Here is a 72,089-nt window from a genome sequence, read left to right as displayed (position 1 = left end):
TGAAGGTCTCCTCCACTTTTACTCCTGGTTAACCTCTCACCTAGCTAACCTTGCTCATTTGTATTATGTATATATAACTATACTGTATAATCTAGCCTCAAGGCCATTTGCCTGTCTTTTACACCTAAACAAAATTGTAATTGTTTGTTTCTTTATGAATGCTACCTGTTTATTTGTCAGTAATGCAAAGTTTCTTAGTAATTATTCATGTAACTATGTATTGTTGGAGCTTTTCTCCCTGAGCCTTCACTGAAAATGGGCTCCCCGAGCCCAGTGGACCTCTGCTGTTATCAAACTGGAATAAATAAATAAATAAATAAATAAAGTATATTTTTTTAAGTTTTGACTTCTTTTGTACCCAGAAGTCGAGCTATCAGATATAATACAGCTTAATCCTGGAACATCTTGCAGAATATGCCAGTATTTGTTTATTATATGTCTCACATTATGTGTATTATTGAATTTGAGCATACATCTACGTATTATTAGCTAACTGTTTTTAGTATGTGTATTTAGTGTATTAGTTGAAAATAATGGCTTAGCTTTATATCCAGACTTTTAGAGTTGTAGCTCCTTTATATAAAATCAGCAATGTGTATCATGTTAAGGTAATTTCTGTAAAAATCTTCCACCTTTTTATTGCTTACCAGACCAAGTAATAAACAACAAGGATATGCCACACATTCATATTATTAAACAATACACTCAAGATTCAAGACTTACCTTGTAACTGCAGCAGTTGCCACAGTTTTGGTTCAGGGCTGACTCTGTCTGATGCAAGCAGTACGCAGCCAATACATGGGGAGGTAAAGGTTGTGTGAGCTGCCTAGCATCAAAGTTACTATATGCATGTGAGTAGGAGGAAGGTTTTTAGGCCCCTAGGTGGTGACTAAGTGTACTATGCATTCTGTTAGCCAATGTAAGGGTATACTGAGCATCCCTACATCTGCCTACACCCATAGCAGCTGGTGGGTCCTCCTCCAATTCCTCATCCACATGTGGCTATGATGACCTTGACATTGGTGGTAGGATACATGCCCCTTCCCCTTGCTGATCATGCTGAAGCTGTTTTCTCAGGATTATGTTGTGTAGCATGGCACATACTATGAATATTTCTGTACATGTCCTTGGGTTGTACTGCAGGGCTCCCTCATATGTATTGAGGCACCAGAACCATAATTTCAGGAGCTCAAAGACATATAACTGCCAGGCCCTTGAGGTCTAGCACACAAAACCTCCTCAAAGTAACCAAATATAACAGTGAAGCTGGCAAGTCTGTCTATAGCCACTGTATAGCAAAAACCTGGAACCCCCTTCCTGCCCACATAACTGACAACAAATCCCCATCACAGTTCAAGAAACTTGTTAAAACTCACTTTTTGAATAATCGACTGTGCTCCTGTATCCCCTCTGGCTAATGTCTCATTAGAACACTTCACCTATCTTAAGTAACTCTGCTAAGCCAACCAATCATAGTACTGTACCCACTTAGGACTGTTAATCTACTGCTCATCCCATCTCTCCAGGAGTTAGGGAAAATTACCCCAGCAATGTTGCGCTCTCCAGAAGCAACTAAAACCAGGAGAAGACATATTGTAAATCAATTTGTTATTCTCATCTATAGCGAGCATCATCTGCTCTCTCAGAGCCTTATTCTACATGTCTCTGCTTTTACTCTGATAGTAAATATATCACAGGAATCCTAAACTTAGGAATATCTTCTAAAATGTAATATTATATTGTAGAGAACGAATGTATCCTATCTGTTAGTTAATATGTATGTCAAAGTCTCTTCTATGGAAATTGTATGTCAAAAGTCTGTCCTTAAAATTATGTTTTGTAAAAAATTGTTCTCTTGGAGCTTTTCTCCCTGGGCCTCCACTGAAAATGGACTTGTAATCCAGTTGGACTCTCCCAGTCAACAAATGTAAAATAAAATAAGATACATAAATAAATAAATAATGCTCTATGATATTTCTGGTTTAAGAATGTGCCTCATTATGGCATTCTTCCAAGATTGTGTTTGCATTTCTGATGGGTGTCACCAGCCACGGTTCCAGTTCATAGCCTGCATCCCCCAGTAAATAATCCTGTGGGATATCCCCCCCCCCAGCAAACATCTGGTACAGTTGGGAGATGTGCCAGATATAAGTCAAGGTAACTGCCAGGGTTGCCAGCACACACGTTTAAGGTGATTCACTTGGCATTACACATGACTTGGCATTTGATAGAGTGGTAGCCCTTTCTGTTAATGGAGAACCTACCTTGTTCCCTGGGTGATGCCTTCATTTCTATACGTGTGCAATCTATGGCACCCAGTACTTCAGGGTAGTGTGCTACATGGTAGAAATCCTGCATATTTATGGCCCTCTCCTCAGAACTATGGGAAAAATATATGCGATCACTGGCATGTCGGAGCATAGCATTCAGGAATTCATGGATGATCCTGGATGCTGATACCTGTGACATCCCCAGCATGTCCCCTGTTGGTCTCTGAAAGGTACCTGTAGCTAAGATTCTAAGGGCTACACGTACATTTTTCTCCACTGGGATGGGTTTTCCTTGGTTGACTCTGACTCTGAGTTGAGGATGGCAGAGGTTTCAGAGTCCCTGCAGTGTGTCCCTGTCCATGCTGTAGAGCTTTACAATTTCCATATCTTGTAGGTTTTGAAAAGTTAAACAGGGCCTGAAAACTCTTCTTCTTCTCGGCCTAGGCCTATTGACAGCAGAGCAGCAGCAGCATAGACTTCAGCCTGTTGCACACACAAATGAATGAAAGGAGCAGCAGCCCATAACATTCTGTTCATATACATTTCTTTCCATGGTTATATACCAAAAGTTGTGGAATTCACAAGAAAAACCAGCACAGAGTCTACAGACATGCTTTATAGCTTGTTGAATAGCTCCACCATGTTGGATTGGTTGACTAGCATGGAATTCAGCTGCTTATGCTGTAATTACCATGCTACGGTGTTTACCTTGTTTGAGCGGGAATGCGCTCCCCTACATGGTGCTTACTGAATCTGAATTTTGTTGCTACCAAGTGCGTGTTGTGGAACATGACTGTGTAGGGTTTATTGAATCCCCCTGTTAGTTTACTAGGTTCTGAAAATCATTTTATTTATTTATTTCCAGTTTGATTACCGGGGAAGTCCACTGGGCCAGAACGTACCCATTTTCAGTGGAGGCCCGGGGAGAAAAGCTCCAAAAGCAAAGCAAATTCAATCTTAGTTACATGGTGTAAAAGGTAGTAATAAAATATATACATTTGAAATTACATTACATTGATACAGATTAGTAAAAAAAAGCAAAAACACACAGTATACTTCAAAAATCATCATTCAGGAAGGTAGATAATAGATTTAGTAGTTTCCTTCAAGTAGCAGGTTAAACTGTATGAGAAGAAGGTCTAAGGTTACATGCTATTTACAGTATTTACATATGAGGAGAAGAGAGAGAGAGAAAGTACATAGACTGAGAGTGGATTAAGGTTTGATCAAGCTGTGATCGAGAGAAGAAAAGAGAAGAGAGAAAAAAAAGAGAATTAGGATAGAGTAGAGAGAAAGGATATAGAGGGATTCAAGGGGAATTTATTTAAATTTAAGTAGGATGTAAGCAGGTACACTTATGTTTAGTGGACAAGTAAGAGAAAAGTTGGGTTTTGAAGGCTTCAGTGTTAGATGTTTTTCTAAGAGTAGAAGGGAGAGAGTTCCATTTCCTGCCAAGAGAGTAGGAGAGAAGGAGTTGGCCACCAGGGCGATTGGGTTTGTGGATGGCGATTAAATTTTGGTGTTCAGATCTTAGAGATCTGTTTGGGGTGTATGGTGGAAGGATGTTTTCTAGGGCTGGGCATTTATCAGGGTAGCATATTAATTTGTGAGCAGTGGTTAGTTGGAGGTATTCTAGGTAGTTAGGGAGTTCTAGCCAGTTCAGAGTTTGTAGGGAAAGACAATGATGAGAAGAGGTTTTAGATTTGGTAGCAAATTTAGAGATTTTATTATAGCAGATTTCGAGTTTGGTGGAGATGGAAGAAGACAGGTTAGTAAAGAGAGGGGCTCCATATAGTAGAGATGGCAGTAGATAGGTAAAAGCTATGGAATGCCTAGTGGAGTTGGAGAGAAAGCAGTTGTTTTTATAGAGCATGCCTAGCTTTTGGTGGGTTTTCTTTCTGTTTTGTTGAATGTGGCTATCAAATTTGAGGTGCTCGTCTATAGTGATGCCAAGGAGTTTTGCAGATGGGACCACCTCTATGGGTGACATGGTTTGGCTTATGATTTTAAATGCTGTTTTATCAAATGTGCAAGCCCTGGAGGGAGTGAAGAGAAGAATTTTGGATTTATTAGAGTTGAGAGAGAGATGATTTTGGTGCATCCAGTTCTCTGTAGTGGAAAAAGCTATTTGGGTTTTTGTCAGTAGTTCGGGAATATTGTAGGCGGTGCAGACTAAGGTAGAATCATCAGCGTATTGGATGACTGTTGTGTCTGGGATGGCAGAGTGAAGGTTATTTATGAAGATGTTGAAAAGCATGGGTCCAAGGATGGACCCCTGGGGAACTCCAGTGGGTGTAGGTAAGAATGAGGAGGTAGAGTTGTTCCATTTGACAGCTTGGGATCTGTCTGATAAGTAGCTAGAGAACCAGGATAGAGTGTCAGGGGAGAGATGAAGGTTTGATAGATGAAAGAGAAGGTGTTTGTGAGAGATGGTGTTGAAGGCTTTAGACAGATCTAGCAGTACAGTGGAAACTAGTAACCCAGAATCCCTGGCTTGATTGACTGTTTCTAAGAAGGATAGTAAGGCAGTAATGGTGCTGTGTCCAGGGCGGAAACCATGTTGGGTGGGTGTTAGGAGGTGGTTATGGGTTAAGAAAGGCATGAGTTGGTGGTGGACACATTTTTCTAGTATTTTAGATAAAGGTGAGAGTAGGGCAATTGGGCGGAAGTTGGAGATATTTGTGTTTTTGCCTCCTTTATGAAGTGGGAGAATGTAGGCAGATCTCCAAAGCATAGGGACATATGACTCTTTTAGAGATCTGTTAATTAATATGCTGATAGGGAGAGCAATACCTTCGGCAGCACATTTAAGGAAAGAGGAGGGGATGTTATCAGGGGCATTAGAGCATGGCTTTAGTTTAGATAAGAGTCTTTTTATGAATATAGTTGATACAGGTTTCAGCTGGAAGCTGGGAAGACAGTTAGAGGGGTTGTTGGGAGCAGAGGAAAGAGAGTTGGATGTATTATTGTTAGGGAAGGATTTAGTAAGATTGGCTATAGATTCTGTAAAGAATTTGTTGAAGAGAGAGCTTAGTTCTGAGTCAGTTTTACTAGGGTCTGGGCAAGGGTTATTCCTGGATCCAGGATGGAGAAAGGAATTAACTGAATTCCAGAACTGTTTGGGGTTCTTATTATGGTTGGACTGTAGTTTAAAGTAGTAGTTTTTTTTGTCCTGGGAGATTAGTTTTTTGCTAGGTTGCGGAGTTGTGTGTATTGGAGCAGGGAAGCAGGGATTTTATTTTTCTGGTATAGTTTCCAAGATTTGTCCCTTTGGTGCATGACTTGTTTTGTTTCTTTGGATAGCCAGGGGGCAGAGTTAGATTTGACTCGTTTGTTTCGTGGAGGAGCTAGGGAGTTAAGGGTATTTAGGAAGATAGAGTTAAACTGTTCTACAGCTTTGTCTAGGGGAAGTGCGTTTAGGGTCTGCCAGTTGGTATGTTTAAGAATGTTTGAGAAGATAGTGGGGTTGAAGTTGCTAAGATTACGATTGTGAATGTAGTGGTGTAGATATTGGGTAGAGTTAGTGGAGCGGTGTATGAAAGTAGGGAGATAGTCACTGAAGGTGTCAGGGATAGTGCCTGAAAGAGTTATTTTGTTTGGATGAGACACAAGGATCCAGTCAATGGTAGATCCTGGGGGATTTACTTTGTTAGGTCGGGTGGTTGAGTGGATTACTTGGGTGAAGTTAAAGAGGTTGATGAATTGGGAGGGGGAGGGAGAGTTGATTTTATTCCAGTCAATATTAACGTCGCCTAGAATGTAGGTTTCAAATTTGATTTCAGTTGAGGCCCAGTAAAGAATATTTTCCAAGGTTGTTATGTTGTCACCTGGAGATATATAAAGGAGATAATGCAGATGTTCTTATGTTTATTTAGTCGAAGGAGACTGGTTGTAAGTTCAGTGTTTTTGAATTCAGGAGTTGGAATTTGTAGAGGGATCAGGGAGAGGAGGTTAGAGTAAATTATTGCAGAGCCTCCACCTTTTTATTTGATCGGTCAGTTCTGAGGATTTGGAACCCAGGAGGTAAGATTTCAGAGTCGGTGATGTGGGGTTTTAGCCAGGTTTCAGAGATGGCTAAGATGTCAGGATGGTTGTGGCAAATCCAAGCATGAAGATGGTGGATTTTGTTATTTAGGCTCTGAGCATTGATAGAGAAAAGTTTGAGGGGGTTAGGAGAGGAAGTGGTAGAGGAACCAGAGGGAGAAAAGGGGATTGGGGAGAAGTTGTTAGTGGTGAGGCAGGGGCCAGGGTTTGGATGAATATCACCACATAAGACAAGGTCATTAGTGGTAGTAACTCTTAGTCTTTTGTGTTTAAGAAGTAGGAGGCTGTTAGAGGGAGGGAGCATTTTCAGAGTGGGAGTGTGTGGTACGGTGAGGCATTTGGGATGGAAAAGGTATAGTGTTTTGGGGGGAAAAAGAGTGGATGATATGTTGTTGTAATGGGTGGATAGAGAAGGTTGTGAGTGAGTCCAAGGGTTAGTTTGTGTAGGTGTTAGAGAAAAGGGTATTTTGTGAGAGTAGGTAGTAGCAAAATATAGGGGAATGAGAAATACAAATAGTAATGATGGGACATAGATATTATGAAGTATTTTGGAAGGCATGTTTGGCAGGCAGAGGGGGAAGAGATTGGTGTAGTGGAGTTGAGTAGGCAAAGAGAAATAAAAGGAAATAGAAAGAGGATGGGATCTTAGGAAAAGGATAGGGTTGAAAGTATTTGATGGGGAGAGAAATGGAGAAATTTGTGTAGGGAAGAGAAACTATAATGGAGTGAAAAGAAAAGAATGGGAGGGGTAGAAGTAGAAGAACTATGATAGGTTAAATGGTGGAGAGAGGTATAGTGGAGTGGGAGGAGTAAGAGTAGGAGGGATAATGAGGGTAGGACTCTGATAGGTTAATTATTATGCATGGGAGGGTGCATGAGAGGTATAAAGGTAGAGGTGCTGGGGGCGGGTGGTAATTGGGGGAAGGGTAGGGGAGCGGAGTGAGCCCGTAGGGCGAACGGAGCGGGAAGAACCCAGGAGGGCAGGAGAGGAGCAAGAAGTTATCAGTGGAGCAGAGGCTATAAGGGGTAAGTAATAGAGGGGTAAGTAGGATCTGGATAAAGTAGGTGGAGTGGGCTGCAAGGTATTAGGGGGGAGAGTGAGAAACAGAAACGTTGGAACTGTGGAACAAAAGGAGAGAGTTGAAGTCTAGTTAAGTGGAGAATTTCAGAACTGCACTCAGAACTGCACTTAGCTCACCAGGGCAAATACTTGGGCTAAAGTAGACTAGGGGGAGAAGGGAGCTAGAGTAACTCAGGGAACTGAAATGAGGTTTGTAGCGAAGGGAGATAGAGATAAGGGGGTTAGGCTGCTGGCTTTCCTGGCAGGGAGAATACTACAACAGCTAGCAGGGTTTAAGAATACAGTAATTCATTAATTAGCAGCAGATACACATACTTTCTAGGTCTTCTGAGACAAAAAGGGGGTTGAGGCAGCAGAGTGTAATTATTGCTTGAGCACTTGGGTGTACTGCTTTAATTGGGTCAGGGTATCAACCCAGGCGAAGCCACAGGGGGGAGACTCAGGGCAGGAAAGCTGGAGAACAGGGAAAAAACAGTTGAAAGAGAAAAACAGTAGGACATTAGTAACAATTAAAAAATAAACTAAACACTATATCTTCAAGTAGTGGTTAAATTAGGCAGGTATCAAGTTTGTGTTACTAGCAGAGTCAATATTACTACAGTTAACAGCGATGGAGATATAGTCAGAGTACATTTAAACAACTAAAAGCATCAAAAGCACACAGTTCAACAAAAAAACATTACCTAATAGGCAGCATACATTTAAATCCATACAAAAACCTATTAGACAGGAGGTTTAACACAGAGGTACAAGAAAAGTAGGCAGGGCAAGGTCAGATAAATGTGCTTTATAACTGCGTCTCAATAAACACGTGGAATGATAGCATTAGCTCGTAAAAGCTGACGCTAGCGAAATAAAATGATAGCACTGGCTTTAAAGGTCGTCGCTATCACAATAAAGCATTAACTATTACACGCGAGAGCGTTTATGGTTTGCATACGCATTACACTCCTACACAGTCGATAGTGACTTTAACTGTAGAGATGTAACAAAATAAATGATAATGCTGGCTTCAGAGGGTCGTCGCTATCAAATACAGCATGATCATGCTGTCCACAGAATATACAGTCAAACTGGTGTCTGACTTTTTTTTCCCTGAACACACATGCAAACAAAAGCAGTCCATTTATTTGATTATTTATTTATTTGTTGTTACTATAGAACAAAAGGTGACTGAATTTATGTATTTTTGAAGTATGTCAATTAATGTCAATGTACTTTAGTAACAACCTTTTCTTATGGAAACAGTGTTGTGTGTGAATATGATGGACTCTTGAGAGCATCTTTCCCTATAAATCAGGCATTGTTAGTTGTTAAATATATATATATATATATATATATATATATATGTATATATAAGCTTGATCTTGAAAATTCTTTTCACTACAACTAAAACAGTAACACAAAAACATGCTGCCCTTAGCGGTAGGATTTCCAACAAAACTGAGAAGTCAGAAAAAAGTCCCTCATGGCTTGTGTAAGACTGTAAGCATGTTAGTTGTTTCCCTGCAGTGTGTACAATCGCATGAACATTGCACAAAAAAATTTCAGCTAAAGTTACTACATCTTATGCTAGGTTATCATTTTCACACTAATTCGCTATTTGATGTCATCACTTCAATAATGATATTAGAAAAAAAGAGTTGGATCAGTTACTAAATTATCATTATTCATAAATGACAGTGTATATGTGGGCAGTACAGCAGCACAGGGAATAGCTTTGCCAACTCACAGTGGAGGATTTTCCGCTTTGGTTCTCAGCTGGAGTGAATTCTATGTGGAAACTGCATGTACTCCTTGTTTTCACATGGGTTTTCTCCAGGTACTCTGTTTTTCACCACATTCAACAGACAAGCTATAGATGGATTTGTGATTCTAAATTTTCCATAGCTGTGGTGTGTGTGTGTGTGTGTGTGTGTGTGTGTGTGTGTGTGTGTGTGTGTGTGTGTGTGTGTGTGTGTGTGTGTGTGTGTGTGTGTGTGTGTGTGTGTGTGTGTGTGTGTGTGTGTGTGTGTGTGTGTGTGTTTGTGTATCAGTACTATACATATATATATATATATATATATATATATATATATATAGATATAGATATAGATATTCTTAGTCAAACAGCACAAATGCCTACGTGCATAATATCGACACAAAATGTTCGAAACTATGCACATCAACACACTACTACTCATGCGCCAAGCATCACTTTGGGTGCATGCAAAAAAAAAAAAAAAACATTTTTGTTTTTCGGGGGGAGGGGGGCAAGCATCCTGCACCCTTCTGCTAATTATATATACTAACTCTGAGACTGCACATGTCTTAGGAAAACAACAATTTTGACAACACTGAGAATCATACGATCTCTCACAACTGTCAACACTTGTTAACAATATGTTTAGCTGACCAAATTGTGTCGACTAAACAGATGTCGATCAAACCATATGCACACACACACACACACACACACACACACACACACACACACACACACACACATACATACACACACACACACACACACACACACACACACACACACACACACACACACACACACACACACACACGTGTGTGTGTGTGAGGATGTTGTTCCTTTGTGCGTGGTTTCATTTAAATGAGTAAACATGCACTTTCTAAGAAATTACCTACAGCAATGTGATATGCTGTATTTATGCACTGTAGGAGATGCAGATTGGTCTGATGAGGGAGATGATTTTTCTGGGCTATGATATAGAATTGGAATTTCCTAGATAAGATAAGGCCTTGCTATGTCTAATAATGGTTGTTGCCAAAAAAACAATTACTAGAAAATTGAAATCAAAATGTAAACCAACTATACCAGAAGTTGTGAATATAGTAACAGAGATGAAACAACTGGAACTGAGATCTTTAGAAAAGGGTAGGAAAAAGCTACCTAGGAAAAAATGGGAATTGTGGGAACAGTACATACAAGAGAGGAATGAGGTCTAGAAGGCAGCAGGACGTAAATAAGCTGTGTAATGTATGAGTGAGAAAGTCTGGGCAGATTATAACTGATGCATAATGTTTGTAACTTTTGTAACTGGGAGTGTGTCATTATGGTTCGTGATGTAAAATGCTTGGGACTAGATTGCGTTGGTGTGCTTTGTTCTCATTTAAATAAATATATGATTGCCTTTGTGTAGTAAGTGATGGTTTAATAAAGATATTTCTTGTTTAAAAAAAGTTAGGAATTGAATAATTTATGTAATATTGCTTAGGTTATATGATATATAGCTATATATGTCAAGCATAATGTTTATGTTAATGCAGTTTGATTACAAATGCTGAGACCTCTATTTAGCAGAATCATGTGGTATGTTTTTCTCATGTGTTCCAATTGCTGTGACCCATATGCAGATTTAAAAGTTTATTACATAAGAAAATATCAGGTGACATTTGCAAAAATGTGCAGGGTTAATAAGAAAGTCAGACATTTGACTCTGGTCTGGATATATCTGCTTGTTATGTAAGCATTTCTCGCTGAAATAATTTCCACCAACTGCAAGTATACTTTTTATAGTATCATCCTCACCATCCATTACTGATTCAATATTTAATTACCTTATGAATAAACTTTAGGAAAGTTGGATAGCTGTATTCCTATTGAAGTTGTATCTGCCTTAATTCAAAAAATTAACTATGCTTCCCTTTTCAAGTTAATGCTTTGCACGGCTGCAGTGATGACATGATAAGACCCTGCTGCATTACAAGTGAAAACATAAATGTGAAGGATGAAATCACATTATAACCACATCAAAGTTCAGCGAAGTATGAAATTATCCTACAAGGCATAAAATGAGTCTAAAAATGTGGCAGAAATAAGCAGCAGTTCAATTTACTATGCATGAAATCTTAGTGTAAAATAAAAGGTGCATCAAGAAAGTCTCTTACACTGTTTTATTTTCATCATTCCTGATTTCAATGGCAGCAGATGGGGTCACAGTTGTTATGTAGCTGTTGTTACAAAGCTAACTTTTCATAGGCATAAATGTATATATATATGTATATATATGTATATATATATATATATATATATATATATATATATATATATATATATAACCTAGCAAAGCATTTGTATTTTGCTTTGATGCAGTAGGTAAGCCACATCTATGTACTATGTCAGAGTTTTAATTATTTTTCAAAAAGAAATGCTGACTGCTGTCTTACAAGAATTAATCAGAATTTCCCTAAAGATCAAGCTTAATTACAGATTGTATTTGTATTTGAAGGTTTAAGTTCTACTTTTTTTTAGTAAATTGCAAAATTCATAAATTTGCATCATGAAGATAAGAAATGCAATAGGATAAGCCTTATGTTGTACCATGAATTTGTGCGATTTAGCATTCTATGGAAATACGTCTGACTTCAATGTGATCCCACTTTAGATAAATAAAACACAGTTCTGTGAAGCAACAATTCCAAGAATGAGTGCTACTGACTGTGATTTTTGAACATCATGAATGGGGACCCTAGTGGATAGAGACCACTGTATCATCTTAGAAGCGATATCGTATTCTGTCATAGCATGTCAGAGTAAATTATATTTCAGTGTGTGTAAGATGCGGGTGGGAGGGGATCTTATTGGACAAAGAACAGATCTGATAAAAGATCTAAATTATGCTACAGTGAATTATGCTATGGATAGTTGTTCTAGTCCTTCATAATGCCAAAAATGAAGCAAGACAATCCCATTGCTCAACTGAAATGATAAGCATATTAAAGAGTAAAATGTACTTTGTTAAAGTGTAATGACAACAGACTACAATATATAGGATCATAGTATGGCATTCCTCCGTATTTGAGACTGATGAGAAATTTAAAAAAGTAATTAGAGAAGAAAGTACAAAAGAACAAGCAAAGACAGAAAAAAGCATGAATACTTTTTAAAAGCAGTATGTAATACTGCCAGTACGTAACAACATTGCAGAATAATGATAAATATCCATACAACTCCTGATGAATCTCCACGATTTTTAGAGGTAACCAGATGCTCTTCTTCTTCAGCAACTCATAAATCTTAATGACCCAGTCAACAACTCCATTTCATCCCACAAATTCTTGTGTGTCATAGTACATATTCTTTTAAGTATCATAGTACACCGCTTGACTTCTTTATTTTTATAACCATACTATTGTAATCATTAGTAAAGGTTCTTAACCACCCATAAATTGCCTTTAGACAAATCACTCCAGAAGCTCACACATGGATCTCAAACAATATCCTTTATTTTAAGCTTGAACATGCCCGCCAACAAATTTAATTCAAAAACTCCTCAATTCCTCATTTCTGCAGAAAACTCTTAATAAGATCCACACATGGACATTGGAACACAGGCGGGTATTACATCACATCTATGTTCCAGTATCTTTGAATTTTCTGTTAGTGGACCAACATGACATTTCTTTCTTTTTTTTTTTTTTTAATAAGATCGGCTGATTGCTAACCATTTTATTCCAGAACACACCACTGCATGCTCATTAATTCATCTGATACATACCCCAGTCCTAAATGCTCTACCTTCCTCTTTGCCATCTTCATTTTACTTAATACATTTGTTAACTAGGTAAGCCCACTGGATATAAGTTTGCTTTTTCAGGGGCAATTCATGAACACTGTATAAGTGACTTGTTCAGGGTTAAGCAGCATGCAAATGGAGGTGGTAGGAATCAGACCTTGTACTATTTAGTTATAGGAAGCAGCTCATTGACAGTTTGGAGTTTTAATCCTTTTAGGTAACTGCCAGATTAATGGCATTTCAATTATAATTTACTTATTCTAAACTGTCCTGCTGTTCCCAATAGGTTAATCACCTCTCATTTGTTACTTCATTCTGAGGTGACAGTTTCCATAATGCTCCTTCAGCCTCTATGTACTTTAGCAATCCCTGAAAATTCCATCAGTAGAATAGGCCTTGCTGTCTAGAATTACATTCCCTTAGCTAATAGACACCTACCTGCCTGCCTACCCCACCATCTTTCCATCAGTAGACTAGGCCTTGCTGTCTGGAATTCCATTCCCTCAGCAAACAGACGCCTACCTGCCTCCCTACACCAGCATCTTTCCAGCAGTAGAATAGGCATTGCTGTCTGTAATTCCATTCCTTCAGCTAACAGACACCTACCTGCCTGCTTACACCACCATCTTTCCATCAGTAGAATAGGCCTTGCTGTCTGGAATTCCATTCCCTCAGCTAACAGACACCTACCTGCCTGCCTATACCACTGTCTTCAGCCAAGTCTTCCTTAACCAACTGATGGACAAAGTGCAATGCATTTGCTTCATTGTGACATGCTAGCACCCCACCTTTTTCGCAACCTCAAGCCATACTCTTTAAATTCACCCAATTTCTATCTATGTATTCTGTTTTCTCTGCTCCATCTTATCCTTCCTTCACTCTTTCACTGTAATAGTTGTTCAAATGCATACTTAACATATCTGTTCTGTCTTTTCTTATTGTCAAAGTTATTCATTTTAATACATTTCAGTGTATAGCTTATGTTGTCAACTCTTTTTGAAATACTTTTGTTAATAGCCATCTTCTCATTAAAATTCAATGAGTTTATCCACTAATTCTGAAATGTTATTCTGCCATTGAGAAACTGTCTGCATTATTTTGTCTAATACTTTGTATAATATGTAATAACACAAAGATTTAATGTGTGATTTCATCTACAGTAACTGGATTTAATATACTCAGTGCTTCAATAATTGTGGAATTTTTAGCAAAATAATTCTGGACTCTGGTAGGTAAGGAATGAACATCTTTCTAAACATTGCCTATATTCACTTTGCCTCTTTTTTGCAGGTTATAGGCAAAAAGGATAACAGGATCAGCCCACTTACTTGGTTGTCCAATGCAAAATAAATAAAAAAAACTATTTCTATCTATCTATCTATCTATCTATCTATCTATCTATCTATCTATCTATCTATCTATCTTCATCTCTCTCTCTCTCTCTCTATATATATATATATATATATATATATATATATATATGTATGGTTACCTATCAAAACATCTACTCTTCATAACATCTAAACTCAAAACATCAAGACCATAACATCTAAACTTCAAAATGTCTAAAAGTTATAACATCGAATCTCAAAACATTGAAAACTACAAAGCAACTATAAATAACATCCCAGACACTGTTTACTATGTTTTTGCAGGGGACAAGCCCCCTTGCACCCCCCCATGTGGGGGCACTGCACCCCACACCCCCCGGTAAATTAAATATACCAACTCCAAGATCGCACTACACTGGGGGAAAAGTAAATTTCCTATATATATATATATATATATATATATATATATATATATATATGTATATATATAGGTCTACTGCAGTTTATCGAAGTTTCAAAACTTTGAAACACATATAGCCGAGACCATATCACCAAAGTTTTGAAACTTCGAAAGTAGAACAAAAAACACTGAGTAAAAAATGTTATATTTAAGTTTTTGCAGGGGGGCAAGCCCCCCCCCCCTGCACCCACCACACCTCCTGCTAATTAAACATAATAACTCTGAGATCGCACTACAGTGAGGAAAATGGTAAATCTCAAGTTTCGTACTGTACAACAATCTCATTACAAAGTGTTTGAAGTTTCAAAACTTCAATCATAGGGACTCAGCCATATAGGTTTCGAAGTTTTGAAACGTCGATAAACTGAAGTAGACCCATATATATATATATATATATATATATATATATATATATATATATATATATATATATGTAGATATATATATATATATATATATATATATATATATATATATATATATATATATACACACACACACACATCCACACACACACACACACACACACACACACACACACACACACACACACACACACACACACACACACACACACACACACACACACACACACACACACATATATATATGTATCAAACCCCCTTCCTGGGGAAAAATGGCTTAAAACCAAACCACAACTTATCACTGAGGAATAAATATAAGATCTTCAAAGTTCGCCTCATGTGTCGAGTAGTACAAAGTTTATTAGCAACACAATCCACAGTTTGCTATGCAAGATTAGAGTAAACGGTTTCTTTCCTGAAAAAATGGAATGTCCTCAGAATCTTTCTTTAAAAATAACAAGCCACAAGCTAAAGTAATGAATGGCTCAGCCAAAAAGGTGTGGTGAGTAGATCATGGAAAAAAGTGATTAAAAGGCTGAATCTTCCTGTAGGCACCGAAAAGCATGAGGCAGACTTTGGAGATCTTATTTCTATTCCTGACATTTTTAGATGACATACGTAACTGACACCATGTTTTCTGCATTATGGCTTTCAATGACAGACATCTCTATGTATATATCAGCAACCACCACATGATTCAAATTAGCAGCAACCACAGATGAGATGGACAGGATTTCAATAAACACTTTATTAAAAAAATAATGCTCTGAAATTTTTCTAGCACCTCAGCTCACTGGCCGCTACACAATAGAAGGCTGGGATTCAATAAAGCAAAATCTCTGTGGCAGAATAGTGTAGCAGCTTCTGCACTGAATATGGCTGCCGAGCGATCCAGTAAACAAGGCTGGGGACATGCACGAGCCTGCTAGCAGTATTCTGACATGGATACCACTGAATAATGCTAATTACCTCATTTGCTGGTAAAAACCATGCAAATGAGGTGAATTAGCACTTCAGTAATCCGGCAGGCATCCGTGTCAGAGCAGTGTCTGTTGCAGAAATGTACTTGATTACTAACCATGTACATTTCTACAAAAATCAAAATGGGGGCATGACAGATCAAAGTAAAGCATGTATTATGACTATTAGGCATGCCAATGGCCAAAAATATTTGGCATGGAAAACAGTTTCGAAAATATGAAAATCAAAGTTTTTTTTTTTGGCTGATTTCGGCTGTTTAAGCATAGCACAGCGGCATGCAAACGAGATTGTGCAGAAAATAAAAAAAAAAATTGTAAAAAGACAAGTTTATGTGAAATATGACTTTTGCCATTTTAGTGGGTAGCATGCAGAACCAAAACAATAACAGGTAACAGTGGTAGCTAAGGAGATAGGCTCTGGTGTAGTGGTGTAACAAGGACTAAGGCAGTGTGGTATGCAAATGAACAAAATATACTGAATCACAAAGTAGGAAACCATGTCTGAATGCACCTAACCATGTAGGAGCTATAATTCTGCAGTGTAAGTAGGAGAAGCAGCTGACATGAAAAAGGGGTATGTCATGCTTGGTGCAAGCACATTGGAGCTCTGCTGCCTCTATTTGTGCTCAGCTAAGCACAGCTAAGCAAGGGTATGTGTCTGAGCTAGTTCAAGAAATGCAGAGCATGTTTGCATTCCGGAGAGGTTCCTTTCTGCTCAGTACTGTTTACTATAGCTGCAGGGGTTTGCGCGGTGTGCTGCGGGGCTAAAACACAACGGAAATAAAATAAAATAAAAAAAAAACAACAGGAACCAGCACTGCGGGGCTTAGAAGAGGCGGAAATGGGAAAAAAAAAAAGGGAAACAGAATAAAGGCACTCAAGTACAAATAATATAGCTGGCAAATGGAAAGTATCATAGTCAGTCAATCACACAGGCAGCATCTGCAGCACACCAGCATAAACTATGCAAACACCTTTCAGTCTGTTTTTTCCCACAAGCTCTGCACCATTGGTGTACACACTCGGGAGAATTTTAACTGACAAAATGTTAGGGGCTGCTGTCACTTTGATACATCAGTATGTGCTAGATGCTGAGTGTGGTGAGGAGGATAATGCTGACCACCATCCCAGACTGAGGAGGAGAAGAGTGTTCAGACCCAGGGTAACCTACCAGGGGCTACATGATCTTGAGATACTAGAGTGCTACAGGGTGAACAGGGACTTACTTCAGCAACTATGCAAGCTGTGCTGGTCTCATCACAGACCCAGAGCCAACAGAGGGGAACCCATCCCAGTTGAAACCAAGGTATGTGTAGCCTTAAGAATACTAGCTATTAGTACCTTCCAAAGACCTACTGGGGACATCATGGGGGTCTCACAGGCAGCATCTGCATCCAGGGTACTCCACCAATTCCTGGATGTCATGTGAACACATACTGGTGAGCACATAAATTTCCCCAGCACCCATGAGGAGAGGATCAGCAATATGCATCTCTTCCACCATGTAGCAGACTACCCAGAGGTACTAGGTGCCATAGAATGCACGCACATCCACTTTAAGGCACTACCTGGTGAAGAAGGTAGAGTCTATGTCAACCACAATGGCTATCACTCCAACTGTCAGGTTGTGTGTAATGCTCAGGGCATTATCATGAATGTGTGTGCTGGTAGCCCTGGTAGTTATCACAACTCCCATATCTGACATGCCTCACAGATGTACCAGGCATTTGCCGGGGGGACACCCTGTATGGCCATCTGGTGGGGGATGCTGGCTATGTACTGGAGCCATGGATGATGACACCCATCAAAAATGCATACAAACACACACTGAAGAACACCATAATGAGGCACACGAACAAACCAGGAACATTATAGAACATGTATTTGGGATGCTCAAGTCATGGTTTCACTGCATTGACATATCTGGTGAAGCCCTGCAGTACTCTCCAGCCACATGTGCACACATATTCATAGTATGTGCCATGCTACACAATATGATCCTGTGAAAATAGCTGCATTAGGACCATCACAGGGAAGGCCCACACAGCCCCCCCCCACACCATTGCCAAGGTCCCCACAGGCAGAGGGGGACTCGGAGGAGGAACCTCCTGAGCCTGCTCCTGTAGGAAGATGGAGGTGTCCCCAGTATGCCCAAACATTGGCAAAGAGGCAATGCATAGCACACACACCTACACTGTAGGGACCCAGGGACTGACACCTTTCTCTGACTCACACACACAGTAAAATGGATGCCACACACATCACACTACCTGTATCTTACCATGTATTGGCTGTGTTCTGTGTGCATCCAACAGAGCCAGCCCTCAAGCACCATCCTCACAACTGCCGCAGGCACAAGATAAGTCAGTCTTCTTAACAATAAATGAATGGAGTAATACAGTGTGGTAGCATAGCTATGGTATCGCTGTATGTAAGCAAGGGAAGGGGGTGGCCTACTGGGATGGCAGCAGACAACTGACAGCTATGTGGGATAACAGGAAATGTCTGCCCAATACTGACTTCCCCAGAGAATGCAGTAGTCACGTAGGTGACAAATCTCACTGCAGTATATGGGGGGGGGGGGCTAACAAACTGGGGGGGGTCATAGGTCACATGCATGGATATCAATGTGGGGGTCCCATACTTACCCCGCAGCGTAACCCAGCAAGTCAGCCATAGAAAACCAAAAAGAAATGTCTGGCAAAGCCCCACAAATGGGGACAATGATGAAATATGCCCATATAGACCTATACAGTGATATCACAGCAGATTTTGCAGTTGCAGTAAGGCTCTGAAGGGTGAAAGGTCTGAAACCCAAATGTCTGCCATTACAATCTAACCTGTGGTCTTTACTGATATCTCCAAGACAGGCACAATACTATGCTAAATGGAACCAAAATGCAAAGGGAACATCAGCACAGTCTGTGCAAATGTGGACAGCTGACAGGTGTGCCCACCCCACACACCCATGTTGCCATAAAAATGCAGTAACAGTAATGTTTTTAGGGTATAAACAGCAGAGCACACATTCCCAGGGCTGTCCCAGTCAACCTGATAACTTGTTACATGTCCACAATATGCAAGGATCAATGAGCTATGTATATGTGTGGTCAGTACTGTCAGTATGTGGACTGCACTTACTCCTGGCTGTTGTGTCTTAGTGGCCTAGGTACAGTACTGTAGTTGACAGGGTCCATGTTCCAAGAAAAAAGTGCCAACTAGTCTGCATGTCAAATACAGCTATGGTAGGAGTTGTACACACTGTGTAGACATCAAGATCTGTTACTGCAGGAAAGCTGGACAGGTCAGGGACAGGGGGCCGCACATATGGACAGTACACAGCTCAGAGTAACTTACACAGTACCTAGCATACCCCTCAACTGTACAGACATTTTGCAGAATGTTCAGAGGTTTGCATCATATTTATGGTCTCTTTATCAGGAAATTGTGGTTTTCTGGCAAATCAATGGCAAATCACAAAAGACTAAAGTCAGAAAATAATGACAGATTGTAGTTTCAGACTTCATACCCTTTAGGAAAATGCATGCTAATGTAAAACTTGTTATTGTATAACCTTTCTAGGTTTGTAAGGCCAGTAATTAACAATGGTCCCTATATGTAGGCCTTTGTCCCCAAATTACTTATGGCTGTGTCCAGATGTCTGGTTTTAAAAGGTTGGGAGGTATGATGCCTAGTAAGACAGCAGGTACGTGAAGGTCAGTGTACTGCTGGGTTATAAAAGGCTGCCAACTTACTGTGTCAGCACTAACAGCATGTCACTGGCCAACATCCGTACCCCTGGAATGACAGGTTGTCACAGAAGGAACACAAGTATGCCTTTTATATCTGTTCTGCTTGTCCTAACATTGCATTTGCCTGCCAACTATTTGCAAAACAAGAAAGGGTCATGTCAAAACAGCAATGGCAGACAGTGGAGAAGCAGATGTCATGCCGATAAGAGAAAGCAAGCAATTGCTATACCGGTCTCCCAAATGTCTATGTTTGGCAGAACATTATTAACACCCTGTCCCCATGTGTAGGCCTTTGTCTAACTGTCATATATGGGCCTGTCCAGATGTCAGTCTGTGACGGTATGACAGCTAGGCCCACAGATGGTGCAATGATGGACAACCTGCTAAATAGGTACACTCAGAGGTGTGAAATCCACAACCTTGTGTGTGATGTTATGGCATTTACCCCGCTCACATCAGAATTACAAATACATAACAGCAGCCACTGTGGCCAAAGCCTGTGACTGGACTACAGAAGGACAAACAGACACACACAAGGGGAAAGGGAACCACTGGCCAGTCAAATGGAGAATGTGCACACCAGAACAAACTGTGCAGTAACATAGGTGCCATGCAGTGTATGGAGTCAGTAAACATCACCGGCAAATACACAACACACACCCATGTAAGTGGAGGTCTGCAACAAAACAAAAACCCAAATAAAGGACACCTCAGAGGTAAAAGCACATGAGAGCTCCACAAACTGACACACCACAGACCATGTAGACTCCACACACCACTAAGACCTTACCCCGAACCCCAAACACATACCCTACAGAGAAAGGCTAACAGCACTGTCCCTCTACCCCATTGCATACAGACTCTGCTGAGGTGACCCCTCTCTGGCATACAAATCAATCCAGACCCTGCCTTAATGGGACTGTTGCACATCTGGAAGTCAAGGCCCACTCGATCAACCTGTAGGCACAGCATCAACCTGGGCTGTGATATCAGTACGGCTTGTTGGTATGACAGATACGTGTCCCACACACTTCCCCATCTGTGGAATACACTCCCTGTCCACAGCAAGCCAAGTGACTCAATACCCCTAATGATGTGCTCCATGTATAAGTGCATGAGAAACACAAAATGTAGTCCCGTGATTCCACCTGTGTCCCTGCCGGACAGGGGCTCTGTGTGCTGACATGTCTTAACATGTGCTACACTCTTATCTGCATGGCTTATAAGGGCTTCTGGGCCAATACCCTACTAACCGATCCTTGGGGTACACCACTCTGTAAGAGTCTACTATTAGAGGTGGCTTCCACTACTTTGACCAAGTGGGTATTATCATTGAGCCAGTAAAGTCTGGTAACATACAGGTTGATGCCTAGCTCTGTAAGCTTATGGATCATGGTTGCCTGGGATTATTGTGAGAGATATGGGCTAGGTGAAGGTAGGCAGTGTGCACCATCTTCCCCTCATCCTTGTGTTTGTTGATGCCTTCAGAGAAGTCTACCAAGTTTAACAGGCCTGATCTCCCTTTGACAATACCACCCTGTGTGGGCTCAAGCATTTTGAGGTTGCCGATGTCCCTACTTATAAGATCCTTGATATTGCCTTCCATGCCCTTGCAGATCAGGCTAGTTAGGCTGATGTGCATATGATTTCCTGGGTCAGTGGATTGCTCCAACTTTGTGTATAGGGATGACAGTGGCTGTCCCCTGTGCAGATGGGATGACACTGGTGCTCAGGCTTTGGTTGAATACAGTGTGTAATGGAGTGGCGAGATCATGCCTGAGTTCATGTAGGATGCAGCCAGGGATGGTATCCAGCCTATGGAGACTTCTGTGTGTTACCTTTGAGAGGGCATTATGGACCTGCTCCCTGCTGATGATCGGAGGGGGGAAGGTGCTGTGCATGTCCATGTGTACTGATGGGGGACAGGGAGGTGATGGTTCCACTTAAACTGTCTGCAGGAGGTTGGCTATATCTATGCCATATGTGTTATTGACCACCACTACAGAGCAGATTTGGGTGTTGCCTCTGGGATTTCAGACATATGTGTGGAAGACCTAGTGACTGGCCTTGGTGGATGTGTCCAATTTGCACTCAAAGATAGCCTTAGGGTGATTCACCTGTGACCGTATTTGCTTGCTCAGACCAAGGTGACATTGCTTCCAGTTAGGCGCCTGCTCCTTCTTGGCCCTGTCCAGCAATCATTTCCAACTATTATGGTATTTGTGTATTGCTGCTGTCCACCATAGAGGTTTACCCTACATTGAGGGAGATGGTTTTGTCCTGTCAGGTATTGCTGAGTCCACACAGCTATGTAGGTGCTCACATAGTATTGTAGTATAGGCCTGGACACTTCTGCTTGTTCCAACTGATGGGACGGTGGCTGTAAAGCTACCTCTACATGCTCTGAGGAGATTTATAGTCAGTTTTGGAAAGTTATTTTTGTTTGACCCTGACAAGAGGGCAGTGGATATGGTGACCTCAGCAGTGATGGCTATGGTGTCTGATCTTACCAAGGATCATTACACTGTAGGAGTGCTACAGTGGCTGCTCATGTTGGTTAGGACCGGGTACATTGCCATTGACAAAACCAAGGGATCTCTGTGCATTCATGTTCAAGCAGAATAGGTCATGCACACTGTGGTTGGGTAGTTAAAGTCACCCAGGAGCAGGGCAAGTGATCGAATCTTGACAGATTCAAGCAATTCCAAATAGGTGTAGTGGGTGTCCAAAATCATAGTAGGAGGTCTGTAGCTAGGTATGATTTGAGTAGGTGTTTTGTCAACAGTTTACTGCACTTGGGATGTCACCCATGCATCATACTGTTTGGCCAGCATGGAGGGTGTGTGTGTATGATAATGTTTAAAACTCCACCTCCTGTGGTTTTACAGACCTCAGTTTGTGGTCTAAATGTATTGTGAGATGAGTAACCTGGCAAGGTTAGTATGCACTCCACAGCTGCAAACCAGGTGTCAGTGACTGCACAAATATCAGCATTCTCCAGGCCAAGGTACACTTGAATTACATGGGTTTCATGCTAAAACTCCTAGCTCCTGTTAGAGCAAGACATCTGCACAAAGGCACACATCAGTGGTAGACAAAGGTCGGAAAATAGTGACACTTAATAAATCTAGTTGTAACACACTTAGTTGCTAGCAAAGACGGTTTCGCATTCACAGGAATACTCCACAGGATATAACATCTGACATTCAAATGTATGCTAATATGTTATGACTTCAGTCTTTACTGGGTTGCCAGTGATTTGCCAGACAATACACAACTGTATGAGGCATTGACTCCAAATATGAGTCAAACTTGTGGTCCATCTGCAACACTCTGGACAGTTGAAAGGTATGAGCTCAGTATATAATATACAGTTCAACACACATTTCTGCGCCAGTTGTTTACTATGCACATACCCTATATAAGTATCTTACATTTTTAAGACAATCATATGTATCATAGTAGCATTCACAGGTGACATATGAATATTTACAACATCCCAGGTAGCTGCCCTAGCAGTATCACAGTCAGTATTGGACAACTGATACTCCAGTAGTAGTCTTACAAGAGCTGACCTTTGCTGGGGGGCCAGAGCTGTTATCTATATTACTGCAGACAGGGCCAGCAGGAATGGCTGTAGGTGCTGGACAGCAACATGTGAGTCTAGCAAGTCTTGTTGCAACCTAGTGTTTAACTTCCTATTTCACATTATTGCATACCCCCTTCTGCATTCCATTACATGCTTAATTGATTGACATACCTGTTACAGTGCTGAAAAGTTTCCTCAGAAAAATGCAAATGTTTAGGTTTGTGTAGTCACAGTCTGTCTTTGTGTAGATGGGTTCAGACCTGTTTTGCATAGGCAGCAGCTTGCCTATTGTAGGAAATGCTCATGAGCAGGTGATGGCTTTTGCACAAATTGGTGTCTCCCACTTGCTAATTGCATCTTTCCATTAGCCAATGGTGTAGTAACACAGTGCTATAATTAAGTCCTTCATGTGGGCCTTACCCCTTTTCCTTGCCTGTGAGGAGGACATTATGGAGGTGTGGGGGTTGCAGCTTCACAGAAGGTATGTGGAAATACCTCTGAGAACTAGAAACGTGGACACAGCCCAAAAAAATGGGGGACAAAGTTCCAGAACTAGGTAGAGATTGTAAAGTAAAGTATTGCTGTTATACATATAGAAGATTGCTAGATTAACAGGGTTCATCTGGACATGCATTTTCTGTGTGACTTGACTTCTGACAGTGATATGTCTCTGGCATACCTCTCAACTGTCCAGATGTCTGCAGAATGCCCAGAGGTTTGCCTCTTATGTTTGGTCTGTTCCTCACAAAATTCCTATTTTTGAGAAATCAGTAGGATAATGTGAGGAGTGAAGTCAGCAAATGTTGACGTTCATTTGTGTTTCAGACATCATATCCTTCAAGTATGTTATGTTACAACAAACCCTGTAACACCAGCAACTGTTTTGGTTTGTAACATCATCATTATGTGAGATATGCCCCTCTTTTCGGCTCAATGTCCCCCAAGTATGTCAAGCTTTGTCCAAATGTCTTGCAGTAAGAGGTTCATAGTTAGTATTTCATGATTTACTGACTTCACTCCTGATATCATCTCAGTGACTTAGCAGACTCCTTGAAGTGGTATATGGCAGTGGCCATGAATATGGTCCCACACCCTGGACATTCTGTGGAAATCTGTACAGTTGAGAATTATGTATGTCTGGCCATTAACAGACTGTCAAGATTGTGTAGCAGTGTAGTGTGTAAATGTTTGTTGGGCTGAGTAGAGAGAGTGGCAGATGTGGGTGTCATAGATCCTTTTCTATCTGACTGTGTATGCTGCTACAGTTGCTAGTGGTCTATGAGGTGTATATGTTTGTAGGGGCAGACTGAAAAATGTCCTGTAACACCACAAGATTCCTAGTAGACTGTGACTTGGGGTAGTATATGTTGGTGTAGTGTGTGACTGGCAATCAGGATGTTTGTTCAAGCAGTCGTTATACTCTAGAGTTCAGTTGGGGTAGTGGTATGTTGCTGTGACTGTGGTCAAATGGTTGTGGGTGGACAATTTCCCACCAATGTTTGCTTTTCCCTACAGTTACATCCCTGTAGTGCATAATATATTTGCAAATGCATGAGTAATTCCCCAGAGCTGATTTGGGGTAGTGTTATGTTGGTCTGACTATAGTTCAGAAGGTGCTAGGTGAAATGGTTGGCAGCTTTCAGTGTTTTTTCCCTTCAGTTACACGACTGCGGTCATACCTCTCCACTGTCCAGATGTCTATACACTGTTCAGATGAGTGGCTCATATGTTTGGTCTGTTCCCCATAACAGTTGTGGGTTTCTGACAAATCACTGGGATAATGTGAGCATTGATATCAGTAAATGATGACAATTATTTGCGTTTCAGACCTGAGATCTACCAGAAAATATATGTTAAAACAAACCATGCTACTCTAGCAGACGTCTACACTTATAACAGCCATATTTCAAATATGTCACTATTGTTTGCCTTTTATCCCCCCAGTTTGTCAGGATCTTTGCAGATTTCTTGCAATAAGAGATTGAGTATATTTGTGTATATGTGTTTGTGTGTGTGTGTGTGTGTGTGTGTGTGTGTGTGTGTATATATATATATATATATATATATATATACACACACACACACACACACACACACGCACACACACACACACACACGCACACATATATGTATAGGTTAAATGACTGTAGTGCATGATATCTTAGTAAAAGCATTAAAAATCCTTGCAGCTCTGATGGCATTGAGATACATTACTGTGATTGTAGTGCATAGGTTCCTGGGTTCAAGACGTGGTAGGGATGATGTTTTATCATTAATGTTAAATGCACATAATGCATGATATGTTTTTAAAAGCATTACAAGTTTTTACAGCTGACATGGTGTAGTGGTACATTGCTGTGACTGTAGTGCACAGTGTCCTGGGTTTGAGAACTGGCAAGTCTAATTGTTTTGTTGCTGGGTAGAACAAGGGCTGATGGAGACAGAATAATTAAAGCACTCTGAAGCAGTTGTAAGTGGGTTTGCACAGTTTTGGATGAAGCTAAGTGATCCTGAGAGACAGTTAAGTCCTCTTAACTTCACTTAGCGTCACTTACTCCTGTTTACCTGCACTAATTTTAATTAAAGAAAAGAAAAAAAGGGTGATAGGAAAGTGGTGAAATGGGGGCAAGCAGAGGGTAAAACATTAAGAAACTCAGCTAGGGATTTGCAGGATGGTTGTAGGAAAGGACCATAGCTCTACATTTCTACTGCAGCAACAGCCATGACTGATGTGGAAAATTTGGAATTTACAGCCTCACACCCCACAGGGATGGGTGTTGACAACATACATTTGTAGAGTAATTTGAGTGTTGATTGATTTATGTCACTGGACATGTGGGCAAAATGTAGAGCTATGCATAAGGCAATGATTTTTTTGTGGGACAGATACCCTGTTTTGTTTTTTATTAAGATGAGAGTGGGATGTTGGGGTAGGGGTGTAGGTATGTTTGGGGAAGTAGTTTGGGTAGGATAGGGTTGCATTTGCAGATAGACAAGACACACAAGACAGCAGACAGAAGCGGTATATGACACATGGGGGGGGTAAACACTTTGGATAGGGAGGGTGGTTGGGAATCAGAGGCCCATGAGCCCCCAAATAGATACAGTGAGACTGAGGTCCCCACTCATGGGCAGTCACCACTGCACCTTCACGGCCCCAAAGCTGGCTGTACTTTGGGCTGGACAACAGGGGCAGCTTACCCCTCCAGGTGCGCCAGGAGGACCTCCATCTGGTGCAGCTTTCCATCCAACTTGGAGAGGAGGATGCTGTGTACCATACCCCAGAACATGTTGCAGGTGATGGGCTCCACTCTGTGCCTGCACCTAGGGGAGGGATGGGCCCCATACCCTGAGGCAGTTCCACCTGAAGGTGGTGCAGGTCCAGCGGAGGAGGATGTTCCAGGTTGGGTTCCAGACGTGCTGGGGCCTGGTGTCATGGCCAGATGAGGCAGGATAAGTGGATCCACCAAGATCTGCCTTCCCAAATGTGCTATGGTGTTGTGGTTTTCGAAGATATATTGGTTAGTCATGGACAAAACTTTTCAAAATTAGTTGTAACAGCATGTGTGGGTGTCCCAATCCACCCAAACCAACAGATTTTAAACAGTTGTATAGAAAACAGAACACATTCATAAATGGAACAACAGTAAGCATTTTAACAGCATGCAAGTTACATTAATGGCAACAGGCCACCAATAATGGTATTTAAACACGGTATATTAATATGCAGACAATTAAATATATGAACAATAATAGAACACATGTCCCGACAACAGGTTTTGAGAACAACATACCCATAGTATATGGATAATAATTATTGATACAGATGAGGTGTGTGGGAGAGAAAAATATCCATTAACAACTGCATAGGATTCTATTTTTCACAACAGTACTGCTCAATACTCTACAGGTCTGCCCTCAGGTTACATCTACCTATGGCCCATAGCTTGTGTAGCACATACATACCTATTAGACTGTCAACTTATAATAGTATGGGGCAGACTGAGAGAACAATGGCTATATTACTGGAGGGGGCTTATACATGTCAGAGTTACATACTTGATAGAGAAGGGCTACCCTTTACTGATGTTGTGTGAGTCTGTGACTGGCATACTTCCCTAGATTCCTATCTGTGCCCAGGGTTATTGGCAGCAGTGACCACTAGTCGTTACTGTATGACACTTGAGGGGAGAGTGCATGGTGTATGTATCTATGCTGCTATTTGCAGGCATATGGGTTTGGACAGTGGAGCAGTTGTACACGGTGTATTAGTATACCCTTCATACAGATACTACATACATTTCTTTACCTGTAAGACTTGTGAAGAAAATATCTGTTAATGCTTTCTGACTTTTTCTACAAATATTCAAGATTTCTTTAGTGTATATATGCACACATCTCAGTACCAATCCCTGGATTCGAACTGTGTCTGGGTGTGCTAAAATGAACAAGGCTATTTTTCATCACACTGAGTTACTGGGAAACTGATTGCTCTTGCCTGACTGATTTCTGCCTGATACTCTCTGGGTTAGACAGTTTGACCTTGTAATCCTGACATTCATGCATGGCAGATAGTTATTGTACTGTGTATTAATCCTTTGAAATATTACAATCTGGAAAGCAAAGGTTAACACAAGAATGTAATGCTGCAGGGGCCGCACTATAATACTGTAGACATTACTATTTAGGGTTCAGAACTTAGTCCATACAATATTTCATATTTCCTTTATATATTGTTTTATGGCTCCACATTCTACTGTTTTGCATACTAGCTGGTTCTCAGAACAGCTTCACTTATGTCATGCTGTCAACGCCATATTTGCTGTGAAGAACCTGTACACATTCTATTTCTACAACAACATACCAGAGTAAACACAACAGTTTGTGTTATACATCTTTATTACAGTGAAATGACACTTTTATTAATGGATATCCTGTGGATCAATATTAGTGTGACAAATGTCATTTATTCATTAGACACAGTACACACTCTTCCTACTGGCAGTAAACTATGTACTCCTTCTACTTTATGCCACTATATACTGCGAGATAGATCTGTACTTACCAGCCTGCCAGCACATCTGTGTCAGTCTGTCTGCATGAGCCTCAATGTTACCAGCCCTCTACGCTGCAGCTGTAGGGTGGAGAAACAAACATTATGCATACCTGTCTATCACATACTCACGCTAGAATCTGGTACACCTTTATCTGTGATACTTACAAACTGCTGGAGCATGGTTGTCCCAAGCATCTTGATCCATTGGGCCAAGAGCACCCCCTTTCTCTGTTTAGGTTGGCATAGTGATGCCATACCAGTTCACCAGTTCAGGGGATACCAGTGGAACTGGTGAGGTTGCATGCCAGATGGTCCCAGGCCTCCACTTTATACTGTGAACCCTGGTACTGGGCCTGCAGCAGTCTGCCATCATGGTTTGATATAACGAGCCCAGCCATGACCCTGGACTCCAAAATGCCCCAGTGCTGCACCTGTAAACTCGAGCCCTCTCCAACACCTGACTTAGTTCATGCACAGATCAAACTGCAACAGGTTATGGCTGTATTCCTGCCTGCATGGTTTAAATAAGGCCATATTCCCAACATTTGCTGTCATTGGACCATTTTGAAAATGCTAAGCTCAGCTAAGCGGTACACAAATCCACTGAGTTGAACAGTGCTTAAAGGGATAAATGCTAAGCACTGCTTAACAGTGCACAAATATGTTTAGCTGAGCTGACTGCTTCTTAGAATGTACATCTAAGCAATGCTTAAACCAGCTAAGCATAGCTGAGCATGGCTTAGCATTGCTCAGTTTTCATTTAAAAAAAATAGGACTGTAGATTAATTCATCATTACTGACATATTATTAAGGGTACATTATTTACTTTACATGACATCCCCCTATGTGCTTTCATTACATCACCTTGGGTTGTGACTATACTGTATGGGACACTTGAATATACATGGGTGATTTCACATGTTATACGCACTCACACTTCCATTTTGGACCAGCTACACCACCGTGGGTGACAAATATCACTTACTACATAATTTAACATAAAAAAATTAATTTTAACAATGCTTTCCCATGTAAAAAGAAAGTGCCTGTCGGGGTATTAAAACCCTGAATGCCTGCATGCAAAGCCGGGACTCTAATCACTACACTATCTCAGCATTCAGATTTTAGCTATACATTTTTATTTAACTCCTATGAGATGTTTAAACATTGTTGAGCAGAGGGCCGTAACATGCAAACCTGCTTAGCTACTCTTAAACATACCTTAGAATGGAAAAAAAAAGGAAATTAATAAAATCACTTTAATGACATGTATCAATACTCCTTGTAAGTCACAGTAAGGGCAATTGTAGGGGACAGATAAGGACAGATTTTAAATATTGCTCTTACAAACTTAGTAAGTCAATAGAATAATAGGTTTTGCATTAGCATGACTTTTCTGAAAGATGTGAAGTCTTAAACTCAAATGTCTGTTATTATTTACTGACTCCGATCCTTTGGTATTTGCCAGGTAGGGACAGATATTTGGGGGAACACATCAAAAATATGAGGCAAACATCTGGACATTTTGCAAAAACCTGTACAGTTGAGAGGTTTGGCCGTACAGCACTTTCGCAATGCAGGGGGGGGGGGTGACAGTACTTGTCACACACCCCCTGCATTGCTTCCTATCTACATAGCTGCTTTTAGTGTTTGCAGACACTGAAATCACTTAGTAAGTGCCGTATGGCACTTTCACAATGCAGATGGTGTGTGACAGTACCTGTCACACACCCCCTGCATTTATTTAATGATCTACTGTCTATTTCAGTGTCTGCAGACACTGTTTTACTATTTATATTTGCTTTCAGTGTCTGCGGACACTAGAAAGCATTTAAAAAGTGCTGTATGGCACATTGAGAGTGCAGGGAGTGTGTTAGATATGTGGGCACTACTTAAACACACCCCCTGCACACAGTAGTAGTCATGTCCGCTTAGCCTTAGCAGTAGCGCACCTTCATGAATATGCAAGGTGCTCTGCTGTTAAGGCTATGCGGAAACAGACATGGTTCACTCCATGCAGGAATAGCACTATTCCTGCACGGAGTTTATTGAATTCTAGGGGAACACTTCACTCCAATAAATTCCTTATATAGAAAAACATGTTCATAAATTAATCAATTAAACAATTAAAATCAATCAAGCTAAATTAAATCAAACATCTCCAGTGGGGAGGCCTAAGATAAGGTTTATGGATGTGGTGAGAGAGGACATGCAGGTGGTTGGTGTGACAGAGCAAGATGCAAAGGACAGGAAGAAATGGAAACAGTTGATCTGCTGTGGCGACCCCTAATGGGAGCAGCTGAAAGAAGATCTCCAGTGGCATTTCATGTTTAGTTCCCTAGGGGAAAAAGTATCAAATTTTAAAATAAAAATGTATTCCCTCACACTAAAAGGCTCATTGTGTATTTGCTCTAAAATTGTAACCTGCAACACCTGCACATCCCCATTATGGCAGTTTTTAAAATGCATAGCTACAGGGCTTTCTATTTTGCATCTTCTTATATCCCTGATGTGTTCCTTTATTCGTACAGCAAAAGACCTTGTGCTTTCCCCAATATAAAACTTATCACACAGGCATTTCAAAGCATATATCCCCCCCCCCACACACACACACACACTATTACAACTAAAACTACCCTGGCCTTCCAATCTTTTTACATTAATTTTTGGGAATCTATTCACCACAGAACCACAACAAGAACATTTACCACAAGGAAATGTTCCCTTAAACACAACTTCATTGATTAAATTAACCATTGGCATACTAAATTTGCCATGTACTAAAATATCACTGATATTTCTAACTCGTTTGTATGAAATTCGTGGTTGACCCTCCAGCATCAAACTTACATCCTTATGCATGGTTAAAATACCCCAAAATTATTTTACCAAGCTGATCAATTCCTTTGAAAATATTGTATACCTGGTAACAAAAAATATTGGTTCCTTCCCTACTTTTTTCTTTTGTCAAACCACTCTCACTCCTAAAATACAAAGGACCCTCATTTCTATGTTCATATAATATCTCCTTACATTTCCATAATAGCCACATATCATGACCTCTCTTACTAAACATTTGAATAGCTTTCTCTAATTCCTGTTCAAAATCTCTTTCATCATTACATAATCTCTTTAATCTTAAAAATTCCCCATTAGGTAGAGCATTTAAAGTGTATGTGTGTGTGTGTGTGTGTGTGTGTGTGTGTGTGTGTGTGTGTGTGGTTACAACTGTGTCCATGCAAGAACTGATTTTTGTCCTCAAATTTTCTATGGACCCTCATTTTTATACTACCATTAATCACTCCTTCCATGATAATAAATAAAAAAAACAACCCTAATCCCATCTGTAGGCCATCAAATCGCAAATTAAACCTATTATCATTTTAATCTTGTATAAAATGATCCACATTATCCTGGCCCCCTTTACATATAAAAAACAAATCATCAATAAATCTATAATGTTCACTACAAATTGTTTAAAGAAATTATTGTTATAAAAATAAATGTATTAAAAAAACTGTAAATAAATTTGCATACATGGGGCAAATGCTGTCCCCATGGCTGTACCCTGTAACTGTTTATACAATTCACCATTAAACTCAAAAAATTATTATTAAGGCAAAAGTGAATCAATTCAGTAATAAAATGTGCTTTGGGATTATTCCCCCCAAAATTAAACAGGGCTTCTATTCCAAAAGCATGATTTATACTTTTGTATAATCCAGCAAAATACAAGAAGGTAACAAACCTAGTAGATAATCCAGAAATAAAATAAACCAGGTGCTCCAAGGGACCAAAACTTGTATTCACAAAGCTTTTATTGTCTTACAACTTAGAAAAGTTTAAAAACAAACTGCTGTTGTAAAAAATCAAACAAATGTAGTGCTTTCATCTTACAAGTAAAAGCTGATGATGTATTTTACTTGTAAGACAAAAGTACTAAACTTGTTTGATTTTTTTTTACAACAGCAGTTTGTTTTTAAACTTTTTTAAGCTGTAAGACAATAAACACTTTGTAGATACACGTTCTGGTCCCTTGGAGCACCTGGTTTATTTTATTATTATTAATATTATTATTATTATACTTTTGCATAAACTAACCACATCTGTCTCTATAAAATACATATATCCTCTAGATATCAACATCTATCCTCTATATCCTGGAGCCAAATTTAATGTTTTACTTTATTCATAAAATCAAACACATCTTGTATATATGAGGATAATTTAATTACTTCTGTTAACAAATGTACTTTTGTAAAAAACAAGTTAAATTATGAATAAAATAATCACAGGCAAAGACAATAGGATGGCCAGGTGGGTTGCTTAAATTTTTTATGAATTTTAAGCAAACAAAAGAAATGAGCCATAGTGCATTTTTTGCTACTAAATGTATATTCAACATCTTCATAAGATAAATCATTTAACCTATAACCCTTATTTTTGTATTTGTAATAATTACTTATGTTCCTGCAATGCTTATTTATATGTACATAAACCCTGCAATTTAGAAGCACAGTAATTGCAATTGTCCTGTGGCAACCACTGTTTGCCTTTCAGTTGTGACATGGCCCTAAGCCTATTAATGATTAACAAAATGAAAAAGCCATTTGGACAAAGCATCTAGTTACAAAACCTACTCATGGCTAGAGCAGGACCTGCAATGAGGGACTGCATTTCCCAGTGATGGCTGAACAATGTGACAAGGAAATCTTGGAAATGTGGCATATGTATGTGCATTTTCATGGGTCAGTGTACTCATGTGCACACATGAGCGACTGTGCAATAAATGCAACTCTAAGCCTTACATCACTGTGAATTTTAAATCTATTTTTGACCAGATTCAAGGGTAGAAGTGAGAGAATAGGACATTAGGAAAGAAGTATAAAGCAAAGAAATAAAGGAGACAAATAAGGTATGAATAGGATGGAGGAGAGAAAAAAGGTAATCATTTGTTTGTGGGACAGGTGACCATTTTTATATACCATGATGTAAGATGAGGAAGGAAGGAAGGAAGGGAATTCAAGGAATGTTAAGATGGTTAAGGTAGGTAGAAGGGGCAAATGTACAGATAGAACACAGACAAAATAGACAGGGGCACTGCTGACACAATGAGGGAGCAAGAGAATAGTGGATTAGGAGACAACAAACAGTGGAAAGGAAATGGCACAAAAGGGAGGAAAACACCAGGATAGATGACAGGGTGGGTATGACCCCCAGTACTTCTCCCTGTCTGTGCCTAATTCAGTGGGAGTCTGGACACTTTTTTGTGCTGCCTCACCACTGAATCTTGGCTAAGAAGGTGCTGCCATTGATGATCAGGTAAGCAACTCTGCAAGCCACAAGAGGAGTCTTTCATGTGGCCAACGTGGCATCAGGACATTGATGCAATAGCTCATAGGTTTATAGGTATGTATGAGGCTAATTACCACTGGGGCCTTTAAAAGCCTAGCCATGCAACCCAAACCAATTGTGTCCCCATGTAATTTGAGAGTCTATTTGGTGGAGTATGGTAGTTAAGAGGTTCCTGAATGTTTATTTGTAGGGTATGTTAGTTAGGCAATATTTTCTGTCAGCCTCTGCCTATCAGAGACATGAGGGCCAGAATGGGGCTGAATGCTTGATTTCCCATTCAAATGGCCAAGTTTACATTTGAAAAGGGTTAGGGGTAGACTCTGCTTCATATGGATGGATAGCCTATTCCAGAGTGTGAGATCCTTTGAGAATCAGATATGTCTCAGCAGCATGTTTTATTTATGGTCAAGAAATGTTTATTTAGGTTGCATATAGTGTTTCTGATGCTGTTCTTTTTGTGGATTTGAAAAAGGTCCATCAGAGCCGGGTCTGAGGATGCCTTATATGCCAGGCATAGATCACCTCTCAGTAACCTATAGGAGACTCAGTATAGAGATAGGGATTTAAAATGATTTGTATAGAACAGTGTGTAATAACCTGGATTCTCTGGGTGAGGAATCTTTGTGGACTTTTCAACTGTTGCATATGACTGGTCAGATACATGTTGGAAGGGGCACTGTACTCAATGATGGGTGTGACAAGGGCTGAGTAAAGAGATACTATGACTTCTTTGGACCTGTTGATCAAGCTCTTACTTATAAGTTGGGTAACATTGACTGATTTTCTTACTACCTTGGCTATGTGTTGGTCAAAGGCCAGATTACTGAATACATATGTACCCAATTCACTAACTACCAGGTCAACTCTTAGGGGTGTCTTATCAATGGAGCAATTAACCTGGGTGGATGTTTTCCCAAAAGGCACAATAATGCATGTCTTGGCCTTGAGTGCTAATCTGTGTCTTTAGCACCAGTCATTTGTCTGTGTTAGACCCTCTTGCAGATGTTAGTGTTGTGGAGAGAATCTATGATAGCTCCCAATTTGTAGTTGTCTGCAGACATTATGAGCCAGATGCTCTTGATATTAGTATTGACCTCTGAGAATTCAATGCCAAACAGGAGCAGGACCAGCACTGAGCCCTGAAGTACTCCACTGGTGACCAGTCTCTTGGTGGAGGTGGTCTCACCAGCCCTAACGTTTTGCGTCCTATCTGTGAGCCAGCTGGCAATCCAACAAGTTATATAGGGATTTATGCCTAGTTCAGAGAGTGTGTCAACAATATCTGAGTGGGGCATTGTATCAAACATCTTAGCCAAGTCTAGGTAGGCAGTATGCACTGTTTCCCCCCTCATCAGTTGCCTTGGTGAACTTCTCAAAGAAGTCCATCAGGTTTAGTAGGCATGACGTTCCTTTGACAAAACCAGACTGGGATGGGTCTAGTGTCTGTAGATTCTCAATGTCTTTGTTGATCATTTCCATAATAACCTATTCCATGGCTATGTATATTAGACTAGTCAAACTGATGGGTCTGTAGTTTCTGGAGTCAGTTGATGGTCCACCCTTGTGAAGAGGGAGAACTGTTGTATCCTTCGTTCACAAGGTATGTAGCCTGTTTTGAGGCTGTAGTTTAAATGTGACTCAAGTAGTCCTGATAGGTCATGTTTCAGGCTATTCAGGAGGTAACCTGTGATATTGTCTTGGGCCATTGAGGCTGTATTTTTTACATTAGTGAGTGCCACCATAACCTGCTCCTTGCTAATAGTTGGGGGGGTTATGCTAGAATGGATTTCATGGGGGGTGACAGAAGAGGGTGGGGGAGAAGCAGTGGCGGCTGGTGACTTCAAATTAAAGGGGGGCTGCAAGAGACAGCTGAATGGATGGGGCCAATGGGAAGGGGTGTGACCAACTAGAAAGGGGTGGGGGCTATGCTCAAAACCGCAACAACTGGAACTTTAATTAAATACGCTGTCCTGGGTGCCAAACCATCATTACGACAGTCCAATCAAGACAAAATGAAGTGTAGAAGAGAAAAATATTTCAATGCATTGGCTACATGACAACTTACTTAATATCTAGATGAAAACACAAAGGCTGTGAGGCATGAAAAAATAAATTGCTTTTTAAATACATTACTGGAATGCCAGTCAAAATCAAGTATAAAAAAAACAAGCAGCACTCAACTCAAACCACTTCTCCTTGTACTGCAGTTCTAATTATAATTTATATTCAGCTTTATAAAATTACCAAGTAACATGCTAAAAGTAGCAATCTCTGTGATACCCCCACTTGTAAAAATGTTTCTTATCCAAAAAAGACCTGCTGCCTGACAACAACTATCTACTTGTTTCATGGAGAACACATGATCAAAGTAAAAAATGAACAGCAAACAAGAAATAAGCTCAAGATAAATTGCTTAAAGGATTACTGCACAAGTTATGGACCACGCATGATAGATTGGCATTCTGTTTAGTTTACGGGTAAAGCCTGCAAAGATAACTGCAAGTCTCCAACAAATGTAATGAGCTTCTGAAAATACTGTAATCCTGTTCTTTATTACAAATACTGTCATATGCATTTCAATACCTAAGGCTTATTCGTTATCTAGTTATGTAAATATTCTCTGCATGGCAACAATGAAAAGGCTTTAAATGTTGGTAATTCTTTAACAGTATGCTTATTAAAGCTTACTTGCATCTTACAATCTCCGACAAGCTTACCTGATGGTCATTAAAGCATTGCTACTTTAATACAGAGCAACAGGGCACTGCAACAGCATGCATTTTCTGAATAATAAGAAGCATAAATCAACATTATAAAAATATGACAGAAAACCAGAACATTCTGCAAAATCAAGGACAGATGAAAAGCCACGGTCATACTTGTGGTCTACCTTGGATGGGGGAATAATCTGCACACTTACACTGCATAACTGCTCCTTGCCTTGCTTGGACACATCCAGAGCCACTACAATGGGGAGTGGAGTGCAACAAGTAGGTCACAGTTTGAAATGTCTCTGGCTGACAGTGATGGCTCTGACACTCATATCTCTCAACCTCATAGCAAGAAATCTGGACAAAGCCATACACAGAAGTGAGACACAGGCCCAAAAATAAAGACAATTTTTAAATATTGCTCTTATAAACTTAGAAAGATAATAGAATAGTAGTAGGTCTTGCATTAGTATGAATTTTTGAAGGGTATGAAATCTGAAACTCAAATGTCTGCCATTATTTTCTAACTTCAATCTTTAATGATTTGCTACTAATTTGCCAGAAAACCACAATTTTATGAAAAACAGACTAAATATGTCATGCAAAAATATAAAATTGCCACACAATACAGCTGGGAACCTGTCAAAGAAGGGACACCTTTTTAAAATTAGTACTGTTAACTTGAGCAGGTGACAAAATAAGAGCATCTAAATGCATTTCTGAAATAAAAGTAATCTATAACTCTGATCATTGCAGTTATTTATAATTGTAAACCCTCCATGTTTTCTTCCAAAATTGCCATTTTGCAGAGGGATTATTAAGGTGAGAGCAAAATTTTGAGCCAAAATTAGAGACAGTTGAGAGGTTTGGATATTCCTAATTCTATAAAGCGATTTATTTGCACGTACCTCTCAACCTCTTAATGCAGGAAATCTGGATATGGCCAAATATATTGGGGGAACATATAAACAGTACTAAAAAGACAGTTGATAGAATAACAGGTCTTGCTTTAGCATGCATTTTTCTGAAGGTTATGACGTCTGAAACTCAATGTCTGTCATTATTTAGTGACTTCATTCCTAAATGATTTGGCAGAAAACCACTAATTTTATGAGGAACAAACCAAAAATAAGAAGCAAAAATCTATTTATTCTGTAAAAGTCTAGACAGTCGAGAGGTATAGTTCAGCTGGGGCTGTCTGAGTTTGCTGCCCTCCCCCCCTTACAAAATCATGGTCGAATGGAGCATCCCCCCTGCAGCCATTCCAATGTCCCATTCCTTGGTTATTTCACCCCATTTGCCATAAACACTGTAATGTGCATATTGCTTTACTTCTGTGATGATATGGATTTCATTTGAAAGTTTTATTTTATATTTTACAGCATAAACCCTAACAGATATCTGCTAAACAAAGCAATGCAGCCTCACAATGAAAATAGACTTAGCATTAACACTTCTCTGCCCTTGAAACTCACATTCATTGAAACAGCATTGAAACCCACATTCAAAGAAAATGCATTTTGCCAGTGGCAGATAAAGATTAATTTTGGGCTGATTTCAAATCATAGGTCCCTTGAACACGAAACATGCACATTCTCTTTGATACACCTTCCTGACTGTATTAAATTATATTCCTTGTACAATATAGTACAGTTGAACTGCCCAGTTCAGAACATTTCCATCATAAAAGTCTACTCATACTTCAACAGTCCACCAGTATCAGTAAATATGCATGATTTCTGAAGAAGTAAAAGCCATCTAAATAATTCCACACTAAAGAAATCTGTTAACTAATAAAGAGGTTACTGCTAGCAAACAACTTTATATGTCATTGTTTTGTATACAAATAAAGTGTCTGCTGCCCTTGAGGAATAAATTGCTTATGTTGCATTAAAAAAATTATAATGCTAGTAATATCACAGTAGGGAATGGATGACAAACTGATAACAGGTTTATAGTTACTAGGTATCTTCGCCAAAGAGGACTGCCGCATCCATCCCCTTTAAAACAGAGTACAGTATCAGCAATGGATCTATCTACTGTGGGAGTAGAACCCACAGCCTTCTGCATTAAAAGCAAGTACACTACCTGTTGGCTATTGACAATGTAAACAGACTCAGCATAAGCAGCACTAAACTTTTGTTCCCCTGCAGCTCTCAGCTCCTTGTAAAATCTACTCGACACTCAGCTGTATCTCTGAACTTTGTAGCACAAGAAATCTGGACAAAGCAAAAATGTATTTGGGGGGGGGGGACAAAAGCCCCAAAACCAGGGATATATTTTAAACATTGCTTGTATAATGTTGGAAAGTTGCTAGAATAAAATGCTGTGTTACCACCATACATTTCACCGCCAAGTATTGAACCCAGGTTCCTGTGCAAAACAGCCAGAGCAACATACCACTATGCCAAATCATCCATTTTTATGAAAGAAAGGAAGACTGAAGACAGGTTGTAGTGTTGGGTGGTAGGAGGAGAGGGCTGTCTGTGTACATGAGACAATTTCTACATTGCCCCAAGATGCCCAGATTCATCAGATAGACAGGAGAGAACACTGGGAGCTGACCCTTGGACATGCCTGAATAAATAAAAAAATATTTTCCTCTAGATAAGTGAGGAAAGTGAGTACAAGAGCTGTTTTTCTCTAAGCAAATGAGGAAAGTAAGTACCAAAACTGTTTTCCTGTAGGTAATGAGGAAGGTTGAGTGCTGTAGTAATTAATAGGTTATTTAGTGCTTACAAGTTCTGAACAAGTGCTGATCACGAATAAGAAAATTCAAGTGCTAAAAGTAAGAATCTGTATCTGTACTAAACTAGTTACAGGAAAGAGGGGAAACAAGTGCAAATGTAGGCTTTAAAATTAGAAAGTTGAGAGAGATGGAAAAACTGCCCAAACGGCCAATAACTACAATTTCTGGGCCAGAATCACTCCTTATGTGGTAGATAGGTTACCTAGTGCTTACCACTCTCACTGATAAGCTAGAAGGCTTCCTTCCAACACAGAAAGCTTGGTGGGGGGGGCTAAGAAGCTTACATACAGTCCTGGATACAGCAAATCTGAATCTGGACCACACTAGTTACAGGAAAGGTATATATATATATATATATATAGATATATATATATATATATATATATATATATATATATATATATATATATATACATATATATATATATATATATGTATATACAGAAAATTAGCTAAAACAGCAGTCAAAACAATTCAAATGCAGTACAAGCTAGCACACTTGAGTATGTAGCAATGTTAGACCAAACAGTTTAAAAATTGCAATTAAATTAAAAATGACTAAAAACAAGTGCAGAAGGAGTCTATTAGGTAGAATGAGGTAAGGAGCTGGGACTGGGGGAAGTGTCCCAGATCAAATCTACAGTGGGGGTGGGCAACTGCAAAAACCTACAAATTTAAACAACACAGGAATAGGGAGGGTGGGTATGGATATGGGAAAACCAACACCTTCAGCAGAGATCTGAAAAACTATACAGTGAAGCAAAAATGACTGCGCAACTCTGAAGTCAGCCAGCAATGATATCAAATTAGTCAAGCAACAATTACCAGTACACAACTCTGAAGTGCCAGAAAAATATCCTCAGCTCTGTATATCTCCAGATAGTTTGAAGAGCACTCTTTCAGGAGACAGGAAGGCTCCAGCTTCACACACACACACACACACACACACACACACACACACACACACACACACACACACACACACACACACACACACACACACAAAATCTCAACTGCTAACATCAAGAAAAAGTAGAAATCAGATGTGACAATGTATAATGTAACACATCTATACAAGTCGAGCACTACTCTGGCAAATGCATCTGTAAACCTGATGACCTGGGATGTTACACAAAATATCTGATTACTATCACAATTAGAGTACATATTGTTTTGTGGCGGACAAATAACTTTTGCTCTCATCGTATTTAAATTGCAAAATAAAGTTTAATTTAAAAAAATAATGATAATAATGGTAAACAAATAATCAAAATCAGGAGCAGACGTTGCCAGGCATTAGAAACTCTTTATTTTACCAGAAGAATTGCAAATAATGAAGAAGCAAATAAAATTTTCCATGCACCGTTCTGTACGATTCTCAAAGTCAGGAACAACGGAAACAAAAGCAGTTTAAATGGTCAGCCAAAAGAAGACACAGCATAGACGTTCCTTAAGCCGATTGGCTATTCAGCAATGAAAAAGATGTCTATGCTACTCTCCTCAGAAGTGTTTTCTGTGCAACTTTGTTAGAGGCAGTACTTTTCAGGTTTTCAGAATAGTTGTAAGAAGTTAAAAAAAGCACTTTTCCATACAAAACTGCAATGCTCCTTTTGCTTTTTTAGCAACAGGATCAACCAGATAAGGAAGATATACATCTACTGCAGCAGGGTCAACAGATTTGGCAGGATGACCAGATAAGTAACTTGAAATATATCAACAAGCTTATTAATAAAATTATTAAAATATCTATTTTTTTCTGTATGAAAACCTATGATTTTTTAAGTATTACTGCATATATACAAAAGGAAAGCATCTAGTGACTCTGCTTTTGTATGCGTACAGTAGGCATAAATATTCCATTGTTTTGGTTTTTGGGAAAAGTGCACAAATGAGCTATTGGCACCATATGCAAGACAATAAAAATGTGCTTGGTACTTTTGGTGGTGTGCTAAGATCTGCATAAATAATGCTATAGGCGCAATGAGTTAATAGAAGGCACACCCTGAAGCATTCCGAAATATAGCATTTAAAGGTACCAGGTTAACACTGACTTATAATATGCTGGGACACACATACCTGTTTATAGCAGTAACTTACCACTCTATCAGGGTTGGGATCAGCTGTTGTTTTCCTAGTTTTGTCCATTGCATTGACTTGACAACTGTTAAGCAGGCATGTTGTTCATGCATGTCATCCATCATGTGTTAACATGCCTGATGTGTGCTGTAACTTTGCTTGTATGTTGTATGGCTCTACTATGGCTTCACGTTAGTAGACACAGGCAAAAAAAAATCTGCAATATTAATATAACATCATTTGCCTTACTTGCCAAGTCAGGTTCTCCTCTGGCAGGCAGTATACTACTGTTATAACTTCTGCTGATGTCCTCATTGCACTTATGGATAGCTGTGAATATCTAGACGGGGACTACAGCAGGTAAAACACTGTGGTGACCTAAGGAAATGCTCACACGACACAGTGTATATCATACTGTAATCCCCTTTGGTGGGAGGCTTGGTTGGCAAAGAGTAGGTGGATAACTCACTCTTTTGGATTTGTGTATGTTTGTCTGTGTGGGGCCTGTTCCAGGTAGTAGTGTAAGTATGACATAAAGCTCCTTATATATATAAGCATTCCCAATCAGTTATGCAGAATGGGTGGTACAATGTAGATGGCCTTCTTTGACAAAGACTCCTGAGTTTAATACTCACATGGTGTAGTCTTTATCCACACAGTGATATGCCTGTCGAAGGAAAAGCAATGGAGAGCAAGCTCTCCCATGCAGAGAATGGCATGTTGGTGTAAGCCCTCTATCTCCATGGCCAGCGGCTGCTTGGACAAAAGACTGCTGACTAGTCCTAGCCTGTTTGGCAGGATATTGTCATAGATATTAATGCTGTCATTGTCCAGTACCACAACTATGAGCAAATCAGATGTAAGATGTGTGTGTGTGTGTGTGTGTGTGTGTGTTGGTATCTCTGTATGTGTGTATGTGATTACCTTATTGGCTAATAAATGGCACTCATATGATATAGGAGGTTGTTATACTGGACTCATCTAAGCTGAATGACCATTGTCAAGTTCCCTTTACCTTATCTCTTAACAAATCTGACTGGCTGTATTAAAAGATCATTGCCTTGACATCCATTTATTGGGCATAGCTCAGCTTAACACACTGCCATCTTGCATTTAGAAATGCTGCACCCTGCTTAACATTAGGGCAGTCTGATCCTCCAAAGTCATCCACAATGACAGGAGTTCTAACTGCTTTTTGAAATTATCATTCATTGCTATACTAGTGTTGTCATTTGGAATCTCTTTGTGATTCCATTAGTTATCTAACAGCACGGCATACTCCTGCTTTTATTTCAAATACTACACTTCAGAGAAACTCCGTTTTGTCATATTCCATAGTAGCTGTTTCCCTCTGCCTGTGTGTTCCATGAAATGTTGCATTTCATGTTTAATGTATATATGTATGCATTATATGTATTTCTGATACAAATACAAAGTTTTTTATTTGTTTTTTGGCACAGCCTTCCTTTCTAAGAATTATTTAGCTCCGTAATATGCACTTGTGCAAAACTAATTATGTCTAAGTGAAAGGATTTTAGGAATCCACCAGTTCCTCATCCACTTAACTTGTTCACGTTATTTTTCCCCCACTGTATAGCTCTTTTGATGATGCATTCCATTATGAAACATAATGCACAGGGCAGGGATAATACTTTTACAAACTGTATGTTCACCTATGGTAAAAATAGATCTAACTCAATAGCTTGGTTATGCAGTCAAACACAAGCAAACAAGTTTCAGATGTTATATACTCCTCTCTAGATAGTAATCAGATGTTTTAGGTAACATCCCAGGTGATCAGGTTTACACATGCATTTGCCATAGCAGTTCCTGACTCGTATAGCTGTGTTACATTATACATTGTTGCATCTGATTCAAAGAAGACCAAATATTAATTATGAGTCAAGTTTGGATGTATTCTGTATTGATCATTAGTGGCAAAAATTCATACAGTGTGTTATATTAGTAATTTGCAGAGTTAGTTTCTTTAAAATCAGCTAAGACTATCTAGAGTTCCTGGATTAGAAAAATGTAAAGTGAGACCTTTATTTATTTTTGTTAGACCTTGCATTGATTTATTACAAATCTGACAAAAATGCTTTAAACTCTCATAACTGAGGACAAAACCTCTGTAAGTAGTCAATCCAGATATCTTGAGCTAAGAGTTGAGAGCATACCTCTTGTCCAGATTTTTGCAGAATGTCCAGATTATTGGCTCAAATGTTTAGTCCCTTTCTTATAAATTTTGTAGTTTTCTAGCTAATCAGTGGATTGAAGTCATTAAATAATGACAAACATTTGAGTTTTAGACTTCTTATCCTTCAGAAAATACATGCTAATAGAAACCCTGTTATTCTAGCAATGTTCTAAGTTTATAAGACTAATATTTAAAATCTGTCCCTGTTTTTGGTCCTTTGTCCCCCCTCCTGTTGTTTGTGGTTCTGTCCAGATTTCTTGTGCCAAGAAGTTGAGAGGTACAGAAACCTCTTACTTTGATGCTGCTGCTGACAAGGATCATGATAATGTGACAAACACTGCTCAGTTTACTGAAAACACAAAACAGTCTCAATTTCCAGGTAAAGGCTCCAGCAGTGCTAATCTTTCTTGAAGCCTCACTTTTTTTTCCTTTTTGTGGTGAAAGTGGGCGATAGAAAGTTCAATCATCTAATTCTGTAGAAGCATACTAATGACCCTGGAAATGTCCTCACATTCTGTCCTCAACTACAGTGTTGGCTTTGTTGGTGAGATAAAGAAGTTCAGCTCTTGACGTCATATTTCTAGTTAAACTGGCAACATTTATTTTTTTGCATTTTGTATTGTGGTCTTCACTTTTTGTCAAACTCACTCAATATCCAATCTCAAACCAAGTGATTTATTCATTTGTTTCTTTTTTTCCTCCATTATTTATTTATTATTTTATTTTATTTTATTGGCTTTCCAGCGTTCCCTAGGCCTTGCAGCCTATTTTCAATGGATAACTAAGATTATATTTCTATTGACTTGTGGCCTATGCCTGAAGTAGTGAGAACAATTTATGTATTCTCCCAGAAGGAGGAAATTCATTGTGTATTTTTAAGGAGGAAGAAATGCTGTGTGAAAAGAAATATGCCGTTACAGCAGAATCTACCACCGATGTAATTGTCCCCCTACAGAATCATGTATCCATTCTTTCTAATGAGTCAGAATCTGAGTACAATATAATAGATCGTTCCGAAATTAACTTTTATTTAGTAGCTTGCGGGAGACTGGGCTATGAAGCAAAGCCACAGCTGAAGGTACATTGCCTAGGTAGATCATGGATAAGAGGGTGGTACTATACTTTTATTTTTGTGCAAATGCATAATGTATTGTGTTTAATAGTGTTTGGGGGTTTATATTTGTCTGTTTTTAATTTGCTAGAATTTGGCAAAATTTGTTGCTATTTTAGAAGTATTTTACTTAATTATTACTTAGTTTCTGTGTTAAGTTTTCTGCCTGTTTGTTACTCTATTACATTTTTACTTTGATTACATTTGTAGTTTAAATTATCTGATTTAATGTGTGTATTCTGGCCTGTTTGGTTTAAAAATTTGTCTTCAGGCTGTCAATAATAGGAAGGTTTTTGTTAGACTATTTTATTTGGCTCTTGAATTGAATGAAGTATGGATACATTAAACATATATGCACTGAAAGACTCAAATACAAGTTTTGAAGGAATGTACTGTGTGTAATGTTTACTTAAAAACTAGTTTATATTTATATGAGAATTAAAAAAATCCATGAGGACCTAATGGCAATAATTAAAGATAAACCTATTGAGTAACTTAATAATTGTCAGTGATGAAATGTAAAATCTTCAGTGGAGATATTTTTTGTAAACAGTTGGTTAGGGGACATTAATACTTTAGTTCATAAATAACAATCTTGTTTAATTGAAAATCATGGAATTTAGGACGATTTGGCAGATTCTTCAGAAATAACACCTACAGGACTTGTTAATAAACATAATAATGTTAATGAAGTTTTAGGAAATTACATACAGTCTTTAAATTCAAAAGTTGAACAATAAAGATCTTAATAAAGAAAACAATGAAGTAAAAGTGCTTTCAAAAGCTAAAAATACTGTATTAACGAGCCCTGATAATATCCATGGATGCATCCTAAATAGTATGAAGCATGATTTAGCCACACCTCTAACAACACTGTTCATCCTCCGCCTACATATGCATTTTATACCAAGTGAATTGAGACAGCTATAGTCTTTCCTCTGCACAAGAGAGGACTATCCACAGGCCAGGCAATTACTGACCCATAAATCTGACAAGCCTCATATACAAAGCCAGGGAAAGATTTATCATGGAATTAATCAATCACAACATAGGGAACATCTAAACAGTGGACTCATCAAAGTGTGGATTCATCAAGGACAGGTCATGCTTACTTAACCTGGTGGATTTTTTGAAAAGGTCACCAAAGCAAGGGGTGAAGGCAAAATAATACACACAGCATACCTCGACCTGGCCAAAGGTTTTGACACAATTCCCCACTCAGACATAGTAGAAACGCTAAATAAACTGGAAATAACCCCCTGTGTCACCCAGAGGATTGCCAACTGGCTCACAAAGGGAAGTTGCCTTCACAAAGAGACCAGTCACCAGTGAAGCCCCCAAGGGGGTCTCTGCTGAGGTGCTGCGACCTCTCCTGATTGACATCTACTTTTCTGAAGTAAAAACCAATGCCAAAGGGCTGTGGACAATTATGTTTCCAGATGACTGCAAGTTAGAAGCAGTTATTGACCCCACAAATGAATTAGCCATCCAGCAGTAAGGTTTGTCTCAATAAATAATTGGTGCTAAAATTGTGGACTAAAAATAAATGCCAAAAATGCATTATTTTTTCCTTTGGGAAGTCATGTGTCCAGATACATGCAACAACTGGAATACCCATAGTGATACCTTACTAAAAGGATACAAGGCCTAATCAAAATGTCCTACATGGACAATCCCATTGCCCTGTCACTTTACTTGGTATCCTACAGACTGCTAAGAGGCATCCTGTGTCTGGCATATAAGACATACTCTGACTCATTAATGATGGATTAACTGCACATCAACAAGTCAAATGACATCAGAAATACTCAGAGTAGGAATCTTAACAATGTCTGCAATATCAACAGAACAGTTTGGAGGGACAGATATATCTTGCAGAGGACACGGCTGCTGTGGAAAAGGCTCCCTATCCACATAAAACAAACTTCATCCCTGCCCATACTCCAGGGTAATGTAGATCTTTGGATGGGAAACAGAAAATATAACCTATGAATGCCCCCTGTAGTATTAATAGACAAAACAACTCCTAAATGCTTTAGACCATGCATGGGGCTCCTCAAATTACCTGTGCTATGATCCTAGTTATTCTCATTGTGTAAAACATAGTAATTTATCATATGATGGGAAAGCCAAATCTATACCCAAATGGGATAAATTATTTTGAGCACAAAAAGGGAACTGCCTAGACTTAAAATGGCCTGCAATGGTAGTTAGCCTAGTATTTACCTATGAACCTATGAACATGAATATTGAAAATTTAGTTTAGGCACCAAAAATGGAAAAATGATAAATAATTTAAAGACACTTGAAAGTGAAAGAACAACTAAATATGTGATAAACTTGAGTAACAGTACTCAAAAACTGGAGAATGATAATTTAGATAAGAAGCTAAAATAGTTATATTAGTTTTTCACAGATATTGCATTGTTCAAGCTTAGTAAATGGTTCAAAGAACTGTGATCCCATTGAAGGGAAAATTGGTGTTAACAATATAAAGTATCTCAAAAGAAAAAAAACAGGGAATCAAACACAGTTAAAAGCTTTTTAATGATAGGTAAGAGCTTTCATACCAAAAAACGGCACTTCATCAGACCATAAAAACAATCAAACAAACTCAGTCTTTAAATACTATCAAAACCAGCAGTTAAGACATTTACAATTCATCACATAATAACTATATATCCAGTCACTCACTTAGATACAAATTTGCTATCTGCAAACCAACAGATACAAAGTACCATTTCACAATTAAAGAGATCACATTATTTCAAAACTGATCTTATAGGTTCATAGGTAGATACTAGGCTATTGGCCCTAGGGCCTATATAAGCCTAGCCAAAGGTACCCTGGCTTTCGCCACCCAAGAAAATTATTTTCCTGTGCCACTGTCGAGCAGAGCCACAGAAGTGATCCCAGGGGTGAATTTCCTATCTCCCATCCAATCATCAAGATTTTTCTTGAAGAGTGCTAATGAGGAGCTTTGTTGGATATAGATAGGTAGTTTGTTCCAGAGTATGGGAAGTCTCTGGGACAGGAATATATCCCTCCATCATGTTCTGTTTATTGTGGTGATGAGGTTTAGGTCACTAGAGCATGTAGCTCGTAGGGATTGGGATTTCTTTAAGTGGAGCATGTTTAAAAGCTCTGGGTTTGACATAGATTTGTGTGTTAGGCAGAGATCACCTCTGAGTAGGAGATATGCAGTGGAGTAAAGCTGCAGTTTTTTGAGACGGTCTACATAGGGCATCTTTTTGAGGCCGGTAATCCTCTTTGTGAGGTATTTCTGTGGCCTTTCCAGTTATTGTAGATGTCTTGTGAGGTACATACCAAAAGGGGCATTGTACTCTATAATGGGTCTAATGAGTGACGAGTAGAGGGGAACAATGACCTCTTTTTTCCTGGATGAGAAACCTTTTGTGATGAGATGTGCCACATAGAAGGATTTCCTGACTACAGTCACAATGTGATTATCAAAGGAGAGACTACTGTCCACCTGTGTCCCAAGGTCTCTTATCACACTTTCGGTGTTAAGTAGACTACCACCTATGTGGTAGTTCATGGGTACTGAGTTTTTACCAAAAGGAATGACAATGCACTTTTTGGCATTGAGCTTGAGGCCATGGCTTTGACACCAGGCATCTGTCTCAGCAAGGCCCTTTTGTAGGATGTCCACATCTTTTGGAGTTTTGATTATGGCTCCTAGTTTGCAGTCATCTGCGAACTTCATTAGCCAAAGACCTTCTGTGTTGGCCTGTACTTCAGAGAAGTAGATACCAAACAGGAGAGGACCCAGGACTGAACCCTGTGGTACTCCACTTGTCACTGGTCTGAAGTTGGATTTGGAGTCTGCTACTTTCACAGTGTGGGTTCTGTCAGTGAGCCAGTTGGCAACCCATCTTGTGACATAGGGATTTATACATAGTTTAGTGAGTTTATCTATAATTCCAGAGTGGGGGATGGTGTCGAAAGCCTTGGCGAGATCTAGATAGGCTGTGTGAACCACCTTACCCTCATCTACGGCTTTGGTGACTGCTTCAAAGAAGTCTATCAGGTTTAGGAGACATGATCTGTCTTTTACAAAGCCGAACTGGTGGGGTCCTGAGTTTGGAGATTACCAATGTCATTGTTTATAAGTTCCATGATGATATGCTCCATAGCTTTACAGACCAGGCTCGTTAGGCTAATGGGGCAGTAGTTTCCGGGGTCTGTGGTGGCTCCCCCTTTGTGGAGTGGGATAACTGTCACTGTGCACCATTCAGTGGGCACATAGCCTGAGGTGAGGCTATGATTGAACATGGTACTTAGGGGGGGTGCCAGTTCGTTCTGTAGTTCATGTAGAACACAGCCTGGGATGTCGTCAGGTCCCATGGATGCTGTGTTCTTGGCTTTGGATAGTATGTTTTTTACCTGTGCAGCCGTGATTACAGGAACTTTGCATTCTTCTGGTATAGAGATGGGCCCTTTAGGGGATGACAGAGGGGTAAAGTTAGCACTGAACCTATCTGCCAGGATGTTGGCAATATCCATTGGTTCTGTATATTTAGTGCCATTCTGCTGTAACTCAGAGCAGATCTGAGTGTTGCCATTGAGATTCTTGACATAGCTATAGAATGCTTTGTGGTTGTCTTTAGAGTCAGTGGCGATTTTGTTTTCATAACTAGCTTTGGAGGATTTTATGAGGGGATCTCAGCTTCTTACTGAAGCTGACCAGGGAGTTTCTCCAATCATGGGATTTTACTCTTTTTTGCAACAGTTTCTTTCTTCTGTTGTAGAGTTTGGTTATGGCAGGAGACCACCAGACTGGCTTCCTTTTTTTGGAGGATAGCATGATCCATGCACTCATGTAAGTGCTTATAAAGTGCATTTGTGTAGGATTCAGCAGTCATACCTCTATTGTCCATCAGCATGGGTGTCGTGAAGTTTGCCACTTCTGTCTTAAGAAGCGTGAAGTTGGCTTTGGAGAAATTTTTTACTGTGGTTTCTCTAATGGGGGGTGGGGGAGGAATGTGGATGTCTAGGGTGATTAGCTTATGGTCGGATCTGACCAACGAGGAATTGACCTCTGGTGTGGAGCACCGGTTGCCCATGTTGGTAATAACCAGGTCTAGGATATTGCTGCCCCTGGTGGGGGTGGGGATAATTTGATCCATGGAATTGGAATTTATGAATTCCAGAAAACGTTGAGCACAAGAGTTGGTACATGAGTAGTTTTCCCAGTTAATGGTAGGGTAGTTGAAATCGCCCATTATTAGGGTGTTGGGTTGTACCCTAATATTTTCCAGTGTATTAAGAAATGAGGAGTGGGAATCCTGGGGCATGGTGGGGGATCTGTAGCAAGCTACAATTTGGATTGCGGTCTTGCCCAGAGTTAGTTGCACTTGGATAATCTTGGATGCATTATGCTGAGCAACTAGCCTGGAGGTGTGGATATCCTTAATGAATATGGACACGCCTTTGCCTTTAGTGTTTCGGTCCAGGTTAGGTGGCCGAAAGGTATGGTATGAATTATAGCCTGGTAATGCAGGGGTACTCTCTGGAGCCTTGAACCAGGTCTCTGTTGCTGCACAGATGTCAATGTTCTCCATTTTAAGGAGTGCCTAGAGAGAGTGCATTTTGAGGTTTAGACTTCTAGCATTGAGTAGCAATACCCTCAGATTCTTCTTGCCTGTACCTGTTAGGGTGGTGAATTTGTCATTTGAACCTTGCCTAAAAAAGGCACTATAGGGGTGGCTAGAGCCTTAGCCAGTATCCGGAATCCCAGGGGTGACAGGTGCAGGCCATCTCCGGCAAAGCATCGTGGCTTGTCGAGCATGTCATCCCAGGCAGACAGATACTGGATCCCCTTAGAATGATACCAGAAGCTTAGCCAATTGTTGAAGTCAATCATTTCGTTCTTGTACTGTGGTATCATTCTGGGTGATGGTAGGATGCTACTCAGGGCTAGGGTCATAACTGCCTGGGCTACAAGATCGGACAGCTCCTCCATGTCCCTTTTCATGTAGTCCAAGGAGGTACATCTCAAGTCATTCACACCAACATGGACAATGACAGAGTCATATTTGTACTTGTTGTGGAGTGACCTGAGTGCATGCATTATGTGGTGGATCCTGGCACCCGACAGGCAGCTGACAGCAACTTTCTCCTTGTTTAGCCTGGTGAGTGGAACATCAGTGTGCCTGACTATAGAGTCACCTATGACTGGAGTGTTGGGTACATTGTTATGCCTTATGGGCTGTGGTTGAGTGGCACACTGAGTTTGTGGGCTATATGTAATTTGGGTTGTGTTGGAGGATGGAGGTTGCTTGTGTTTCTGCTTTGGATGTCCCTGTTGCTTGGGCAGGTTTTTACTGAGAGCCTCTGTGAATGTAGGTGTGTGTTTTGTGTTTCTATGTGTGTGTTTTGGTGGTGTAGGTTCTGAGGGACTATGTGCTGAGTGTGGTGTGGTGCAAGTGTTTACCTTCTCCTCTTGACTGTCTAATCCAGTCTTGGGTGAAGAGAGCTTTGCTTCCAGTTTGGCTATATAAGTGCATCTCTCACAGGTTGTAGTGTTGGGTGGTAGGAGGAGAGGGCTGTCTGTGTACTTGAGGCAATTACTGCATTGCCCCAAGATGCCCAGATTCATCAGGTAGACAGGAGAAAACGCTGGGGGCTGACCCTTAGACATGCCTGGATAGGTGCTTATTTCTTAAGTACTAGAAACTGTTTTCCTCTAGACAGTGAGGAAAGTTGAGTGCTGTAGTAATTTGTAGCCTATTTAGTGCTTACAATAAGTTCTGAACAAGTGCTGAAACACAAAACTGGCTAGTTCTAAGAAACAAAATTAAGCTAGAAGTCTTCCCTCCAACACAGAAAGGCTTGGAAGCCTAGAAGCCTACAAATAGTCCTGGACACAGCAAATCTATATTCAGGCTAGACTACCAACAGGAAAGGCAGGAAACAAGCTTAGAAAAAAATGTTTTTTTGTTTTTTTTTTTTAGTGGAAAGAGAGAAAGGAGTAGCAGAATCTAAGCTGATTGGCTTTCTCAAATGTTCTCCCTGTACTGGGTAGAATGAGGTAATGACACTAGACTGGGAGGAGGGTCCCAGATCAAATCTACACTAGGGGCGGGCAACTGCAAAGCCACCAACTATAAAAACACTATACCAACAGGGAGGGAGGGTGGAAAGCAAACTGCAGAAATGTTTCTCACAGCTGAAAAGCAGCAGTGAGCCTTTAAATGAAAGTTTTAAACAGCTAAAGGAGCCTCTAGAGAAAAAAGTTTAACTTGCAACAAGTTATCAGAAACAAACAACCCAACAGATGCTTAATAAAAGTGGACAATTTCCAGTTAATACCTCACACACAGTGAAACTAGCTAGAAAAATACACAGTACACAAAGTGCTATAAATAACAAAGAAATACAGAACAAAATAAGCAAAAAACAGGATACTTAATGTTATATATTATAGTTCTGAGTTTGCTCAGTGTCCTTCCTTCGATTAGCTCAGTGTGAAATGGCAGAAACATTCACAACTTAACTTCTTAGGTAACAGAAAATCTTAAGGGAACCTTACAATTTAAACCCATACCCTTGTCTGCTTGAAATTTAATAATCCATTGCAGCATTCTCTGTTCAGTTTTATTTCTAAAGTCACCCAAATCTACGAAGTGTTTAAGGAAGATGAGTGACTGCATTAATGGGTTAAGTTTTGAACATAGCAGAGATAGGAAAATGAAAAGAAGAGCTTTAGGTGGTAATAATAACCTCTCAAACTTAAATGGCTTTAAATTAGATGAAGTCTTTGTTAACAGTGAAGCTGGCTATGCTATTATTGAATCTGATAAGATGTCTGAGGTATTAATTTTAGGAGATGCTATAATAAAAATTATGACAGAAAGTTATGTGCTATTGACTAGGAAAGAGTAACTATGTCTTCTCTCCCTGGTCATAAATTGATTGATTTGCACAACATTTTGGGTAGATTATTATACAATAAAATTAAATACTGTATTAATTCATGCAGGTACACATTATTTAAGATCTGTCCCTATTAATTGTATGACGAATACAGTATTTAAAGTGTGTTGAAATGTTTAAATGTAAATCTATTACAATAATATTCAGTGAAATGATTCCTTCTTTTAAATGGAATGATTATATTTTTATGAAGGTCCATCAGTTTAACAATTGGTTAAGACAATTATGTACAGTTTTTAACATTCAATTGTTATGAATTGGGAGACTGTGTATATGATATTATAATGTTTTTATCATATTTACTTTGTTTAAGTAAATATGGCTCAGAATATATTGGAGGCAAAATTATTGACAGAGTTGTTTCTTGTTTAGAAAACTAGTTAAGAAATTGGGAAGAAGCAAAAGCTTTGATTGTGTTATGAGAACATATTTCTGCATTGCTCAAAGTACTGGTAACAAATGTAATGAACTTAAAGACATTATATTATATTATATTATATTATATTATATTATATTATATTATATTATATTGTATTATATTATATTATAAGAACAATAACTAAAGTTGGAACTCAGTCTTTTGTGCTTAATGGTTATAGTAAATATGAGCATAGGAGAAATAATTTAAAGAGTGGAGGAGGTATGTAACTTATTAAAGGTAAAATACTAATGCAATTCTCACTGATTGTGATAAGGAGATTTTAGTTCTGGATATTTTTGAATTCAATGATTCATTTAGGATAATAACATATTATAGAAGTCCAAGTTTGGAAATACTTTGCATAATGATTTTCAAGATATGCTTAAAGCCACATTTCATGGCACTAAAATCATCCTTATAAGTGGAACAAAGAACTTATTAGAGCATACAGAAAGAAAAGAAAATTATTTTGAATATATTATTAGTTTCCTACTATGGTGCATAAAAGAAAGTTAAATAAAATTATGAAAGAATTGAAGAATAAAGTAAAATTAAGGAAATCCTCTTTTCAAATTAATCTGACTTATGACAAGGTTAATAGAAAGGAATATTACAAATATGTAAATTCACCAAATTCATTTAATACTGTTACATCATTTGAAAATAATGGAAATTTTGTTACTAACCATTTTCTATTATCTGGTTAGTTTAATAAACATTTTGTTAATGTCCCAAATATCCATGGCAATATGTTAAGACAATGCAGAAAGCTAAGCATCAATTCTAATAATTGTACTTTAAATTATACTTTAATTTCTATGAGTAATTTATTTATCTATTTATTTTTATTTTACATTTGTTGACCAGGCTAGTCCAACTGGATACATGCCCATTTTCAGTAGAGGCCCAGGGAGATAAGCTCCACATTAAGCTAATAAAACAGGGCAGCAAAAACTCAAATTATGTATTTAAATACATTATTCATGAAGATTTACATTAAAGAAGTTAATTTTACAGAAAGTGACTACAGAGTTTAACAAAGCAATACAGTACTATTTACATGGTAAAGGGTTTGACATTCAACATAAAGTATGTTAGGAAGGAAAGTACAGATTGAAATGAAGTATTCAAGTTGTCTTAAAAAATATAACTCTTAAAAAACAAGAAAGTTTGGATATATACACTTAAACAAATATTACACTCATAGTAAAACGATAGTCGGTCTATATACAAGGTGGAAGACTTGTGCTCACAGCAGAATGAATGTTGCAAAGAACATTCTCAGTGATAGTTCCCTGGGAGTAGGAGACTAAAATGGGAGTAAGGGAAGGATTACTAATCCCACATTATGGGTTTTGGGTGAGAGGTATACAATAATGTTGTACTGGGGAGTGTTAGTCAGGGTAACATTGATAACAGATTAGAAAAATAGTAGTAAAGACATTTGTAAGTCCTGACAACATTCCTACTGTCCACTTAACAACAATCAAGGAAATTTTAAGTTTTCCTCTGATGAGTATATGCGACTCTTTACTTCATAATGGGGCAGTTTATTTAGCTTGGAAAACATCAAAAGTTATTCTATTAGACAAAAAAGGAAATAAATCTGATGTTGATAATTATCATCCAGTAAATTTATCCTCTGTCTTAGGTAAGTACTTTAAAAGATGTCTGATGGAGTTGATAATGAAATCAAAAAAGAATAATTTATATGATATCAATCAACATGTTTTTTTTCATAGAAAAGATTGACATTGACTAATTTGCTGGAATTCTATGACCAGGTTACTTCAAGTGATGGACAATGGTATGACTGCTGTTGTTATATTCTTGGATTGTACCAAAGCTTTTGACATTTTACCACACAAAACCATTTTTTATGTTTTGCTTAGACATAATTTTAATCTATGTGTTATTAATTAGATTACTGAATTGATTTCTGATATAAAACAATAGGTTTATTTATTTATTTATATTTATTTGTTCTTCAAGGTAAGGAACTGATCAGTACTGACCACTTTCAGTCTCAATCTGGGTAAAATACAAAATATTTTACGAATAAAAAGTACAGAAATGTAAGCAATTATAGAGTAGCTCAGAGAAATTAGATCAAATAACTTGTTTATAAACTATCTAGTGAACAAGCACAGTGCAATGTACAAGCAAGCAGAGTGTAATGTACCATATATACATTAGTTTCTACAATGGCTCAGTCTTCAGTTTCTATCATGGTTGCTAGTAACATCATAAGTCATCCAATTTTTTTACAAAATGCCATGTTAAATATAGTTAAGGAATATAAAGATTTGGAAATTATGGTGACAGCAAATTGATGTTTTTCTAAGCATGCATCTGCTGTTGCTCTTAAAATGATGACCCAGTTAGGCCTATAGTTGAAAAACATTTCAATTCATATAATAAGTATTTGTTGAATTTAAATCAGACTAGTATTGAAGTATAATAATGTTTTTTGTATGTATAATAAAAGTCAGCTTGAGAAGCTAGAAAGAGTTCAAAGAAAATTTAGTCTATTCCTTCTGTTAGAAATTATGAATCTTGTGAAAGGTGTAGAAAGCTTGATCTTAACACAATTCATTACACATACTCCAGAATCAAATTAATTTTAGGATATAAAGCATTTGAAGATGATATTTTACAGGCCATGTTAAATTTGGAGATCAACAAATTCATTAAAACTCATAAACACAATAATTATACATACGTGATCAAGGTTTATAAAAGTACTACTAGGGGCCAATTTATCACAAAGAAAATTCCTTTACTTTGAAATGATTTGTTACTTAAGGTTAGTATTCTTTAAGTATTTTTAAATATAGGTAAGATGAGTGAATGGGGGGTCAGCGTTCCTTAATCACCTTTAGAACTGATTGCAGGTTTTGAACCTATGAACTTATGAACTTACAGTGTGTGCCATACTGGTTGATGTGCTGGCACTGCATATGCAGAGTAATGGTGCAGCTTGTATTTTTAATGTCACTGGTGTTGTGAAACCAAACGTGAATGGAAAGCAAAGAAACACTGGTTTAAGGAAGTCAAAAAGGTGAATGAAAAGTGTGGATGCCTGACTAATTATTGAGTAGTGGCTTTTCATGAAAATGAAGAAATGGCTGAATGTTGAACATCAGGGAAAAAACACTGACGTCTTGTTTAAAAGGTAAAGAGAAGAAAATCCAGAAGAGTTACTGGCTTATAACAGACTCAGCACTGAAAAACTCAAATAAAACACATGTGATCTTTTGATTTGGTGGGTTACATTGGAAAAAGACTGAATGTTTTTTATGTTTTTCCAACTTTTGAGCTGCATTCTGTCATCATTCTAGAGTAGTATACATTTGTATTTTAAAAAGGCCTTAGAAAAAAATAACAGTCTCATTATGAAGAATAGTAAGCTAAGGATTTGTGGAAGGATAGGATTTATAGAAGGACATTGTGGCACTAAATGTATTAATGTTTTGTTTGACACAAAATTAGTTCTAATGCAGTTTGTCTGAAGTAACCTTTAAAACACTGTGAAGTCAACACTAACAATGAAAAGACTTTTGATGAAGTTATTTGAGTGGTGATGGGGAATGTAAGACAAGGTAAAAATAAAATATTTTAACAAATATGCAGATGCATAATAATTTTATAATAACTTATAAACAAGAATGCATTTTTAAACATGTTAGCCAGAATAATTGTTGGAAGTGTTGTGGTCTTTGATATGATTATGATCTTTGCATAGTGATAGAATGTTTCATGTATAAACAGGGGGCTCATGTAAGAGAAACTTATAAAACAAAGTTTATTTTCTGTGAATATGATTGATATAATCATTTTGAATGATGCAAATCAGTCAGAAGTAGAAAGATATTGTAGTAATGCACGTTAGTATGATTATAAAAAGTACATATTTTTTATTATAAAGAAAATGAGTCTAAAATGAAAAGGTAACACAATAGTGAGGTGCTCCTACAATTCTAGTTGCAGAAAAACAGGGATCTCTCAGATTGAAAAGATGAAACAACAGCACCTAGAAAAAAGGAACAGTATTTACATGTAACAGAATAAAGACATCTGTATCTGTAACAGTAAAGAATGACTTTGTAGTTTTATAAGAACAGGATGATGATACAGATAAGGAAATAATGAAGAAGAACTGGTTAATGAAATTAGTGGGGATGAACTAGTGTCTGAATGAAAGAAGGACAATGTAAGGTAGAAGACTGAGTATTAAGGAAAAGAAGCAGTGGAATACGTTTCACTTTAAATGGTAATAATCTGTAAGTGGTCAATAGAAGATGGGGTTCTCTTGAGTTAGTTGAAATGAGTAAGCCTAATATATTTTATATGATGTAAGGTTCATTCAGGGAGCTGGCAAAATATGGAAAAATAAAGGGAAAAGGGACATTTTATTGAATCATTGTAGAGGATGTGTACTCAGTATCAAAACAAGGTTTCAAGAATTTGGTTGGAAAGTGAGTAAGTGTACAATTTGTATAATGATGATACTCTAGTAGCAGATGTTTCAAACCAGTAGATGCATCATGACAGGGTCCTGTGGAGGCACAATTCAGAACTTATTAGCCAATGGACAATGAACATTAAGTTGTTGAAAAAATGGTAGTGAAATAAACAGTATGTGGATTTAACGGCATAAAAAATCCGGACAGATTTTTTTCTAACAATTATAAGTGGAGAAAAGTTTCATAAAAGATTGAAAGTATTTAATAACGAAATTAACCATTCAGTAAAACTTCAGTAATGACCAGCTAAGGTAGAGTCTTCAATGTGTAATACCTTAAACTGCCTGTAGTAGAGGTCCATGGGATATATGCAAAAGACCTCTTAGTAGCAGTCCAGTATTTCTGCTACATGGCTCTGAATGTCCATAACTTTTTACTTGTGCATTCAGGCCACAAAAGCCAACTCATACTGTCTGTAAACATTTTATGTTTCACCCATTTTCTGACCTTATAATTGCAGCATAAGTGGATTGATAGGATATACTTTGGAAGCATAGAGCTTAAGACAAAGACTGATATCCATAAACAGTTTGGTGCCTGCAAAATATCCCAAACAACATTCAAGCAAAGGTGGAAAAGCTTAGACAGACAAACTATTCAGTAAAGACTGCAAGAAAGATCCAGCTAAGACTGCATCTTCACTGTGTAATACCATAAATCCACTATAGTGGAGGCCCACCGCATATGTGCAAATGGTCCCTTAAGGACATACTAGTGTTTCAGCTACATGGCTTCTGAATGCCCATGCTTTTCACTTTTTACATTTAAATTCTTTAATGCTGCCTTCAGGCCAAAAACAGGAAACTACACTAGCAGTAGACATGCCATATTTTGCCTTTTGTCTGAGCTCATCAGTATAACATAAGTGGATTGTTTTGCTGTGCTTTGGAAACACAGAGCTTTCAACCTAGCATTTGACTATAAACATTAAGGTGTCTGCAAAATATCCCAAATACTATCTAAACCAAAGACTTTGAACTGCCTGCTTTATGTACTGATAAAGGCTCTCAGAATTATAGTAAGTCATCCATCCATCCATCCATCCATCCATCCATCCATCCATCCATCCATCCATCCATCCATCCATCCACAACCCTTTTTCCCATTTTGCACATGGGGACAAGGTGTCACTTCAGCAGTGACAATCATCTAGAGCTAAGGTTCATGCTACTTTGTGGATAGCCCTGCCATGGCTGTTGTTCTATACAACACACTCACACTCACACCAATGGCCAGGTTAAAGTGTCCAATCTACATACTCATATCTTTGGAATGTGAGAGGAAACTGGACCATCCAGAGGAAACCCATGCAGACTCAGGGAGGACATGCAGACTCCACAAAAAAGGCACCCCAGCTGAGGATTCAACCAGAGAACCTCCTACTGTGAGGTGACAACACTATCCACTGTGCCACTGTGCAGCCCAACTATAGTAAGTCATAACAAATCATTTTCTTTTAAAGTTTAAACACTAAGAATAATGAAAGATAACTTGAAGATGATTTGCAGCAACAGGGTCTATATTAGATCACTGAACGCTTAAAAAAGTGAATGGTGATTGATTGAACTTATGTAAGCAAAAGCTTACAATCTCAAACTGTTATAACAGCGATTTTTTTTCCTAGGGAAAAAAATCTCTGATCCAAAACACATACACACAACACAAGCACACCAAGCAAACAACAATCCACACACATACACCTAAAATCTGACACCTAACCCTACACTAAACTATACATGCACCACTAACTATCCACTTACCTTAACCCAAACCCTAACCCTAAGATCCGTCACTATCGCACACTCACCTCACCCGCTCCCTAACCCTAACTCACCTAACGTGCCCTAACCCTCATGTCCACACAATCGCACACATACCTAACCTATGCCCTAACCCTAACTCACCTAACCCACCCTAACACTCACATCCACACAATCGCACACTTACCTGAACCCGACCCGTAACTTTCCACCACAGCACTGAAAATACCGAAGCAACAAAAACAGACAACTGAATTCTTTCCCTAGGAAAGAATTTGGGTTTCTGTTGCTTCGATATTTTAAGCTTTCGCTTACATAAGTTCAATCAATCACTGTTCACTTTTTTAAGCGTTCGGTGATCTAATATAGACCCCAGCAACACACTGGGAATGCTCTGATCTAATTTATTATGACAGAGCCCTGTCCAGCAGATTTAGTGAAGCAGCTTTTCATTCATGTCTTTCCAGGGTATAAAATGTCCACAAATTACATAGCACTGAGAAAGGAATATACTTTATATGATGGTGTATGAAAAACTGAACAAATTAGCATTAGATATCATAGATATAATTAGGACTCATTTCAAGTACAGTGAACAGGATGGGAAGTACATCCCCCCTAATTTGTTCCCTCCAAGATTCAGCCGATGCCCTCTTCCTGTACCTAATCAGCTGATTCACTCATCATAAAGTGGGTAAGAGCCATACATTTCCATTCTAGGTAAGTGGCATATGACCCATTCATTTGCTAACTTATGGTTTGTATATATATTTGATATTTTGCAAACAAAAGGGGTAACTATTCAGTTAATTAAGAACTATGTATTATAATATTAATTGATGGAGTATTTCTTAATAAAATATTGCTAAAACATTTATTGCTAAAACACTGATAAATACTTATCAACATGTATTTATTTGGTAGTGAAATTAAGTTGCATGTACATATGTCTCAACTGTACAGATTTTTGCAGAATGTCCAGATTTTTGCCTCAGATATTTGGTCTATTCCTCATAAAATCTGTGGTTTTCTGGCAAAACACAGATGATTTAAGTTACTAAATAAAGTCTTTCGGCTTTTCCTGGTTAGGGGTTGCCACAGTGGATCACCAGTCCGCTTATGATTGGCAATAAATTTTTATGGTGTCAAGTTGCCAGCCTGGTGCCTAGCCTTCAGAGAAGGCACATACACACTCATGCACCTACCTGCATGATTTTTAATCATTCAGTCGATCGCAGGGAGGACATGCATACTCTAGACAGGAGGCACTCCAGCCGAGAATCGAAGCAGAGAGCCTCTTGCTGTGAGATGACAATGGTAACTGCTGCAGTTTCTAAATAATGACCAAATAAGGACATATAATTGAGTTTCAGACTTTATATCATTCAGAAAATGCATGTTAACACAAGTCCTGTTATTCTAACAGCTTTCTAAGTTTATGAGCAATATTTAAAATCTGTCCCTGTTTTTGGTCCTTTGTCTCACCATTATTTTAGGCTTTGGCCAGATTTCTTTCATTAAGACTTTGAGAGCTACAAAGTCGAAAGCGCAAAACAGCGAACACACTTAGATTGACCCAGAATGATTGAATATGCTAAACCTTGAACAGCCACAACAGTGATTTTTTTCCCTGGGAAAAAAATTGATGGGCCAACACACACACAAAAAAAATCTAAACACAAAATAAAGTAGGGGGCTTCACCCCCCCACACTCCCCTATGTGGTGGGCTCTGCCCCCCACACCCCCCTTACTTAAATATACCAACTACGAGATTGCACTACAGTGTAGGAAATGGCAAAGCCCCAACAATGGCCCAGCAATTTTTTTCCCTGGGAAAAAAAATCGCTGTTGTGGCCATTCAAGGTTCAACAGCTTCGATCAATTTGGGTCGATCTAAGAGCGTTCGCTGTTTTGCCATTTCTTTGTTCTAATAGGAACCCAAGAAGTATATGTATGTCCCTCTAAGTTTTGGTTTTGTAATTGTCTGCAGTTATAAAATAAGATGTATAATTAATGGCATTAGAACCTTGGAAGGCTGTTCAGCTGCAGTGCTAGTTCTATTCTGAGATTTTAATGCTAGATAAAATAAAAGAAGTGTTTATTATTGAAATGTCACAAATGTTTTTTGGATTTCATATCTACTACTCTGCCTGCAGCCCAGTTAAGTATGGCACCTATTGCGTTGTGGACTTGTTAGAGTCAGTCTGTATGTGATCATCTACCCTCCAGGATGTGTTACTATGGCAGTGAGTCAAACTGCTTTAATTTCCCCCATGATGGAGAAGCCAGTTTTAGTCGCCCACTCCCATTGCCTCCTCCTGGCCCATGTAGTACCCAAAGCACTAATCAAACACTGGTTCTCTGGGGTGTAATCAGGATTTTTCCGTCTATGACACATGGCTGAATGAATTTTTAAACAACAGTTAAATTAAGGTTGCTAAAAGATAAAAAAAACAAAGAGATGAACAAAGAAAGCTGCTAATGAATAAACCTGAAGATTTATTTATTTATTTTATTTTACATTTGTTGACTGGGATAGTCCGACCGGATGTATGTCCATTTTCAGCGGAGGCCCGGGGAAGAAAGCTCCACATTAAGACAATTTACAAGACAGAAATCTTGACCATATACAATACAGATAATGTCAGACAGGTCAAACATTTCAAATACAGGAACATTTATATAGTATTGTTACAGTAACATACCAACATACCCGACTAAATAAGTTAAAAATTTTGAGTAAAAAGATTAATAAAACATTTTTTTTTTTTTTTGAGGGTAGCATTGTTTATAAAGTTTACCAAACTTTAGGAGGTGAGCTACTACAGAAGGAATTAAGAGAGAATATCAGAGCACCTGAAATATCATGTTAAAGATAGATAGTAAAGAATGGTCCTGCTAGGGGAGAAAGTGTCAGTCAGGATTTGTGCATGGGGAAAGCCATTGGGCTTTAAGGAAGATTCTTATTTGCTTCTTGAAAAGTGGGGTAGATGAAAGGGCTGTTAGTTCAGTTGGAAGAGTGTTCCAAGAGTTACCAATAGAGTTTAAGAACAAGCTATCTCCAGATTTGTTGTTGGACTTTAGGGTAGCTACTAGTACTTTATTAGCTGATAGAAGGGTTGTTAGATTTTTATATGGGCAGATAAGGGTAGAGAGTATGGGTGTATCTGTGAGATGGTGTAAGATCTTGTGTATAGTAGTAAGTTGCTGGAAAAGAATCTGGCCTTGCAATTCCAGCCATCCTAGCAATTTAAGATTTTGGCAGTGGTGGGTTCGAAAAGAGGCACCAGTGGCAAATCTAGCTATGTTATTATAGGCTGTTTCCAACTTATGAAGATTATTTTTGGATAAGTTGGTATAGATTGGGGAAGATGATGCCAGGAATGAGGACAGAAAATCACCTATTCAGTAAATGTGATGAAAACTTTGAAAAAAATAATATGAAAGTGAACAGAATACACCGTGACACCTAAATATACAGATACAGAGGGATTAATCACAGAAGTGAATTTGTGATAGGTAAGAGAAATTACTAAACTGCAATATTATTGATGTAGAACTTTATATGATAGTATGGGTAAGCAACACCAGGATGACACCAAGTATACAACGAACAATAAAACATATATAAATAACTGTGGTATTAATTTGAACTGTGGGCATTTAAAAAAGCTGAAGGGTATGCAGTAGGAATATAAGTGTAGGGAAGAGAAAAATACATCACATAAGGATAACATTGCTGGGATAGCTGAGGAAGGAATAACAGAGATCAACAGACCCTGATGCTTTGAAAGAGATGGTCTTCATCTGTCACCCCTGGGATTTCTGTTACTGGCTAAGGGTCTTGCCACCCCCATAGTGCCTTTTTTAGAAAGTGTCACAACAACAAAATTCATGACATAAAAATGCCCTCTAAAAACAAGCTCAGGGTTATGCTGCTAAACATTAGGAGTTTAAACCAGAAACTGCACTCACTAGACGAAGTCCTCACCTTGGAAGATACTGACATTTGTGCACTGAAACCTGGCTTAAGGCTGTGGAAAACACTCCAGCTATACCAGGTTACATTTCCTTCCACATGTTCAGACCACAAACAGAAGGCATGAGAACTAAAGGAGGTGGTTTATCAATATTCATTAAAGATAAATACACCTCTAGATTGGTTAAATAGCACAATTCCTTTGAATTACTTCAGGTGCAATTGACTGGAGGTAAGACCCCCATTCAGGTCATTACCAGCTATAGGACCCCCTCCATGAATCAGGACATCCACTCAGCCTACTTGTATCTACTTGAGTCAATCAAGATAAAACCAGACTTACCCATTTAATTTGACTTTAATTACCTATCTACTGATTGGGCAAATTATATGTGTTCCAACTTACTTACCCAAAGGTTCCTGGACTTTGTTAACTCCAGTGCCATGGACCAGCTGGTTGACACACCCACAAGGGGCTCAAACATCATGGATCTGGCGCTCACTAACATGGGGGACTGCTGCACCACCCCCAGTGTTTGGCCATCCCTGGTGAGATCTGACCACAAATCAGTCTCACTAGAAGTAACTATAACACGACTCCCCCCCCCCTTTAGCAACAGCTAGACTAAAAACTTCTCCAAGGCCAATTACAACCTCTTACGTGACAGCATAAATAGCTTCATAGCTCCTCCCTTCACTGATGGAACAGATACCATATGCTAAGTTATACACCAATGCTTTATACAAGCACCTGTAGAATTGTATTGACTCTGCCATACCTGATAGAGCAAGATTTTCAAGGAAAAACAAACCTGCCAGGTGGACAACTGCCATTAATAGGCTATACAATAGGAGAAAGAAATTGCTGTCTAAAAGTAGGAAGGAATGGTCTCAAATCTGGAAATACTCCCTTCTCAACTTAAACAAGCAAATAAGACTATTAGTGAGTCCTCCAAAGTTAACTACAAATCCAGATTAGCTTCCTTAACTAAGGATAACCACAAGGCACTCTTTAGTTACATCTGTAACCTCAAAGGCAAGGCCCAGATTTGAGCTGAAGTCGTAGTTAATGGTACTACATATACAGAATCCATGGATATAGCAAACCTGCTGGCTGACAGGATCAGTGAAAACTTCACTCCCATGGCCTCACCACATATACCCATGGCCTCATCATGTATACCCCTAAGCATTCCTAACACCTGTTCTTCACCTAGTATCTCTGAGGAGCAGGTTTTAAATGCCCTTTCTAAGGCCAAAAACGCAGCCTCTATGGGACCTGACAACATCCCGAGCTGTGCTCTACGTGGGTTAAAACAGGGATTAGCATCACCATTGGGGTCGCTTTTCAATCACAGCCTAAGCACTGGGTTCATCCCAGTGGAATGGAAAACAGCTGCCGTCATCTCTTTGCACAAAGGGGGTGCATCCTTGGACCCCAAGAACTATAGACCATCAGCCTGACCAGACGTATCTGCAGGGCCATGGAATGAATCATCATGGATCTTATTAACAAAGATATAGGAAATCTCCAAAAGCTTGACGCCACCCAGTTTGGCTTTGTCAAGGGGACATCATGATGTTAAGCTTGGTGGACTTTTTCAAGACAGTCAGCAAAACCCAAGGCAAGATCAAATCTGTGCATACAGCCTACCTAGACTTAGCCAAGGCCTTTGACACAATCCCCCACTCAGACATCATTGATAAACTCACATAGCTGGGTATCAACCCATATACTGTCAGGTGGATTGCAAACTGCCTCATTAATAGAACTCATACTCCTCTGCTTGAACCAGACACCCTTCAGAACATGGGTTGAACTTTGTCAGGTTTGTAAGGGCCCTGGGGCCATTAGCCTCCTATACCACTATGATTCTATATTAAAATTTCACATGAGATAAAATGCAAGCATTTGAATAAATACACATCTGGAAGTGATTGATGTTTATATGGAGAAATGATCATCCTTTAAGGCTTCACTTACACGCTTATTGTAAACAGTTAAGGTGAAAACAAATATGAGAAGAAATATTCCAAACATTTATAAATTAAGTTTCTGTTTTAGGGAGAACTGCATCAAAAAGAAACAGTAGTCTCAAACTTATTTAAATTAATATATAAAGTGAGAGGATTTTATATCATTTAACTATATAAATATTATTTGTTTGCATGCATGTATGTATAAATGATTTGTTGACTGGGTTAGCCTTCTTAGCCAGATGGTCTATTTTCTGGGGAGACCCAGTGTGGTATTTCTGCTGATTTTGGGAATTTTGACCAAGGCACTATTGAAAATTACCTTACTCTTTGAATGTAGTGATGCATATTGCAGATGTCATGGTAGAGAGTGTGAAAGTGACAGGAGCACAGAGATGAGCAGACACATTGTAAAAGTGACAACCTTTAATTCTGGAGTGTTAAGTTTATAGCACATCTTCCATCTTGTTAACACAGCTGCTACCAAAGATGTTAGTGATAATGTTATGTCTAATATTGTGGGAAAAATCCAAAGGACAGCAGAAATAATGGAAACACATGGATTTTCAGAGGATATGGAATTCACTATATGACTGAGTGAACCACAGAAATTTTATATTCCCATTTCTAAAGCTATAAAAGGTCAATGAAGTTTGGGGGTATCAGATGCTACTGTTTTGATAATTTCCTTAGAGAATTGTGGACATGACATGATATTAGACACATCTAACTTGGAAACAGAAATGAACACTTTAACATTGATGTTTTTTGGGGGGATACCCTGACATTATGGTGAATAACATTCTTAAGGAAGTGAAAGATCTCTGGGGTATTAAATATAAACCACTTTTGGAGAAGGGCCCCCTAGGGATTGTAGAAGTTAAATTTCATGAGTCAAGTAATAATGGTAAATTCAGGAGGGCATGTGTGGTAGCATTAAGTGGTAGCTATAAGGCCATTAAAATTATTATTAAAAATAACTGGAAGTTTATAAAAAACCTCAGTCAATTTTAAAAAGCTTTTGGAAAGATCTAAGTTGAACAAATGGAACAGGAAACCTGGAATCAACATTAAAATGCGGTTCTTGTAACCAGTGTTCATATACTTTAGAGAAGAAATGTATTATTTAAAAAAATATATCTTAAATTCTGAGGTTATATTCAAAAGTAGAAATTGTGCTACAACAGGATTGGTGTATTTGGCTATATATTCAGGATGCAATAGTTTTTTATGTGGGGAAAACTGAAATGATTCTTAGAAAAAGGATTTATGAACATAACTACAACATCATGAGGAAGAATCTTATTAATTCCATAGCAAAGCATGCAGAAGCATGCAATACTTAACAAAAAAATTGGGGATTATAGATACTATAGAAAAAATTCCCAGAGGAGGTGAATGGGAAAATGTATTGATATATAAGGAATTCATTTGGCAGTTCAGACTGAACGCTGAAGTAATGCTTGTGCTTAATGACAATGTTTGCATTTTGCCAGTACTTAGATTGAGATTAAGAGTTGCCAGACTACAGAACAAATGTTTTTGCTAAGGAACTCTGCTGAGCATTTTTATTGGCTAGTTATTCTTGACATTTTTGTTTAATATTCCTGTTTAATAGTTGTGTATGGTATTTTATGCATTGTTACTTAGTATCTTTTATTTCTTTCCTTATTCTGGACCATCTTCCTTATTAGATAGAGTTTTTAACTAGTCACATTGACATTATTTAGCTCTCTCTATATATATATCTTTAACAGCGATATGTATATTCTGTAAGGTTTTTATGCATTCCACTATAAATAAATTTTATTATTTGGCATGCATAGTTTTAAATTCCATTTAGTAGCAACATATTTTTATTACAACAGTATTTTAGCATTGTAGCTTCATTTTTTAATTAATTCTTTAATTCTTTTCTTAATTAGTTTGAATATTTAAGGAAGTGATTGAAGGTTAGAAGCCATTCTGATGAAGCCCCTGGTGAGGGATGAAAGCGCTTAATGAATGTCTTGTACAACAAAAGCTGTGCTTTTAGTGTTGCCACCTGTATTCCCATTTCATAGCACTCTGGTTTTGATTACTGGTTTGGTTTGAGTGCTAACCTGCTGTTGTGTGGTTCATGTTACACATCTAACTTTTACCTTTTTTGACCTTGCTGCGGTAGCGTTGTCGCCTCACAGTTAGATGTTGCCCGTTCGATTCTCAGTTAGAGCGTCTTCTGTGTAGCGACATGCGTGAATGGGCATTCCTTCACTGAAGGTTGTGCATTAGGCCCGGCAAGCCAGTATGTAAAACTCTACTGCCAATCATTAGTGGACCGGAGTTCCGCTGTGGCAACCCCTAACCGGGAAAAGCCGAAAGACACAAACAAACTGAAGCAGTTTGTAGTTAGAGAAGATCAGCAGTAGGAGGTGCCAATGGAATAACCCAAGTTTCTATTTCATTTTAGGATGCTACAAACAGGGGGTCTCCATGGATATATATACAGTTTGGCAATTCAACTACTTGGCAACAAAATGGTGAAGCTGAAAAACATATTAATTTTCCTTCAGGTGCCATATATGATTTATCATCAGAAATAGACGTTTTCTGCCATTTTATTATTTTAATAAATATTGAAAGAACAAAAAATACTCTCACCATGGTACTACATTACTGTTTATGACTTACATTTAAAAAAGAGAATATGGGCCAGACATTTTTTGAATAAATCTGAGGTTTGAGCTGAACTCTATAAACATTGTCAAATGATGCAACTTTTGAAAAGATCAAAGATAGATTAGGAATATTGATGGGAGTTAAGGGGGGTTGTGGTCTGTGGCACTGAACATATTAATTATCAATTGTTTATAAACGGTAGTAGATGCATGCTAAGATATGCAAGATGACCTAAAATGTATGTTTTTTAGTATAAGTTGTTAATACTATATAAAAACAGACTACGTAAAACTATTTATAGGTTCATACATTCATAATTATATACTAGGGTAATGACCACCAAGGCCTTTATAAGCCTAGTCATACATTCCTACCCAATCATATCCCTATGTATTATAGGTGTTTATCAGGAGGGGGTATGTTAGGAAGTTCCTAGAGATTATGTGGAGGGGTATGTTAGTTTGGGCATTACTGTCTGCCTCTGCCTATCAGAAACATGGGGACCCAGGGTGGAATTCCATTTTCCCATCCATTGGTCAAGGTTACCCTTAAATGGGTTAGGGATGTACTCTACTTCACAGGGATAAGGAGCCCATTCCAGAGCATGGGGATCCTCTGAGACACATATCTGTTTCACCAACATATCTTATTTATGTCACAAGCAAAATTTAAATCTTTTGATCTGGTGGTTCTGATGCTGTTCATTTTGTGGATGTGCAAAATGTCCATCAGAGTTGGATCTGAGGATGCCTTGTATGCAAGACATAGATCATCTCTCAGTAACCTGTAGGAGACAGAGTACAGAGATAGGGATTTAAGGTGAACTGTATAGGGCAATGTGTTTATACCCTAGATTCTGCTGGTAAGAAACCTTTGTGGGTGTTCCAACTGTTGTATATGTTTGGTGAGGTATATGCCAAAGGAGGCATTATAATCAATGATGGATCTGATGAGGGCCGAATAAAAAGGCAGTATGACTTCCTTGGACTTGGATGCCATGTCATTACTTATAAGCTGGGTGGCATAGAATGATTTTCTTATTATCTTGGCCTCATGTTGCTCAAAGGTTAGATTACTGTCAACATATGTTCCTAGATTCACTGATTACTGGGTCAATTGTTAGGAGTATCTTATCTATGGAGTAATTAGCCTGGGTGGCAATTTTTCCAAAAGGCACTGTAATGCATTTATTGGAATTGAGTTTTAGTCTGTGACTTTGGCACCAGTCATTTGTCTGTGTCAGACCTTCTTTTAAGATGTTTGTGTCATGGGGGTGCTCTATGATAGCTCCCAGTTTGCAGTCATCTGTCAACTTTGTCAGCCAAAGGCCCTAGACCTTAGCCTTTGCCTCTAAGAAATAGATGCCAAGTAGCAGTGGTCCCAGCACTCAGTCCTGAAAGAACTGGATGGAGACTAGTCTCTTAGTGGAGGTGGTATCACCAATCCTGACTTCTCCTGGATCTTCTCTGTGAGCCAGCTGGCAATTATTTGAGGTATGCAGGGGTTTATGCACAGTTTGGTGAGTTTGTCAAATATACCCTACTGGAGAATTGTATTATATGACTTAGCCAGGTCCAGGTAGGGGGTATGCACTGCCTTCCCCTCATCCGTTACCTTACTGACCTTCTCATAGAAGTCTTCCAAGTTTAGTTGGCATGATCTTCCCTTGACAAAACCAATCTGGGTGGGGTCCAGTGTCTGAAGGTTGCCTATATCTTTGTTGTTATTTTCATGATAATTCATTCCATGGCTTCACATGTTAGACTAGTCATACTAATAGTTCTGTAGTTTCCTTAGTCAGTTGATGGTCTAGCCTTGTGAAATGGGATAACCATTGCAATCTTCCATTCATGTGGTACAAAGCCTGTTTTGAGGCTATAGTTGAAAAGTGACTCAAGTGGTCCTGATAGGTCATGTTTCCAGCTATTTAAGAGGCATTCCAGGATATTCTCATGGTCCGTTGAGGCTGTTTTTGGCCTTAGCATGCACCACCACAACCTGCTCCCTGTTAATAGTTGGGGGTGGGTTATGCTAGTAGGTATTTCATGGAGGGAGGTGGTGGATGGGGGTGAGGTTTGAGCTGAATTTGTCAGCCAGCAAATTTGCTATGTTGCTTTGCTCAGTGATGGTGGCACCACTGACCACCAGTTTGGCACACTGATCTGCCTTTGCAGTTTTCGATGTAGCTGTATAAGTCCTTGTGGTTTTCTTTAGCCTGTGATACTATCTTAACCTCGTAAGTGGCCATGTTGGACTTAATTAGTCCTCTTAATTTCCTGGTTAGTTTAATTACAGAGCTTCTATCATCATAGGAGTTGCTTTTCCTGATTTTTAGCTATGACTTTTTTCCTTTATTTAATATACCCTATTAAGGCTAGGATTCCAGCAATGTGGTTTGTTTTTAGAATTTGTTTTTCACTTACTTCTTGTAGGTACAACAATCTCTATATCACCATTTACATGGTTATACATTGTCTCTGTGAACAATTCCACACAGGTTGTTCTGAACTTTATGTTGGGAGGGGCACTGAATTCTAATAAACTATCACTTAATAGGTTGTAGTTTGCTTTGGAATAATTCCTAACTGTTGCAGTGTTTGCTGTGGTTATTGAGTTGAATTTTATTCCAAAGGAGACAGCTTTGAGGTCCAACCTTACTAGTGAGGGCGTGACACTCGGGGTGGGGTGCAGCACTATCCCATATTGATGAGTACCAGGTCCACTATGTTTGAACCTCTGGTGGGTGTGCACAATGTCTGGTCAAGGGTACATGTGTTAATAAAGTCCAGGAATTATTGTGCATCCACTCTTAATTTATACAAATCTTCTGAGTTTCTAATACCATGACAGGAATGGACCCCATTCCTAAGTCAAAGTACGATTAAAATTCATGAAATTAGTATTGTTTCAATCCTTGATGTCAGCCAAAAGTGCTCTTCGCAGCATCCGCAATGTGCCCAGTAACGACTCCTTCTGCAATTTGTACGGGGTTGCATGGACTGGTAACATATTTAAATATGATTGTAGATTCTTTTTTATAAGACCCATTGCTCCTACTACTATTGGAACTGTCTGGGTTCATAGGTTCATAGGTGTGTACTAGGCTATTGGACCTGGAGCCTTTACAAGCCTAGCCCATAGGATTACCCTGGCATTGTGCCACCCGACCTTAGTTCCCAGTGCCTCTGTCGAGTAGTCACTGGAGTGATCCCCAGGGGAATTTTCTATTTTCCATCCACTCATCAAGATTTCTCTTGAAGAAATCTCAAAGAGCCAGTGAGGCGCTCCACTTGACATATATGGGAAGTCTATTCCATAGCATGGACAGTCTCTGGGTTATGAACCTGTCCCTCCAGCTTGTTTTGTTGATTGTGGTAATTAGGTTGAGGTCTCTGGAGCTTGTAGGGTGGAGGGATTGGGATTTCTTTATATGTATCATTTCTAACAGAGATGGGTTAGACATGGGTTTGTAATTCAAGCAGAGATTGGCTCTAAGTAGGCGATATGAGAGAATAGTTGGAGTTTTTTAGTCTGTCCATATAGGACACGTGTTTAAGGCCTAGGATCCTCTTAGTGAGGTACCTTTGCAGCCTCTTCAGTTGTTGCAGGTGTCTAGTGAGGTACATGCCAAATGGGGCATTGTACTCGATGACTGGACTAATGAGGGAAGAGTAGAGGGAGACAATGACCTCTTTCTTCCTGATGCAAAACCCTTAGTAATGAGATGTGCCACATAGAAGGATTTTCTGACCACAGTGGCAATATGATGGTCAAAAGAGATGCTGGCAACCTGTGTTCCCAGATCTCTCATAATGCCTTTTGTGTTCAGTGGACTACCAACGATGTGGTAATTCATGGGAACGGGTTTTTTTCCAAAGGGGATGACAACACATTTTTTGGCATTGAGCTTAAGGCCACAGTTCTGATACCAGTCATTGGTCTCAGTGAGGCCTTGCCTTAGGATGTCAGTATCACTTGGGGAGTTAATTATGGCATCAAACTTGCAATTGTCTGTGAACGTTGTCAGCCAGAGTCCCTTCGTATTGCCTGGACTTCAGAGAAGTAAATACCAAACAGGAGAGGACCCAGGACAGAACCCTGTGGGACTCCACTTGGGACTGGTCGGCAGTCTGACTTGGAGTCAGCTACT

The sequence above is a fragment of the Protopterus annectens genome, chromosome 6.part0, assembly GCF_019279795.1.
Source record: "Protopterus annectens isolate FY-2018-M chromosome 6.part0, PAN1.0, whole genome shotgun sequence".
In the NCBI taxonomy this organism is placed as follows: Eukaryota; Metazoa; Chordata; order Ceratodontiformes; family Protopteridae; genus Protopterus; species Protopterus annectens.
The sequence above is the reverse complement of the archived record's forward strand: the minus strand, read 5'-3'. Positions refer to the sequence as shown.